Below are 72,089 nucleotides of genomic sequence, written 5' to 3'. Positions count from 1 at the left end.
AGGCAAGCTTGCCATATGCCTTCCTGACTACCTTATCCACCTGCGTTGCCACTTTCAGTGACCTGTCGACCTGTACACCCAGATCCCTCTGCCCGTCAATGCACTTAAGGGTTCTGCCATTTACTGTATAATTCCTGCCTGTATTAGACCTTCCAAAATGCATTACCTCGCATTTGTCCGGATTAAACTCCATCTGCCATTTCTCCGCCCAAGTCTCCAACCAATCTATATACCATTGTATCCTTTGACAATCCTCTTCACTGTCTGCAACTCCTCCAACCTTAGTGTCATCTGCAAACTTACTAATTAGCCCAGTTACATTTTCCTCCAAATTATTTATGTATACTACAAACAGCAAAGGTTCCAGCACTGATCCCTGCGGAACTCCGCTAGTCACAGCTCTCCATTCAAAAAAACACCTTTCCACTGCTACCCTCTATCTTCTATGACCAAGCCAATTCTGTATCCTTCTTGCCAGCTCACCTCTGATCCCGTGCGACTTTACCTTCTGTACCTGTCTGCCATGAGGCACCTTGCTTCCAAATGGTAGTAAATCCTGTCACGAAGAATCTTCTCCAATAATTTCCCTACCACTGACGTAAGGCTCACTGGCCTGTAATTTCCTGGATTATCCCTGCTACCCTTCTTAAACAAAAGAACAACATTGGCCATTCTCCAGTCCTCTGGGACCTCACCTGTAGCCAGTGAGGATATAAGAATTTCTGTCAAGGCCCCAGCAATCTCCTCCCTTGCCTCCCTCAGTACTCTGGGGTAGATCCCATCTGGCCCTGGGGACTTATCCACCTTAATATTCTTCAAGACACCTAACACCTCCTCTTTTTTGATCTCAACATGATCTAGGCTATCTACACACTCTTCCCTAGACAAATCGACTGCTAAGTCCTTCTCTTTGGTGAATACTGATGAGAAGTATTAATTTAGTATCTCTCCCATTTCTTCTGGCTCTACACACAGGTTCCCACCTCTGTCCCTGAGTGGGCCTACCCTTTCCCTGGCTACCCTCTTGCTTTTAACATATGCATAAAAGGCCTTGGGATTTTCCTTAATCCTGGTTGCCAGTGACTTTTCATGACACTGTTTAGCCCTCCTGACTCCTTGCTTAAGTTTCTTCCTACTTTCTTTATATTCTCCATGGGCTTCATCTGTTCCCAGCCTTCTAGCCCTTATGAATGTTTCCCTTTTCTTTTTGACTAATCTCACAATATCCTTCGTTATCCAAGGTTCCAGAAACTTGCCATGCTTATCCTTCATCCTAGCAGGAACATGCCGGTCCTGAATTCTTATCAACTGACATTTGAAAGCCTCCCACATGTCAGTTGTTGATTTGCCCTCAAACATCCGCCTCCAGTCTAGATTCCTCAGTTCCTGCCTAATATTGTTATAATTAGCCTTCCCCCAATTAAGCACCTTAACTCAAGGACTCCTGTTATCCTTATCCGCCAGTACCTTGAAACTTACTGAATTATGGTCACTTTTCCCGAAATGCTCCCCTACTGAAACTTCGACCACCTGGCCGGGTTCATTCCCTAATACCAGGTCCAGTATTGCCCCTTCCCTGGTTGGACTATCTACATATTGTCTCAGGAAGCCCTCCTGGATGCACCTTACAAATTCTGCACCATCCAAACCCCTAGCACTAAGTGATTCCCAGTCAATATAGGGAAAGTTAAAATCACCCACCACAACAACCCTATTGCTTTTACATCTTTCCAAAATCTGCCCACATAACTGTTCCTCAATCTCCCGCCGGCAATTGGGAGGCCTGTAATAAACCCCCAACATTGTGGCTGCACCCTTCCTATTCCGGAGCTCTACCCATATTGCCTCGCTGCATGAGCCCTCCGAGGTGTCCTCCTGTTATACAGCTGTGATATTCCCCTTAACCAGCAGTGCAACTCTCCCACCTCTTCTACATCCCTCTCTATCCGGCCTGAAACATCTAAATCCTGGAACGTTTATCTGCCAATCCTGTCCATCCTTCAACCAAGTTTCTGTAATAGCAATAACATCATAGTCCCAAGGACTAATCCAAGCTCTAAGCTCATCTGCCTTGCCTGCTATATTTGTCGCATTGAAACAAATGCATTTCAGACCCCCAGTCCCACTGTGTTCAGTAATTTCTCCCTGCCTGTTCTTCCTCTTAGACCTACTGGCCATATTCACTGGTTCCCAGTCATTTATTTAACCTGCTAACCTATTGCCCTGGTTCCCACCTCCCTGCCATACTAGTTTAAAACTTCTCGAGTGACACCAGCAAACCTCGCAGCCAGGATATTGGTGCCCCTCCAGTTTAGATGCAACCCGTCCTTCTTGTACAGGTCCCATCTGCCCCGGAAGAGATCCCAATGATCCAGATATCGGAAACCCTCCCTCCTACACCATCTGTTCAGCCACGTGTTTAGCTGCACTATCTTCCTATTTCTAGCCTCACTGGCATGTGGCACAGGGAGTAATCCTGAGATTACAACCCTAGAGTTCCTGTTTTTTAACTTTCTGCCTAACTCCCTGAACTCCCACTGCAGGACCTCGTCACTCTTCCTGCCTATGTCGTTAGTACCAATGTGTACCATGACCTCTGGCTGTTCTCCCTCCCCCTTCAGAATGTCCCGTAACCGATCAGAGACATCCTGGACCCTGGCACCAGGGAGGCAACATACCATCCTGGTGTCTCTTTCACGACCACAGAAGCGCCTATCCAAGCTCCTGACTATAGAGTCCCCTGTGACAATTGCTCTTCTGTGCTTTGACCCCCCACTGCTGAACAACAGAGCCAGCCGTGGTGCCACTACTCTGGCTACTGCTGTTGTTTTCCCCTGATAGGCCAGCCCCCCCAACATTATCCAAAATGGTATACCTGTTAGACAGGGGGACAGCCACAGAGGATTTCTGCACTGACTGCCTGCCCTTTCTAGCGGTCACCCATCTATCTGTCTGTACCTTGGGTGTGACCATGTCTCCAAAGCTCCTGTCAATGACGCTTTCCACCACCTGAATGCTCCTAAGTGCATCCAACTGCTGCTCCAACTGATCCATGCGGTCTGTGAGGAGCTGCAATTGGGTACACTTCCTGCAGACGTAGTTGTCCGCGACACTTGAAGCGTCACAGATTTCCCACATCCCACAGGTGAAGCACTTCACCCCAGCAACTGCCATTTCTAGAACTATTTAATAAATTAATTTAAATCTAATAATTGCTTATTGACTCCTTGTTAACTATATGTTCCCTAGGGCTAGATTTCTACTATAAATGCTGAATTCTAAGAACAGTAATCCCCTGATTCTGGTCTAGATACCCTCTACTTATTAATTAAGTGATTAATTTATTTGGTTTAATTAGTTTAACAATGTTTTAGTTTCAAATTCAGTGTAGATTTCCTATCAGCCAATCAGGTCACAGATTTACCGTAACGCCACTTTTAATTTTTTTTTTAAGACCCGAGGTCCGCCCTCCGACTCTGCTCCCTGGAACTAGTCCGTGAATCCCCGAGGTAAGGTTTTTATACTCACCTCTCTGGAACTCCGCCCTCCGACTCTGCTCCCTGGAACATTTAAGAAAATAGATCATGACTCACAACAAAGATGTACCCCAGTGAGGAACAAGGATTCTAGGAAGGGGATAGCCCAACCACAGTTAACCAAGGAAGTTAAGAACGGTATCAAATTAAAAGAAAAAACATACAATGTGGCAAAGAACAGCATTAAGTCAGAGGATTGGGAAAGTTTTAAAAACCAACAAAAGATGACCAAAAAAAAATAAAGAGTGATAAAATAAACTTTGAGGGTAAACTAGCAAGTAATATAAAAACAGGCACTAAGAACATCTTTAAATATATAAAAATGAAAAGAAAGGCCAAAGTGAACATAAACCCCTTAGAGAATGAGGTTGGGGAAATAATAATGGGGAACCAGGAAATGGCAGAAGAGTTGAATAAATACTTTGCATCAGCCTTCATGGTAGAAGACATGGTAGTATTCCAAAAATACTAAATAATCAAGGAGCGATAGTTGCGAAGGAAATAAATACAATAACTATCACGGGAGAGAAAGTACCAGGGAAGCTAATGGGGCTAAAAGCCAATAAGTCTCCTGGGCCTAGTAGGTTGCACCCTAGGATATTAAAGGAAGTAGCTACAGAGATAGTGGATGCACTGGTAGTAATCTTCTAAGAATCCTTAGATTCTGGAAAAGTCCCAGAGGACTGGAAAACTGCCAATTTTTAATTATTCAAAAAGGGAGGGAGACAAAAAACAGGTAACTATTGGCCAGAAGCTTAACATCTGTCATAGGGAAAATGTTAGAGTCTATTATAAAGGATGTAATAGCAGACCATTTAGAAATACGTAATATAATCAAGCAGTGTCAGCATGGCTTCATGAAGGGAAAATGATGCCTGACAATTTTTAAAGAATTATTTGAGGAGGTAACAAGCAGGCTAGATTAAGGGGAACCAGTAGATGTAATATATTTGGATTTCCAAAAGGCGTTCGATAAGGTACCACACATAAGGCTACTTAATAAGATAAAAGCCCATGGCGTGACGCCCGGTGGGAAGCGCTATGCACTGCCTATGCGGGCGGGGGGGAATTCCCCAAATGCGAAAGTGCGCTCTTTTGCGCATGCACACGAAAGAGCACACATCTCCCTGAGGGAGACCGCTGAAAGTTGTTTAATTATTAAAAATAGAAAAATAAAAAAACCCTTAACATGTTCCCCTCATGTGACAATGTCACATGAGATGGGACATGTTAATAATTTTCACTAAAAGGTTATTAAAGTTTTTTAAACCCTACATGAAACCTCATCCCGCTGGTGGATGAGGTTTCATGTTTTTTCAGAAGCCCACCAGGGCTCCTGGCCTGCCCACCAACCTTAAGGTTGGATGGGCAGGTCCTTTAATTGTTTTAATTATCCTGTCATTGGCCTCAATTGGCCATTAACTGGTCAGCGGGTGCACAGCTGATTTTGCTGTGCCCCCGCCTTCCTGAAGATTTAAATGAGGCGGGATGATGTCGGGCATTCCCCCCAATGTCATCCCGTGTCATTTTGCGCGTCTGTGAGCGGGACCCGACAGCAAAATTCAGCCCACGGTGTTTGGAGTAGTATATTAGCATGGGTAGAAGATTGGCTAACTAATAGAAGACAGGGAGTTGGGATAAGGGGGTGCATTTTCATGATGACAACCTGTAACTAGTGGAGTGCCACAGGGATCAGTGCTGGGGCCACAATTATTTACAATATATATTAATGATTAGATGATGGAAGTGAATGTACTATTGCCAAGTTTGCGGATGACACAAAAATAGGTGGGAAGACAAGTGATGAGGATGACACTAAGAGTCTAGAGAGGGATATAGACAGATTAAGTAAGTGGCCAAAAATATGGCAATCAGAAATAATGTGAGAAAATGTGAGATTATGTGCTTTGGCAGGAATAATAGTGGAGCTGAATATTATTTAAATGGAGAAAGACTGCAGAAAGCTGCAGCACAGAGGGATTTGGGAGTCCTCGTGCATGCATCACAAAAAGCTAACATACAAGTTCAGCAGGTAATAGGGAAGGCAAATGGAATGTTGGCCTTTATTTCAAAGGGAATATAGTATAAAAATAGGGAAGTCTTGCTAAAACTATACAAGGCAATAGTTAGACCACACCTAGAATACTGTGAACAGTTTTGGTCCCCTTATCTAAGGAAGGATATACTGGCATCTGAGAAGTCCAGAGAAGGTTCACTAGGTTGATCCCGGGTATGGAGGGATTTTCTTATGAGGAGGGGTTGATTAGGTTGGGCCTGTACTCATTGGAGTTTGGAAGAATGAGAAGTGACCTTACTGAAACATATAAGATTCTTAGGGGGCTTGACAGGGTAGATGTGGAGAGGTTGTTTCCCCTTGTGGGAGAGTCTAGGGGCAGAGGGCATAATCTCAGAGTAAGGAGTCATCCATTTAAAAGATAAGGAGGAATTTCTTCTCTTGGAGGGTTGTGAACCTATGGAATTCTTTACTGCAGAGGGCTGTAGAGGCTAGATTGTTAAGTATATTCAAGGCTGAGATAGACAGATTTTTAATCAGTAAGGGAATCAAGGGTTACAGGGAAAAGGCAGGAAAGTAGAATTGAGGATTATCAGATCAGCCGTGATCTCATTGAATGGTAGAGCAGACTCGGTGGGCTGAATGTCCTACTTCTGCTCCTCTGTCTTATGGCCTTATGGTTGCAAAACCTCAACCTCACTCCTGCAAGCGTCTTTGTCTCCGTGCTCACTTCTTTGGGCAGCAGTCCTCCCCTAGCTCAACAGATCCTTTCATCTACCCCCAGTATTCTCCCCCTTCATGGACCCCACCCTCTGGCCTCTTACCGGCTCTTGATCTTTTCATTGAGAACTCTCGGCGAGCCATCAGCTGTCTTAATTTCTCTGTTCACCTCAACGTGTCTCCTTCTGAACTTGCTGCACTCCTGTTCCAAAGAAGAGTCATAAAGTTAGCTCTGTTTCTCTCTCCACGGATGCTGATAGACCTGCTGAGTTTTTTTCCAGCAATTTCTGGTTTTATTTCTGAAAGCTTCTGGCTGAGGCAATTTCTCATCCATAGATTTTTGTTTGGTAAAGGTGTCAGTCGTGCCTCTTTTGGTAGCACTCTTGCCTCTGAGCCAAAAGCTGTGACTTTAAGGACTTTAAGCATGCAATCTAGACTGACACTCCTTGACTGCACTGACAGAAGTGTCCTCTTTCAGATGTGGTATTCTATCAGAAGCCCCATCCACCCTCTCAGATAAATGTAAAAGATCGCATGGCTCTATTCTACAGAAGAGCAGAGTTGTAATCCATATTGTCCAGACCAAAACCTATCCCTCAATCAACTTTACAAAAAGCTGATTGTCATCATTATCACATTGATGTGTGCAAATTAGCTGCCACGTTTCCTACATTAATGGTGCCTACACTTCAGAAGTACTTATTTGACTGTAAAGTGCTTTGGGGTGTCTGATGTTTGTGAAATGTGTTATATAAATGCAAGTCCTTCCTTTTATCATGGCATGTGGATCAAAGGTGGTCAATGGAGGTCTGATAGAGATGGTACAGCCATGATCTAATTAAATAGTGGAACAGGCTTGAGGGGTTGAATTGCCTACTCCTGTTCCTATGTTTTATTTTAAATTAAGGTCAAATACAGTAATGAAAGAAAATATGAAGGATAGTTGTTTTGTGAAATGAATTCAAAATTATGATCGATGCAATGTAATATTCTTTAAAATGAGCAGTGGGCATTTAAATCTACCTATATGGAAATAATATATCAATTAATTTAATATAAAGCATGTAACTGGAAAGTTATATTCATATTTCACATTTGTTCAATGTCAGTTCAAATACAACATAGTGAATATTAAAACTTTGATAAGGCTGTTGTGCCATTATCCAATACCTCATTGTGAATTGTGTGAATGTGTGCCATGTTAAAATGAGAAATATTAAGATGTTGCTCACAAAGAGCAGACTGCATAGATGAAGCAGTTGAGCTCTTGACTCCCATCAAGAAGGTTGTGCATTCAAGTCCCCAGACAGTTGCCACTCAAATAACACCTCTCTCTGCCAGGTTTGTCAGAAACAAAAAGTTGGAGCACTGAATCACCCACTTAAATCACGTCTCCTGCTATCAAAGAGTGACAGCAATGCTAGTCATGGAGGAATACACCACACCCAGGCTATCCTATTGGCAGGAATGGGATTCACAATGTCAGTTTTGAGGTGCTGAAGAGCAAGAGAATTAGTGAAGAAAGATATTTCCACTCTCCCAAAATAAAAACATGTTGGTGTTCTAATATAAGTTTTCTAAACAGGAATACTTTGGCTAAAGGAGAGAAAAAAAACTAGACAAAGATGCAAAGGCACGAATAACAGATGGAGGGTTTGGATTCTCATACACAAAGGTATTCTGCTCTTTTCTATTTTAAGGAGCATGATAACCTTTGCAGTAGAAGTTTCTTTCTGGAGATGTACTTAAGCTTCAATGATAGGGGCACTGAACACAGGTCTGCTGAGAGAATATAGTTAAATTTAGAATCATCATCCAATGCCATGTGAAACTTTAATTACCTCTCACTCAGTCTTTTATTTAGCTGCTTTGTGTGATGTCAGATGCTTAAGAAGGCAATGCTCTTTTTTTAATTTTATAAATAATGTTCAGTTTGCATTCCAATTGCAAGGCTGGCTGTTATTAACTCTTTAGGAACACTCAAGGATTTATTTTATTGCTGACTTTTCACTTAGTGCAATTAAAAGGCCGTGGCCCAGATTTTGCAGTAGTAGGGCATTTACCAGTGTTGGCTGTTAGACTTGCCCTCACAATATTTAGCTTTTTACATTTCTTTTATGTGGCAAGTCATTGCATGTGCAAGCTGATAATAACACAGCAAGGGAAACAGAGCATCTGAGACCTGAGTGAATTGGGCAACCTGCATTACATCTCTGTGACCAATCAAAATTAAGGGTTGTGAAAATGACAGCGCAAGGACTGAGAAGGAAGTGTAAAATAGAGTGCATGAATTCAATGTAAAATCAGGTTCAGAAAAAGGATTAGGGAGAGGGAAAAAAATATTAGAATAAAGGAGAGAGAAAAAGGAGATAGAAAGGAAAAGTTAAAAAAAAAATTTTTGAAATCTCCAACATATAAAACTGGAAGGAATGAAGCTCCTCATTTGTAATAATTAATTTTCAGTGGCAAAGAATTTGTTTGGCTGTAATTAACAATTAGCACACTTTTAAAAGAATACTTAACACTTATAATTATGACCTCTAAAACATGGTAGTAAATTTAGTTCATATGGGTGGATTGGCAGTAATTAACACTTACCATGTATTAGACTTGAGCTGACAAGGTTAAACTTCCTGTGGAAAGTTTAAGTTTATATCTCCCATGCCATTACAGCAACTTCACGCGGTTCAATGCATTTCACTGCAGAGGCAGGCAGCTAAATGCTATTTTTGCAAAGCTAGAAGCAGAATGGTGTAAGCCAGGCAGCAACCTTTGGGCATCCATGATTAATCACAAATCTGACCTAAGCTGCTATATTATTTACACATGAATGCGTACAAGCACCATTAGCTTCATTGCGCTGTACATTGAGAAAATCAAATCCAGATTTGATGATAGCTTCAATAAACATCTTTGTTAATATGGTCCTACCTGTGTCTGGCCCATTTCAACACCCTTCCCCTCTCCACTCTGATCTGTTTGTCTTTGGCTAATTACACTAGTTCAACTAAGTCTGGCACAAACTAAAGCCATAGGGCTTGGTCCATGGTCAGGTGCGCCCAACAAGGAACGGTGGTTGCAGAGTTGGTAAAATGGAGGCTGACAAGCACATGTCCATGACAGTATTGATAGAAATGACTACGGTACAGTCCTTGTGGAGACAAAGTTGCATCTTCACACGAATCTCCTGACTCTCCAAAGCCTGTCTACATTCTACAAGACACAAGTCAGGAGCGTCATGGGATACACTCCACTTGCCTGGGTGAGTGCAGCTCGAACTACACTGAAGAAGCTCAACACCATTCAGGACAAAGTAGCCCATTTGATGCAGCATCCCATCCACCAGCTTAAGCATTTACTCTCTCCACCACTGATATACTGCAGCAGCAGTGCTTGGTTATGAGGAGAGATTGGATAGACTGGGGTTATTTTCCCTGGAGCGGAGGAGATTGAGAGGGGACATGATTGAGGTGTATAAAATTATGAGGGGCATAGTTAGGATAGACAGGAAGGAACTTTTCCCCTTGGTGGAGGGACCAATAACCAGGGGGCAAAGATTCAAGGTAAGGGACAGGAGATTTAGAGGGGATGTGAGGAAGAATTTTTGTCATCCAGAGCGTGGTGGGAACCTGGAACTCACTGCCTGAATGGGTGGTAGAGGCTGAAGCCTTCATAACATTTAAGAAGTATCTGGATGTGCATTTGCAATGCCATGGCATACACGGCTATGGGCCTAGTGCTGGAAAATGGGATTAGAATAGTTAGGTACTTGCTTGATTGGCGCAGACTCAATGGGCCGAAGGGCCTTTTTCTGTGCTGTAGACCTCCATGACTCTATGACTCTATGAGCAATGGGCACCATCTACAAGATGCATCTCAGCAACTCACCAAGTCTCCTTGGACAGCACCTTCCAAACTTGCACCAGAACAAGGGCAGCAGATGCTTAGGAGCATCACTGCCTGCAAGTTCCCCTCCAAGTTACACATCATCATGATTGGAACTATATCTGCATTCCCTCACTGTCGCTGGGGAAAAACATTGGAAGTTCCTCCTTAACAGCACTGTGGGTGTATCTACACCACATGAACTACAGCAGCTCAAGAATGCAGCTCATCACCACCTTCACAAGGGCAATTAGGGATCAGCAATAAATGCTGGCATAGCCAGCGATGCTCACATCCCATGAAGGAGTTAAAAAGAAGCACTGCTCCTTGCCAGGTTGGCCATTTAAATCATGGGCATTTTGCAGCACTCTGCACTCCAGCTGACAACTTCGGACATGAACACTATCTCTGAGCTCCCAAAACATTGTCCCAAGTATCATTCGCATTCAGTTCTATCCTTTTCATCCACTTTGGAGATAAGTATGGTTCACTCAATTGTTTTTCATCCAATTGTCTTTGTAAGGCATCCATACTTTGTTGTTTTTGAGATGACTTCTGCAGAATCTACAGCACTTTATCCTAGCTCTGAAGAAGAGTCATACGGATTCGAAACAGAATCACAGATTCACAGAATCACACAGTGTAGAAGAGGCCCTTTGGCCCATCGAGTCTACATCGACACATGAGAAACACCTGACCTACCTACCTAGACCCATTTACCAGCACTTGGCCCATAGCCTTGAATGTTATGATGTGCCAAGTGCTCATCCAGGTACTTTTTAAAGGTTGTGAGGCAACCCACATCCACCACCCTCCCAGGCAGCACATTCCAGACCGTCACCACCCTCTGGGTAAAAAAGTTTTTCCTCACATCCCCCCTAAGCGTTCTGCCCCTCACCTTGAACTTATGTCCCCTTGTGACTGACTCTTCAACTAAGGGAAACAACTGCTCCCTATCCACCCTGTCCATGCCCCTCATAATCTTGTACACATCGATCAGGTCGCCCCTCAGTCTTCTCTGCTCCCACGAGAACAACCCAAGTCTATCCAACCTCCCTTCAAACCATTAGCTCTGTCTTTCTCTCCACAGTTGCTGCCAGACCTGCTGGACTTTTCCAGCATTTTTTGATTTTGTTTCAGGTTTCCAGCATCCGCAGTGTTTTGCTTTTAGCACTTTATCCTGTTTTGCAGCCTTTTACACTCTTTAAATAGCCCAGTTTTCCTAGATTGGCCTTGTCAACTGTACATGTCAAGAACAGCACCAGGACTTAAAAAGATTTACATTTTTGGCCACACTTTTCAGCTTCCTTGGTGGGTACAGGCAGGCATCTGAGCTGCCCCAACTAGTTGGGTGGCTGCCCTCAATTGCAACTTCAAGGGAAACACTAACCTTTAACCTTTGGGTTAGTCAGATGTGTTTTTGGGGTGGGCACACCTCAGCACTTGTAGCTGAATGAGCCCCTTTTCATGGATTTTGAGGCCATGTTTTTTATGCTTAATTTTTAGCTCATTTAAAGTGGTAATGGTAAAGACAGTAACATAACCCCATCAAAAATGGCTGAGGTAGGATGTGACAGGCAGGTGGAGGTATATTTTTGTCTTCACCATTTTTAATTGCAATGGAATGAAATTCATATGTGTTCTATAAGCTCCAGCTTACTACCCAGGAGGTGAAAATGAATATTGAGTGGAGATGTGTCGATTGGAAGATAGAATTAGATCACACACATACAATGTGGAAATATAATTAATTACATCAGCAGCTGAATTGTATTTACTTTGATTTAATTAGTACTGCAATGAGCAGTGCCTCCCATTTTAACATTTTGTTAACATCATTTGTCTTTTCACTGGCATCTTTATAGATCTGGCAAGGCAGATTTAGGAAAAATGTATGCAGCCATCACAGTTAATCATCAGTATTTTTTATCTTGTGTGACAGGCAGTGTTTTACGATTAACACATGAACAAATACAAAAGGATCAATGGTTATTTTTACACATCCTTATTTAGCTTCCGAATTCGGAAGAGCGTCATGCCACTGATTCCAGTGAGCTAAAGCAAAGAAAGATTTTACATTTATATCAAGTCTTTCATGACCTCAGGATGCCCAAAGCACTTTATAACCAATAAAGTACTCCTTGAAGTACTGTAGCAATAGGCAGCCAATGTATGCACAGAAAGATCCTACATAGAGCAATGCAGATCATCTGGAATTATTATGCCCACATGAGATGGTAGACAGAAGGTCATCGGAGAAAGATCTGGAAGTACAGTGCCTGAAAGCATTGTCATCAATGTGACCAAACGATAGACATATAGCAATGAAAGCAATGGAACATTTTCAGACTAGTGGTAGATTTTCTGCTTTTCGATAATTTTCTCCAATGAGAATAAAATATTTAAATTAAAAGCCCCGTGGATAGTTTCTGGTTTTCTTCCTAATGTGTGTCATATAACATGTCTCAAATGGTTGAAGAAAGAAGCTGCGAGCTTTTAGATTTTTTTTCCTTTCAGAGAGATTCAGCAAAATGCTGCTGGTAAGCAGTAGAAAGTGCCTGAATATTATCAGAAGATTTTTAAATGGAGAACAAATAAAAGCTCTGAAAACATTTCTCAGGCAGCATTAGTGTTATGTTTTAAAGGAACATTTTTTTTTGTGTGTGTGTGTGTGTGGTATATTCCTGTAGTAGAAACAGTTACACAAAGCCTAAGAGAAAAAAGCAGGAAGAAAAATATTTAATCTTGTTAAATGTAACAACTACAAGCACTTTAAAATACCAAGCTGATTTTTCATCTGTATAAATGAAACACTTACAATTGGCAAATGTGGAATGTTATTTTCATCCCACTCACCATATTGTGAGTCACTCCATTTTACAAAACGTGATCAAAATTTGATCAAAACTTCAACTTATCCAAAACTCTGCTGCATGTAGCCTAACTCACACCAAACCCCTATGTGCGCACTAACCCAATTTGGTTCTTGGTCCAGCAACACTTCAAATTTCAAATTCTCATTCTCGTGCTTGAATCCCATCAAGACCTTGCCTCTCTCGAACTCTGTTAACTCCTCAAGCCCTATAATCCTCTGCCTTCCTCCATTTGTGGCCTCTTTTGTGTCCTTGATTTCCTTTAATCCATGCCTTCAGCTGCTAATACCCTGTGCTCTTGAATTCCCTCCCAAATCTCTCTGCCTCTCTCTTTCTTCCTTCAAACTTATTCCTTAAAACCTATCTCTTTGACCAAGCTTTCTCTCACATGTTGAAGTATCTTCTCATATGGTTCAGTGTCATATTTTGTTTCTAAATGCTCCTATGAAGCACCTTGGGACATTTTATTATGTTAAAGGTGCTTTATAAATACAAGTTGCTGCTGATATCAACCAAAGACTTGAGAGCAAGAACTAGGCTGACAATTCACGACTGTATTGAGGGAGTGCTGCACTGTCAGAGATATTTTGTCTTCTGGATGTGATGTTTAAATTTAAGCCTATTCCTTCTATTCTGGTGGCTAAGGGGGGTGTTAAAGCTCTCTTTGTGCTATTCAAGGAAGAACACAGGATGCCTGTCAATACCCATCTCTTCACAAACAGCAGTAAAAAAGATTAGTGCTCAAACAGCTCACTGCTGCTTGCGTGTTCTTGCTGTGCCCAAAATAACTGTTGTACTTGTCTACACAACAATCAATGCCCTTCAAAGTAGTTAATTGTTTGTGAAATACTTTGGGGCATCCTGGGAGTTGTAAGGCGATGCTATGTAAATGTGAGCTTTTTGTGTGTCAGAGTGTGTCACATTCACTCCAGATAACAAGCACTTGGTTGATTGGGCAGAATAGAGTTTGATTTATTCAGTCACAGTAAACCAGTGGCCCATATAACCATCCTGAGAGATCAGTGACTGAGATCATACACAATCTATGGCACCCATAGTGTTACAAAACAATGCATCAGTGACTTGAAACGTTAAACCTATCTTATTTTCTCCACAGATACTGCCTAGCCTGTTGAGTGTTTGGAGCATTTTCTGTTTTTATTATGCAACAAACATTACTGTAGGAGAACTGTTATTTTATAAGAAATGCATTAAGGTAGCAGATATCAGAATTTCATACATTAAACATTTGTCCATTATTTTTATAATGCATGGGCAGAATTTTATGTACAGTGGGCGGGTGGGCACCTGACAACCTCAAAATCCTGCCCCATATGTTTTTTTATGAAGTGGTATTTTACCAAATGTCACTTAAAGTTACATCGAGACAACATCAACCATTCTGCAATAAAACAAAGCTGCAAATGCTGAAAATCTGAAATATATTTTTAAGAATGTAGGAAATATTCAGAAGGGCTGGCAGCATCTGTGGAGAGAAAAACAAAGTTAACCTTTCAGGTCAATGAACTTTCTTCAGAACCATTCTACCTTCATCAACACTCTCTGTTACTTCATTGAATAAATCTATTAAGTTAGTTAAACACATTTTCCATTTAAAAAATTCATGCCGGCTACCATTTATTGATCCATACTTTTCCCAGTGGCAATTAATTTTGTCTTGGATAAGTTTTGTCTTGGATCATTGTCCCTAAAATTTTACCCAACGCCAACATTAAGTTGACTGACCATTGGCTGCTGGGTTTAATCCTCTCCCCTTTTTTAACAGTATTTGCAATCTTGCAGACCTCCCTCATTTAAGCAAGACTGGAACCCTTACTTCCCTCAGCATTGTCGGATGCATCAGATTTGGACCAGGCAATTTTTGTAGTTTGAGCACTGCTATCCTCTTATGTGCTATCTCTTCACCTTATTTAACCTATCCAACTTCTTTACCACCTCGTCCTTTCCTATAATATTGACAGCATGCTCTTTAGTGAAGACAGAAACAAAGTATGCCTTTAGTTACGCCACTTTTTAAAAATTAATCATTGGATGTGGGCATCACTGGCTAGGCCAGCATTTATTGCCCTTGTTCAGAGTGCATTTTTAAGAGTCAAACACATTGCTGTGGTCTGGAGTCGTATGTAGGCCACACCAGGTAAGGACGGCAGATTAGTGAATCAGATGAGCTTTAATAACAATCGGCAATGATTCCATTATCATCGTCAGACTTTTAATTCCAGGGGCAGAATTTTTACCTCGGCGGGTGGGTGCGGGCCTGACTGGCTCGAGTGTAAAATGATGCGCATTGACATCAAGCCAACGTCCCGACGTCAACACGCAGTCACGCGATATTTCAGTCGGCAAGCGTGCTGCCAACTCCAGCACACGCCCGCCGACAACTAAGAGGCCTATTAAGGCCATTAAAACAAATTTTTCGCTGCCTGTCCAACCTTATGGTTGGCAGGCAAGCGGCCTTTCCATTTTTTGGAAAACTCATCCACAGGCGGGATGAGGTTTCCAACATCGAATAAAAAAAATGTTTAAATTTCATTTATAACATGTCCCTACTCATGTGACAGGGTCATGTGAGGGGACATGTTTTATAGCATTTTTAAAATCTTTATTTCTAATTTTTAAAACTGTTCATCATTTTCAAGCATGCACTTGCACAAAGTTCATACTCGCCCTCCTCCCCTGCCTGTACACATAGCAGTGGGCACTACTGCTCATGTTTCACGCTGGGCGGGCCCTAATTAGCCCGCTAGTGTGAAATTACGGTCCAGCCCCGCTCGTGGGTGGCAGTCGGCCAGACAGGGGCAAGATCCTGCCCCAGATTATTGGATTTAAATTTCACCATCTGTGATGGTGGGATTTGAACCCAGATCCCCAGGGTTGCTGGAAAATTAGCTGAGTGACATTACTACTATGCCAGTTTTTGAAATGTGTTTCTATAAACAGAGCTTTCAAGCAGATCTATATTATTCCTTAAACTGAGCATGATATCAGTGTTTCTGCTGATAAATTGTATGCACATCCAAATGATGCCATCAGTGGTTAAATTTAACATAATTAATAGCAACTTGATAGATGAATTAGATACAAAACTCACCCTGAAAATTGGGCATTAAATAGGTGCCAACCTGATGTAATGGAACCCTTCCCATTTGTTCAATCAATTGTGCCTATTTCATTGGATGTAACTAAGTGAAAAGTCTACCCCAGTAGTTTTAAATCTACCTTCATGTTTCCTCATGATAGTAGATAAGAAGAGTTGCATGGAAATAAATACATAACCATCATAATGATGTACTGAGGATATAATTTGGGTTCATTTTTCATTTGGATAGTTTCTGAGAAGGGACAATTCAAGTGAAGATGTCTGTATTTCACACCCCCAGAGGAAACTCCTGCAGAAAACGAAGCATTGATTCATTGATCTCTTGTTCGTGTAACATTTTCTCTATTTCATTTCTCTTTTGTGTGAACAATTAGCTGAAATAATAGCAGTTGTACAATCAATTGTATGTGGAGTACTGTTCTGTCGTTTCAATAGCCCAGGATGATTCCTAATTGTTAGCATTGTTATAAGATTGTGAAAATGGTTTTTCAGGTCTACCTCTCCTAATCCTCTGCCCTTTCTATCTACTAAAGGACGACAAAATTGTAGAAAAGGACAGATCCTTTTGCTCATTACTAGTTATGTATCAGAGCGAATGCAGGGAGCCTTAAACCCTCCTGTTAATTGTTCTCTTTTTATGTATATACAATGAAGTGCCTGAAAGAAGAAGAAAAGTAGGTTGATCTGATGAAGGGCTCCACCAGAAACATGAACCTAACATTTTCTTACAAACTTCTAATTGCCTGCAGGGACATTTTTTCCCGTGGTGTAATTAATTTCTTAATTTAATTTCCTGAATAATTATAGCCATTGATTGTTCTGCGCCCCCAACCCTCTTGCCATTAATGACTACCAGTTTGAACACCCACTCTTAAAAAGTCTCTTCCATGACATTTTCACATTGTCATCTATTCACTGTTTTCAAAGCCTTCCAAAGCCCTATTTTTGATTGTGCCTTCTCTTCATTTTTGTGCCTCACATCAGGGGCTGGATTTTCAATTCAGGGCCCTGACCTTGCGTGATTGATTTTCAAATGCAAAGGCCTTAATTGGCCCAGAGGGGAGTTCAGTGCCCAATTAATAGCACTGGCAGCAGGCTGGAAGCAGGACTTGTTATGGGGAGTGATTTTAAAAGGCAAATGGCAGCCATGACTGGGCTTGCTGTTGCTTAGAGTTATGGCTTGTAGTATAAAGGGTTAACAGATGGGACACGCTAATGTATGAAGTAGATGATGGTTGACCACTGACATCAGTCAGTCATGTGTTAGACTCGAGAGAAAGATTGGAATCATGCATAAGAGCTACGTGCCTACTCTATTACCTATTTAGATGTAGTACAAATAAACAAGTGTTAAGCAGATACCGGAGTATGTTTACAGTCTGTCTACTAACAAGTTCCATGTCTAGGGTCCAATATAGAAGGACCACCTCTAAACATGGTGGCAGTTGACATCGATGTAAAAGACACGTCAGTGTTATCGAAGGAACCACAGAGTGAAGAGAACTTTGAAAGCAGCTTGTAAAGAATCTGCAAAAGGAGGAGGCAAATTGGAGAGAGGTAATGATGACCGTACCTGGTGAGCAGTCCCTGCCCTTGCCCTGCCTGTTTGATTACCTCGAGGGCCTGCAGAGGGGCCAGCAGTGGGAGTTATGGAAACACCATTTTCTCCAGTATCAAGCAACATCAGGCCTTCACGAAAAGGAGCAAAAGCTTCAAGACAATTCCTACCTTTATGCGGTAGGTCCTGTAGCAGATGACATTCTCCTAAGGCAAGGGATGCAGGAGTCCATGGCAGGCTTTGAGTCCATTCTTTAAGCCTTTGACACTTATTTTAGTTGCCACAGAACCCTGTTATCGAGCAAGTGGTCCATTATGCAAGGCAGGCTGAGCTTCGAGAATGAAAGTGGGCTATAATTCGGCAAGGCCCGAAGCTCCATTGACCAGGTAGGCCCAGCGACTCCAACCACAAGAGAGCCCACAAAAATGGGCAAAAGGGCACAAAAGTGTTGTGGTGCAAAAATCAAACATAGATATCAGGGCTGCCCAGTAGAGGGTGCAGAATGTTACCAGTGTGGCAAAACTGGACATTTTTTGCAAATCCAACAATTTTAATTGAAGTCTAAGACAAGAAAAGTACTTATGAAAGACATTCCACCCAGGAAATGGAAAGTCTAGGAAAAGGCAACATTACAGAGTTCCTAGGGGAAATTGATAGTCCAGACTGTTGGTCAGCTACAGTACAAGTTCAAGGCTTCAAGACTTTTAAAATTGACACTGGAGCTGCTGTTAACATATTAGCAAATGACCTTGACTGGCTTCAGCCAATTGCCCTTCATCCATCAGGCCTCAAATTACAAGGTCCAGGTGGTATAGGCCTTCCAATCAAAGGCAGGATTATTGCTCCTCTTCACTACAAGCAGCAACAGGTCGTTGATTTTCTTCATGTTCTTCACAATCAATGTGCATCCTTATTAAGTGGCAATGTTGGCATACTTCTAGGGATTCTAGAATAAAAAACAGATGCTGCTCAACATTTGAATGACTCACTGTCTTTCATGGAACAATCCTCAACCTTTTATTTAGAAGCAGCGGAGCTTCAGCCTCAGAAGCTGAGGAAGTTTACACAATCTTCAGTAAGCTCCTTTCTCTCACAGAAACACCATCCATTAGAATCCAGGCAGAGATTGAAATTACTACTCCCTCAGTTCTTCATGAAGTAAGGCCAGAGGTGGCACATACAGAAGGCACTGCAGCAGACAGTGACCATCCCCATGAAGACCTGCTAGATCTAAATTGGCTCTTCCTAGAGAATGATGAGGAAGAATCCCTTGCAGTACTCTTTGAGGTTGAAGTCCTAGAGAATGATTCATCTTTCCAGTTGATGGATGCACTTGAAGTCTCCAATCTTTTTTTTAGAAGAATCAGCTGTGTTTTTAGTGGCTGAGCAACATTCAGATCTTAGTTCCATTAAACCTGCCAATGTATTGCCTACTCTTTCTACTGTTGTACATGAAGAATCTTCCAGAGAGGATGCTTTGCCTGAGTCCAGGTCAGAATCCATACAGGGTCACACTGCTAAAGAGCTGGTACCTTCCAAGGGTGAAAGTCAATTGCCACCCATGCTTCAGTCCCAGCTGAAGGTCTTCTTCCCTCCAGAGTTGGTGGTCAGCAGAGAAGCTGCAACAGAATCTTTAGCATTTCTGAAACTGCAGAATCCTGTACATCAATCTTGTCCCAGAGTGAATTGTCCACTGGAAATTTGTCTCATTACAGAAGATGAGGCTGTCTTGTCTCCATATCCTCAGCAATGCTTCCCATTGGCCATAGTGGAGGAACCTCACACGGAGGGACGTGTGACCCTCTTACCACTGCCGACAGATAGTAGACAGTCCTTCCAAATATTATTGTGCAATAATCGCTTCTTGTTTTCCTGACAATTTTACAGGAATTTGTTCCTTTCCCTTTGTCGTTTATGTTAATTGAACTCTCAGATCTTGTTTGCCTCTTCAGTCAGCAGTGGGTGATACAGCCATGACAGTCTTCCCTGGAGTTGAAGATCATTCCTCTTCTGAAGCTCTTCCCCTGTTTGTTTTGAGGGAGAAACAAGTTCCTCAGCTCTGCTCTTGTAGTCCCAGAAGGCCTAAACACCAATTCTCTTCAGCCTTCTCTCTTGAGTAAGTCCTTCGTTGAAAAGTCTTCGTTGTTCTTGCAGTTCAGTTTTCCTGAAACTTACACTCCCCTTCCCAGAGATCCTGACAACAATATGATAAAGTGCTGTCCTATTATGCAGATGTTGATGTCCTACCAGATGCAGAAGGAAGCTCTCATATCTCCAAGCCATCTTCCCTAGGGGCAGAGGATATTGTGGGAGGTTGAATCCCCCAGGACTGTGGCTTGGGGAGCGAAAGAGAAGGACTTGGCACTAGGAAGAATCTGATGTTGTTAAAAAAGGAGATAAAAAATGCAATGTAAATAGTTAAAGACATGGTTTAATTTTGCTTTTGAAGGTGGGATAGTATACTTGGGTGGCAGTGTTGAATAAAGGGTTAACAGATGGGATATGCTAATGAATGACAGGGATGATGATGTACCACTGATACCACTGCTTTACTATTCTTACCACTGAAGTGAATAACCTCACTTACTCACATTATTTTTCATCGCCATCATGTGTAGTGGTATTGTCGCTGGACTAGTAATCCAGTGACCCAGGGTAATGCTCTGGGGACCTGGGTTCAATCCCATCATGGCAGATGGTGGAATTTGAATTCAATAAAGGTATCTGGAATTAAAAGCCTAATGATGACCATGAAACCAATGTTGATTGTTGTAAAAATCCATCTGGTTCATGAATGTCCTTTCGGGAAGGAAATCTGTCGCCCTTACCTGGTCTGGCCTACATATGACTCCAGACCACAGCAATGTGGTCGACTCTTAAATGCCCTCTGAAATGACCTAGCAAGCCACTCAGTTGTATCAAACTGTGACAAAGTCACAAAAAAGGAATGAAACCGGACAGACAACCTGGCATCGACCTAGGCACCAAAAACGACAATGGCAATCGCAGCCCTGTCGACCCTGCAACGTCCTCCTTACTACCATCTGGGGATTAGTGCCAAAATTGTGAGAGCTGTCTCACAGGCTAGTCAAGAAATAGCCTGACATTGTCATCCTCACGGAATCATATCTTACAGATAATGTCCCAGACACCACCATCACCATCCCTGGATATGCCCTGTCCCACCAGCAGGACAGACCCACATAGAGGTGGTGGTACAGTGGTGTACAGTCGTGATGGAGTTGCCCTGGTGGTGCTCAACATAGGCTCTGGACGCCATGAAGTCTCATGGCATCAGGTCAAACATGGGCAAGGAAACCTCCTGCTGATTACCATGGATCGCACTTCCTCAGTTGATGAGTCAGTGCTCCTCCGTGTAGAACACCGCTTGGAGGAAGCACTGAGGGTGGCAAAGACACACTAGGCCAGATCAGGTAAGGGCGACAGATTTCCTTCCCTAAAGGACATTCGTGAACCAGATGGATTTTTACAACAATCAACATTGGTTTCGTGGTCATCATTAGACTTTTAATTCCAGATACCTTTATTGAATTCAAATTCCACCATCTGCCATGATGGGATTGAACCCAGGTCCCCAGAGCATTACTGGATGGGGGACTTCAATGTCTATCACAAAGTGTGGCTCAGTAGCACCATTACTGACCGAGCTGGCTGAGTCCTAAATGACATAGATGCTAGACTGGGTCTGCGGCAGGTGGTGAGGGAACCAGCAAGAGGGAAAAACATACTTGACCTCATCCTCCCCAACATGTTTGCCTGCCTGTCCATGACAGTATCGGTAGGAGTGACCACCACACAGTCGTTGTGGAGATGAAGTCCTGCCTTCACATTGAGGATACCCTCCATCGTGTTGTGTGGCACTACTACCATGCTAAATGGGATAGATTTTGAACAGATCTAGCAACTCAAGATTGGCATCCATGAGGCACTGTAGGGCATTGGCAGCAGCAGAATTGTACTCGAACACAATTTGTAACTTCATGGCCCGGCATATCCCCCACTCTACCATTATCATCAAGCCATGGGATCAACACTGGTTCAATGAAGAGTGCAGGAGGGTAGGCAAGGAACAGCACCAGGCATCCCTAAAAATAAGGTGGCAACCTAGTGAAGCTACATCGCAAGGCTATTTGTGTGCCAAAAAGCATAAGCAGCAAGTGATACACAAAGCTAAGCAACCCCACAATCAACGGATCCGATCTAAGCACTGCAGTCCTGCCACATCCAGTCGTTAATGGTGGTGGACAATTAAACAACTCACTGGAAGAGGAGGCTCCACAAATGCCCACATCCTCAATGATGGGGGAGCCCAGCCCAGCAAAAGTTAAGGCTAAAGTATTTGCTACAATCTTCAGCCAGAAGTACCGAGTGGGTGATCCTTCTTGGCCTCTTCCAGAGATCCCCAGCATCGCAGGTGCCAGTCTTCAGCTAATTCGATTCACTCCATGTGATATCAAGAAGCGGCTGAAGGCACTGGATATGCAAAAAGCTACGGGCCCTGACAATATTCCGGCAATAGTACTGAAGACTTGTGCTCCAGAACTTGACGCGCCCCTAGCCAAGCTGTTCCAGTACAGCTATAACACTAGCATCTACCCAGCTATGTGGAAAATTGCCCAGGTATGTCCTATACACAAAAAGCAGGACAAATCCAACCCGGCCAATTACCGCCCCATCAGTCTACTCTCCATCATCAGTAAAGTAATGGAAGGGGTCATTAACTATGCTACCAAGCAGCAATTGCTTAGCAATAACCTGCTCACTGACACCCAGTTTGGGTTCCGCCAGGGCCACTCAGCTCCTGAACTCATTACGGCCTTGGTTCAAACATGGAGAAAAGAGCTGAACTCCCGAGGTGAAATGAGAGTGACTGCCCTTAACATCAAGGCTGCATTTGACTGATCATGGCATCATGGAGCCCTAGGAAAACTGGAGTCAATGGGAATCAGGGGGAAAACTCTCCGCTGGTTGAAGTCATGCCAAGCACAAAGGAAGATGGTTGTGGTTTTTGGAGTTCAATCATCTCAGCTCCAGGACATCACTGCAGGAGTTCCTCAGGGTAGTTTCCTAGGTGCAACCATCTTCAGCTGCTTCATCAGTGATCTTCCTTCCATCATAAGGTCAGAAGTGCGGATATTTGCTGATGATTGCAAAATGTTCAGCACCATTCGCGACTCCTCAGATACTGAAGCAGTCCATGTCCAAATGCAGCAAGGCCTGGACAAAATCCAGGCATGGGCTGACACCTGGCAAGTAACATTCACACTACACAAGTGGCAGGTAATGACCACCTCCAACAGGAGAGAGTCCACCCATCGACTCTTGAAGTTCAATGGCATTACCATCACTGAATTTCCCACTATCAGCATCCTGGGGGTTAACATTGACAAGAAACTGAACTGGACTAGCCATATAAATACTATGGCTACAAGACCAGGTCAGAGGCTAGGAATCGAGAGATGAGTAACTCACCTCCTGAATCCCCAAATCCTGTCCACCATCTACAATGCACAAGTCAGGAGTGTGATGGAATACGCCCCACTTGCCTAGATGAGTGCAGCCCCCTTGACACTCAAGAAGCTTGACACCGTCCAAGACAAAGCAGCCCTCTTGATTGGCACCACATCCACGAACGTTCACTCCCTCCACCATCGACGCACAGTAGCAGCTGTGTGTACCACTACAAGATGCACTTCAGAAATTCACCAAGGCTCCTTCGACAGCACCTTCAAAACCCATGGCCACTACCATCTAGAAGGGCAAGGGCAGCAGATAGATGGGAACACCACCACCTGGAAGTTTCCCAAATCACTCACCATCCTGACTTGGAAATATATCGTCGTTCCTTCACCGTCGCTGGGTCAAAATGCTGGAACTCCCCAACAGCACCGTGGGTGCACCCACACCACATGGACTGCAGAGGTTTAAGAAGGCAGCTCACCACCACCTTCTCAGGGGCAACTAAGGATGGGCAATAAATGCTGGCCCAACCAACGAAGCCCACATCCCATGAATGAATTTAAAAAACTCACTTAACTTTTGCAGGCTCTTTGTGTCCCCCTCACAGCTTACAATCCCACTTAGCTTTGCATTGTCAGCAAGATTGAATACATTACTCTTGATCTCTTTGTTTAAATCATTAACATTGATGAGAAATAGCTGAGGCCCCAGCACTAATTGTTGCATCTCTCCACGAGCTTCAGGTTATTGATTTGAAATGCCCTGTTTTTCCAGCTCTTTGCTTCCTGTCCATTAATCAATCCTCTATCCATGCTAATGGATTGCCCTCAACTCCATGAGCCCTTATCTTGCAATTTTTTTTTTTGTGGCATTTTATTCAATGCCTTTTGGGAATCCAAATATGCAACATCTACTGGTTTCCTCTTTACCTACCTAGAGTTGCAGCTTCAAGAATTCTAATAAATTTGTCAAACGTGATTTCCCTTTTGTAAAATTATGTTGACTCTCTCTGATTTTCTAAGTACATTGTTAGATTTTCTTAATAGATTCTGGCAACTTTCTGATGTCAGGCTAACTGGCCTGTACCTGCCTGTTTCTGTCTCACTGTGTCTCCTGTTTCTTGAATAGTGCTGTTACATTTCCAATCTGTTAGAACTGTTCTAGAATTCTAGAAACTTGAGAATTTTTGGAAAATTATCAGCACTCTGTGTCCGCAGCAACTTGTCAAGACTTCTTTGAAAGCATCTTCTAGAACCTGTTATAAAGGGTGTGATAAATGGACACTTGGATAATAATGATCTGATTGGGCATAGTCAGCATGGATTTATTAATGGGAAAACATGTTTGACGAACTTGTTGGAGCTTTTTGAAGATATTACAATAAAGGGGAGGACGTCGTGTACTTAGATTTTCAGAAGGCTTTTGATTAAGTCCCTCACAAGAAGTTGGTTAGCAAAATTAAAGCACATGGGATAGGAGGTAATGCACTGGCATGGATTAATGATTGGCTAACAGGCAGAAAACAGAGAGGAGGAATAAACGGTCATTCTCGCGTTGGCAGGCTGTGACCACTGAGGTACCACAAGGATCCGTAATTGGGCCCCAACTGCTCACAATATGTATCAATGATTGGATGTGGGGGCCAAATATAATATTTCCAAGTTTGTGGATGACACATAGCTAGGTGAGGAAGATATAAAGCGGCTACAGGAGGATTTGGACAGACTTACTGAGTGGGTAAGAACATGGCAGGTGGAATATAATGTGGAAAAATGCGAGGTTATCCATTTTGGTAGGAGGAAAAGATGCGCAGAGTGTTTCTGAAATGATAAGAGATTAGAAAGTATAGATGTATAAAGGAACCTGGGCTGTCATCAATAAGTCACTGAAAACTAACAAGTAGGTGCAGTAAGCAATTAGGAAGGCTAATATTATGTTAGCCTTTATACCAAGAAGATTTGAGTACAGGGGTAGTGAAGTTTTGCTTCAATTGTGAAGGACCTTGGTTAGACCACTTCTGGAGTACTGTGTGCAGCTTTGACCCCCTTACCTTAGGAAGGATATTATTACTATAGAGGGATTGCAATGAAGACTTGTTCCTGGGATGGCAGGACTATCCTATGAAGGGAGATCGGGGAAACTAGGCCTGTATTCTCTAAAGTTTCGAAGAATGAAAGGTGATCTCATTGAAACCTACAGAATACTTAAAGTGGTAGACAGGCTGGATGCAGGTAAGATGTTTCCCCTGGTTGGGGAGTCTAAAACAAGGGGACACAATCTCAAAATAAGAGGGAAGCCACTTAGGACCGAGATGAGGAGAAATTTTTTAACTCAGAGGGTTGTGAATCTTTGGAATTGTCTATCCCAGTGGGCTATGGAAGGTCAGTCATTGAGTATGTTTAAAGTAGAGGTTGACATTTCTAAATACCAATGACATTAAGGGATATGTGGAATAGTGTGGGAAAAAGCCATTGAAGTTGATGAACAGCCATGATTGTATTGAATGATGGAGCAGGCTTTATGGGCTGAATGGCCTACTCCTGCTCCTAGGTTCGTATGTTCCAAACCTACAACTTCTACCACCTAGAAGGACAAGGGAAGCACATGCATGCGAATACCACCACCTGCAAATTTTCCTTCAAGTAACACACCATCTCGACTGGGAAATAAATAAATATATCACTGTTCCTTAATCATTGCTGGATCGAAATCCTGGAACTCCCTTCCTAACAGCACTGTGGATGTACCTACACTATACAGACTGCATGGGTTCAAGAAGGCTCACCTTCTCAAGTGCTATCAGGGTTGGGCAATAAAATCCTTGCCTCACCAGTGACCTCCACTTCCCAAGAATGAACAAATAAAAAGAAAAAGGACAATTGACACCAATAGAACTGTATCTCATCAGCTCCGCAAATCTCACCCATGAAACTAAGCACCTCCGTTCTATCCAAGACCTAAATTTATAGTCATCGGTTTGTCCTGCTTAAATTTAGTGGGCCTGGAAGTTTGGAACATGGCTCCTTGCAGTTGTATTGATGCTTCCTAAATCAGAGTACCAGTGTCTTAAGATATTGGAGAACATTGAGCTTTAAATGCGGCCCACAAAGCAGTGTGGTAGTCACTTAAGTGGTCTGGTAACACAACATCCTTATGCTAAGGATCACAATACCCACTGTAAGTGGATGGTTTTCTGCTTCTGTGCTCATCAGCTTGCAATTATCTGTCCATTCACTTTAATGCACTGATAATCATGGACTGCGAGTTCAGAACCTCAGTCAAAATCTCTGCACTATGGCTCCAATGTTTCATGGCCGTCTATTGCAATGTTATACAGGTCTCATTTTATGCCTCATTTACACAGACTTGGTGAACTTGGTCTGCAGTGGAATTAGCTTAGAATTGGCTCATTTGGAAATGAATTCCTTAAGTCAGTTTCAAGTAGTCCCCTTTCACTTTTTCAACTGAGTTGCAGTTCTATGTACAATAAATAGTGAGACCATTTCTTGCTCCATTACACTTTGAGAAAATTGGTTCTTGCAACATGACCATGGACAGCCTGAAGTAATGGCATTGTCACATGGTCCACCATGCATGCTATCCTGCCTTGCAGCAGAGTGTGAGTCCGGACACCCTTAAATCTTGAAGATGGCTTGGCTATTGCAAGCTGAGAGTTGAAATTTTCTTTAAACGTCATACTGGAGCACAGGGATTTCAATATATATTTATGATGCTAGTGCATGCCGCTCCTCCTTCTGCTTTGATGGTGTGTAAAGAATGAAACATAGCGAAAGCCTGCTTCAGAACGTTGTTAAAGATGTCACACTGCACACTGACATGGTGAGAAGTAAGTAAAGGCACTCTATGCATATCATAAATCATCTCGACAGGGCAACAGCAAAGAACACCACGAGCAGTTTTAAAAGAAACATAAATATTCATTGAAGAAACTAATGTTATTTGGCTTCATAATTCAAAAAAAATATTTACGGGTCTGCCAACCAGGCAGGTAATTGGAGATGCTCCTTGAAGCTATTGCTAGATGTAGTTGCATTTTGTTCAACATCATTATAAGGCTCAGTGACAGTAGCTACAGACTGATAACTGTTTAAGGTGGGCTGTGATCCTTTGTGGAATATTGTCTTTGGACAAAAAAATGCAATTGGACTGCTTTTTTCCATAAATTCATCTTGTTACTTTACACAACAGAGCATATACACACACATACAGTTGTAACAATGCAAAAGCAGGTCTTTATTGAGACACCATAGCAAGAATATTGTGCACGCCGGGCGGGCTCGGTTGGGGGCGAGCGGAAGCGGTCAGGAAGCCGACAGCCACCCCTGTTCAGGCCGTGACCACGATTTCATGCTGGTTGGCCAATTAAGGCCCGCCCAGTGTGTGAAACGCACACTGCAGCGCTCAGCGCTGCCTGTGTGGATGGGGGGAGGGGAGAGGAGGGCGAGCGGGGAACTTTGCGCATGCGCACGAATGTGCGACGGAAAAGCTGCCTGTGGCACAGAGCTGCCTCAGGGAAATGAAGATTTTTGAAAAGTAAAAAAATGAAATTTTAAAATGTTAAAAAAAACATGTCCCCTCATGTGACTCTTTCACGAGGCTTCGCAAAAAATCCAAAGGCCGCTTGGCCTTTTTGCCTGCTCACCAACCGTAAAGTTGGATGGGCAGCGAAAAATTTAATTCAATTAGATCTTTAATGGTCTTAATAGGCCTGTTAATTGTTGGCGGTGGTGCTGCCAACTCCCGCGCACGCCCGCCGACCGAACGTGTGCGAAGACGGGACGCTCACCCAACGCCAGCGAACGTCATTTTACGCTCATTCTCGTCGTGGGCGCGTACCCCCCAACAGGCGCAATATCCTGGCCCATATGATCCCCATAAGAGCCCTACTCTACAGTGATTAACTCGTACATGTACATCACTTTTACCTTTGGTCACCACATACCATGCATACCATCAATAAATTCTAATGAAGCAAAATAACGTACAGTGCCAGCAGAATAGCAGGCATGGACCTTGCAAAATGTACTTAGCCATGTTCAATCATTTCCAAATACCTTGTTACAATGGTTATATTCATGTGTAAACTCAGACTCATTTCCCATGAACATAAGTGATCAAACTGACATACACCAGACCAACATAGATATGATCATTTTTTTATTCATTCACAGGATGTGGGCTTCGCTGGCTGGGCCAGCATTTATTGCCCATCTCGAGTTGCCCTTGAGAAGGTGATGGTGAGCTGCCTTCTTGAACCGCTGCAGTCCCTGTGGTGTAGGTACACCCACAGTGCTGTTAGGAAGGAAGTTCCAGGATTTTGACCCAGCGACAGTGAAGGAACGGTGATATATTTCCAAGTCACGATGGTGAGTGACTTGGAGAGGAACTTCCAGGTGGTGGTGTTCCCAACTATCTGCTGCCCTTGTCCTTCTAGATGGTGGTGGTCGTGGGTTTGGAAGATGCTGTCGAAGAAGCCTTGGTGAATTCTCACAGTGCATCTTATAGATGTCACACACTGCTGTTACTGTGCATCAGTGGTGGAGGGAGCAAATGTTTGTGGATGGGGTGCCAATCAAGCGGGTTGCTTTGTCCTGGATGGAGTCAAGCTTCTTGAGTGTTGTGGTAGCTGCACTCATCCAGGCAAGTGGGATGTATTCCATCACACTCCTGGCTTGTGCCTAACTGACCTCCTGACTTGGACAGGCTTTGGGGAGTCAGGAAGTGAGTTACTCGCTGCACGATTCCTAGCCTCTGACCTGCTCTTCTAGCCACAGTATTTATATGGCTAGTCCTGTTCAGTTTCCGGTCAATGGTAACCCCCAGGATGTTGATAGTGGGACTTCAGTGATGGTAATGCCATCGAACATCAAGGGGCAATGGTTGTATCCTCTCTTGTTGGAGATGGTCATTGTCTGACACTTGTGTGGCACGAATGTTACTTGCCACTTGCCAGCACAAGCCTGGATATTGTCCAGGTCTTTCTCCATTTGCACATGGACTGCTTCAGTATCTGAGGAGTCACAAATGGTGCTGAACATTGTGCAATTGCTGGGCCACATCCACGCCGATGAAGCTTGAGCGGAACAGCCCCTTTATCCGTCCACCTCAGGGTAACCAATAGGAATGAGGAGCCCAAAATCAGATGTTCAGCCCCATGCCTATGTGGCTGCCTGAAAATTACCCAGGCTAATATGGATTCGGATGTCCTGGACAGGACACCTGAAAAACATATCGCAGTACATCAGGCAGTAGGATGGTTTATTTAACCTGTCGCAGCATTACATGTGGGAGTCAAAACCAAATAAAGCAAGTAAAACAGGGATGTCAGTTCTTTAATTATCGTGGAATTAGACTCGGACTTTCCTGTTTAACATTTGTTGGTAACTATCCTGGTAAATTGGAACTGTCAGGAGTCTCCGACTCTGGCTTAGAGTCAGAGACATTCGTGAAGGTCCCAGGGAGCAGGGGAATTGCCCATCGGAAGTTAAAACATCCTGGGCAAATCCGACAGAGGTAAGCATGTCGGGACTTTTGCAGGGTCCTAACCTGCATCTTGGATTGGGCAGCAGGTCTCCAATGATCTGGAAACCATGCAATCTGGGCCATTATATTACCACCACCAGTCAGGAGATATAATTAGAGAATTAGCAGTTTGTATAGATAGACAGTCTCCATTATGTATTTAGATACAAGAAATCATAATGAAAAAGATTAACACAAAAGTGTGACAAAATGTGACAACGGGTAATCAAATGATACAGTCAAAAGGTGTAGATAGAAATAAAATACCATACAGTCCTTCACCTCTGAATGAACTCTTTGAAAGTGTTTTAAAATAAGTCCCAGTCCCCTGTTTTTTTGCCTGAGCCCTGTAAATTTTCCCTTTTAAGTGTTGCCATGACAGCAGGCCATTGCCCAGAATTACTTACGAACATATTGAACTTTTAAGTAAGACGTGTTTGTTTTTTAAAAAGGGCTTACTGGCAAAAGCTAGATGAGACTGTAAAGTAACCACTTGCTTAAAAATTCCTATGTGGATTACACTTGAACAACTAGTCCAGAGAACGAAATGTCTCACCTAAAAGTTGTCAAGGTCTACTTCAGACAAATACAGTTTAAAGGAAGGGATGCAATGCAAAAACTGAACTGTAACCTCCTGTGGTTGCAGAGAAAATGGAGACTGATTATCATCTCAGCAGGAACCATCGTCTGTTGAGTTATAGCCGATACTGTGGACATGATTTGTGTTGAAAGGAAGCAGCTGCTGGGTGAAAGACATGTTTGTTTTTTTCCCTTCTAGGAATACACAAGAAATGGGATTTAAAGCCAACTGCAACGCTGGTCTCTGTGTGCTAGCCTGGTGTTCTAAGATCCACTGTGCTAGTATGTACTGCGCAGGTTACAGCTGAAGAACATCAACTAGGCTTCCCTGCGCTTCAGGTAAAAAAATTCTCTCTCCGATTGATGGAAGCAAAACACAAGTCAGCAAAGCCACAGTCAAAAAGGAAACAGGACAACTCTTTCAGCTAACCTGCAGAACCAAGAATCTCCAAACCAACTGCTCAACTGCCAAAGCCAGATCCACTGGAATCTCTCAACGGCTGCAACGTTTCACCATCTCCTCACTTATTTTTGGACTCAGTTCTCACTCTAATCTGTGTGTATGTGTGTTGCGTTTTTATTAATTTTTCTTGTATTTTAGTACTTAACTCACTCTTTCTTTGACTCAAGAAAACCTGGTTAAATTGGCTCGTTCTAAAACATAAATACATTTGGAGTGGGAAAAGGTATCCACGGGGGAAGGGACCCCTTTTAAATTAACCTTGTTGCATTCAACCGAGGGGGGTGGGGGGCTGGAAGAAGAGGAGCCAGTTCATTCCTCCTTACCTGGGAGCATAACAAATTGGGGGACCTCACCCAGGGACTGGCTGTAACAGTGTATTTTCAATTATTTTTTGAAAATTATCATTTAACCTGCTTCCACCCCCTTTCTGGCTGTGCATTTGAGGTCATAACAACTTAATTGCTAAAAACATTTATCCCCCTGGTTCTTTTGCAAACAATCCTCAATATATGTCCCTTGGCTACTGACTCTGCTGCCAATGGAAACATTTTTTTCTCTACTCTGTCAAACCCCTCATAATTCTGAACACCTCAATTAAATCTCCCTTTAACCTTTTCTGTTCTAAGAGGAACAATCTCAGCTTCTTAAGTCTGTCCACAGAGCACCTCAAGCCTTGATTCTCCCTCCTCCCCCCACCCTCACAGGGAGTGCTCAGCACTTCTGGGTGCGCGTCACGCTAGGCAGGCCAATTAAGGCCCGCCCACGTAAAATGGCGGCATGCAGCCGATCGCTCAGCCCCCCCACCCGCCCTGGTGGGGAGAAAATTCTCCCCTTAAGTCTGTCCACAGAACACCTCAACCCTGGTACCATTCTGGTAAATCCCTGCGCCTTCCCCCAAGGCTTTGATATCCTTCCGAAAGTGCAGTGTCAAGAATTAGATTTTTAACATGAATGATAATCGCCTGCAAAAGGTGGCTCTGTAGATATGTGAAGTCACATTGTGCACAGAATTGAAACTCATAAAACTTACTTTTAAATTCCGAACACACTTCTACTTTTCACACAGTATAAAAGCATTGAGCATGCCCAGGTAAGGCACAACGGAGGCTACATGTAACAGAAAGCCACCTCTAAACCGTTGTGTGCCAAGAGTAGAAAGCACATTCATCTTTGGGTTAGGATGTTGTGGATCAAACCTACAGTGGGACTTGAGCATATAATTTACTCAAATTCAGTACAGAGAGAGTACAATATGTCAGACAAGACATGACACTAGATTCCTGTTCCAGTGATTCATCAGGATTTTAAGATGAGGGTGGAATTTTGCGACTGGGAAAATATTCCTCCATCGGCTAACATCACCAAAACCAATAGTCATGGGTTCAGAACAAAAACAGAATTAGCTGGAAAAACTCAGCAGGTCTGGCAGTATTGGCGGAGAAGAAAAGAGTTGACGTTTCGAGTCCTCATGACCCTTCAGCAGAACTGAGTAATATTAGGAGAGGGGTGAAATATAAGCTGGTTTAAGGTGAGGGGGGGGGAGGGGGAGGTGGGGGGAGAGAAGTTGGAAGGGTGGGGTTTGTGGTTGTAGGGACAAGCAAGCAGTGAAAGGAGCGGATAATCAAAAGATGTCACAGACAAAAGAAACAAAGAGGTGTTGAAGGTCATGACATTATCTAAACAAATGTGCTAATTAAGAATGGATGGCAGGACACTCAAGGTACAGCTCTAGTGGGGGTGGGGTGAAAAGACTAACAGGGCATAAAAGGTATAGATTTAAAAATAATGGAAATAGGTGGGAAAAGAAAAATCTATATAAATTATTGGAAAAAACAAAAGGAAGGGGGAATAAACGGAAAGGGGGTGGGGATGGAGGAGGTAGTTCAAGATCTAAAGTTGTTGAATTCAATTTTCAGTCCGGAAGGCTGTAAAGTGCCTAGTCGGAAGATGAGGTGCTATTCCTCCAGTTTGCATTGGGCTTCACTGGAACAATGCAGCAAGCCAAGGACAGACATGTGGGCAAGAGAGCAGGGTGGAGTGTTAAAATGGCAAGCGACAGGGAGGTTTGGGTCTTTCTTGCGGACAGACCGCAGGTGTTCTGCAAAGCGGTCGCCCAGTTTACGTTTGGTCTCTCCAATGTAGAGGAGACCGCATTGGGAGCAACGAATGCAGTAGACTAAGTTAGGGGAAATGCAAGTGAAATGCTGCTTCACTTGAAAGGAGTGTTTGGGCCCTTGGACAGTGAGGAGAGAGGAAGTGAAGGGGCAGGTGTTGCATCTTTTGCGTGGGCATGGGGAGGTGCCATAGGTGGGGGTTGAGGAGTAGGGGGTGATGGAGGAGTGGACCAGGGTGTCCCGGAGGGAACGATCCCTATGGAATGCTGCCGGGGGGAGGTGAAGGGAAGATGTGTTTGGTGGTGGCATCATGCTGGAGTTGGCGGAAATGGCGGAGGATGATCCTTTGAATGCGGAGGCTTGTGGGGTGATAAGTGAGGACAAGGGGGACCCTATCATGTTTAGGGTACACCCACCCCCCCACCTTAAACCAGCTTATATTTCACCCCTCTCCTAATATTAGTTCTGTTGAAGGGTCATGAGGACTCGAAACGTCAACACTTTTCTTCTCTGCCGATGCTGCCAGACCTGCTGAGTTTTTCCAGGCAATTCTGTTTTTTTTTTGGATTTCCAGCATCCACAGTTTTTTGTTTTTATCTCTATTATTATTATAGTCATGGGTTCAGACTGTGTGAAAAATGGCTGTTGGTTTGCTTAGACAACAACAGGGGCAAGTTGTCTCCTGTTGCCCAGGGAAGGGCAACCAAAAAGGTAAAAAATAACAGATTAACTAAACATTCTTCATTTCAATCTTGCTGCATACAAGATATTTTCTCATATAGCAGCTATCCTTATACTGCAAAGTAATGTGCTGCGTGGTTTAAGATAACTCTGAGATAAGGTGCTGTTTAAACAGATTTCCTTAGTATGTTACATACATTGCAATCCTTAAACCTGTTGCTAAGATTTTAAGGTAGGTGTTGGTAACACAGAGAATGGAGCTTTAGCTGAATCTCAAAGGAATGCACTCTACTGCAGACCTGCTGTACCAGTGTTTGCAATTTCCATTGCAAATACCAGCCCTATTTTTATTCACTCTCATTAAGGCTGCTACCTTAATGCTAATTTACAGAAAGTTAGTGCCATAGACTTACACCAGTAAGAACCTCATTGATATAGGCCAAGCACATTTCGGGCTGGATTTTTGCCATTGAGATAGGAAGCTCGAGTTGGGAGGTTTCCATGGAAACGATCCCACATGCATGGTTTTCAGTCCAGCAGTGCAGGGTATGGGAAGGAGTGTGCAGGGGTGCTTCAGGAGTTTGTTGGAGTCCAGCCTGCCAGCTCCAGAGGCAGTGTAGAGGTGGCCATGGAAGCAAGCAGGGGGCGAGAGCTGAGGCAGGATTGTTAGAAGGCCTGCCTTGGTTCTCTGAGACTTTGGCCCAGTTTTATACAAGGCAGTTAGGCCCTCTAGCCCTCACCCCTCAACCACCATGCCACCTCCATAGCTCCCCACCCACTATTGGCAGAACTCAGGAGCTATTTAGAGATGAAAAATGATAAACTTCTAACAATCTAAGAGTGGTTTCACTCATGCAAACTTGATACTGAAAAAATCTCTCATTCGTGAAACACATTCAAAGAATTTAAATCCTCTGTCAAGTGGTCAATCTGTTATAAAAACAAACTTCTATTCAATAACTGCTTCAAAGATAGCTGATCCTTCAATAGCCTCTTAAAGCTGTCAATAAAAATGTGAAGCCCATGCCCATGCACTGCTGTGATAAGTGGTTTTTGAGCTTTTAAAACTCCGCCACACATTCATAATGTGCTCAGCTGTAATAACAGCACTTGGGAAATGTTAACAATGTAATCTTTTGAAACAGCGGGAATGGGTGGTAATGTCTTTATCTAAGCTACACCAGATAGCCTGTCAATCAATACACTCCAGCAGTGTGTTTGGGTGGAATCCTCCTAGATTTGCACTAAGTGTGATAACGGGCAGGAAAAAGGAGGCTTTACCCGCCTTTTCTTTTTTTTTTATTCTTTCATGGGATGTGGGCCTTGCTGACTAGAACACTGCTGATCCCTAGTTATTTATTTCCCATCCCTAATTGCCCTTGTTCAGGGGGCATTTAAGAGTCAACCGCATTGCTGTTGGTCTGGAGTCACATGTAGGCCAGACCAGGTAAGGACAGCAGATTCCCTTCCCTAAAGGACATTAGTGAACCAGATTGGTTTTAATGACAATCACCAATGGTTTCATGGTTATTGTTGAATTCAAATTTCACCATCGGCTGTGGTGGGATTCGAACCCAGGTCCCCATGGCTCTCTGGGATACTAGCCCAGTGACAATACCACTATGCCACTGCCTCTCATTTCATGCTGTATCGCCCCAATCCTGCCTCATTAATTATGCATTCCCAGGAAACACGCCATTTTGATGGTGGGCATGCTCTCATTTGTCTGCCATGCTGTCCCTCATCGCTTCATCACACAGGGTGCCCCATTTAAAGTGCAGCCGTGCACAACCTCTCAATGCTTCCAGCCCAGGACTGCTACAAAGATCACATGGCCCAAAAGGCAGGAAGACTGCAGCTGTCCAGTTAATTGATGAGTCCTTCGAGTGCCTTTTGGATGCTGTGGAGGTCAGCGTGATGGCAGTTTTGATCAGTGCCAATGCTGCATAGAGGAGGTTGACCATCCAATGCAGATAAAGGATGAATGTTTTCTATCTCCTGCCCTCTAGTCTCACTACCACTTCCTGTTACCAGCTTTACCTTCTACCAATTTGGGCCACCCCTCAGGTTCCCAAACGACAAGCTCATTTAAACCCACCCCAACAGCACTAGCAAATCTCCCTGTGAGTATATCAGTCCCAATCCTGTTAAGATGTAACTTGTGCAGGAATCACCTGCTCCAGAACTGGTCCCGATGCCTCAGAAATCTGTTGCCCTTTCTCCTACGCCAATTCTCCAGCCACGTATTTAATCGATCAATCCTCCTATCCCTATGCTCACTAGCACGTGGCACTGGGAGTAATCCTGAGATTATTGCTCTTGAGGCCCTGCTTTTTAATTTCCTTCCTAACTCGTCAAAATCTGCCTTCAGGACCTCATCCTCTTATATTGTTATATTGTTGTAATGGTGACCATGAAACCATCATCGATTGTTGTGAAAACCCATCTGGTTCACTAATGTCCTTTAGGAAAGGACAACTGTCAACCTTACCTGGCCTGGCCGCCATGTGGCTCCAGACCCACAGCAATGTGGTTGACTCTTAATTTACCTCTGAAATGTCCACTCAGTTCAAGGGCAATTAGGGGTGGGCAACAAATGCTGGCCTTGCCAGCAACACCCACATCCCATGAAAGAATAAATTTTAAAAAAAAGAACGTGTGCGCTTGAGTTAGTGAAGTGATCACATTTTTGTGTGTCTACGCATCAGGATCCATTGAAACCAGGGAGAGCCTGTCTCTTTGCAGGTCACAATCAGGAAGAAATTATGGGGTCTTCTTTGCGATCTAGCAATGTTTTTGAGTTTCATGATGGAAATGAAGAAAGTCAATTTTAAAGGGCTCCAAGCATAATGAGCCAAAGCTACTATGCTGCCCAGTGGCTCATGTGGCTGTGCCATATGATTCCTCATTCAGCATTTTAATAATGATACCCATTGACTGTCTGACTATACAGTAGAACAATGAGCTGCAAACAATTATATCCTGCCACGCACTGATTGTTTAATAAATTTCAACAGACCGAAAAATTGGATAACTTGCCAAAGGCTGGTATTAATAATTGGTACCCTCAGATCGTAGCAGTATCACAGATGGAGATTCTAACCTCTCTGCACAGCCTGCTGTGGACATTTGAAATTTGCCTGGTAGAACAAGCAAAGAGTGCTGCTGAGTGGAGGAATTCATTCTGCTTTAATTACAAAAATTCCATTTCGCTGTCAAATACACTTAAAAGGTACTTGTCAATAGTTGTAGCATTAAGTAATGGTTGATTCGCTTCCCCCCGTAATATCGCCTGTGGCATCAAATTGTCTCACTATCCTTTTCCTGGTTAGGTGAAATAGGTAACAATTATAATATTAAAATTGTTAATGTTGATTGACATACCCCTGACCCAAATCCCCTTTCATTAATGTCCTTCTCTATCAGAAAATGCAACAAACATTTAATGATTTAGAGAAACCACCAGACATTAAATATGTCCAAACATTTGCGCTGATTTAAAAAAAAAATTCTTTACATGCAATTATCTGCTATTTGAACATGGAAACTGTAATTTTTTGCTTAATTATCTTGCTTTTGTGGAGTATTCTTGTAAGTTTCATGTCATTTTCATGTCAGTGACATAAACCTATTAATGAATCATTGCAGAACAAAGCATATACATAATGCAAGCATTTGTATCTGTCTTTTCTTGATGTGGAGGGAAAGTGATTTAAGCTTGCTCTGTTGACGTTTCTGTGCTTGTGCACTCTCCATTTCATAATATTCTACCCAGCAATTTGTGAGGTATTGCTGCAGAGAATACCATGGTTACCATCATGTCACTATGCTGATTGCTGTGCTTCAAACCCAAAACCTATGTAGCAGTGCTTGCCACAGTTTGTAGCCAATGCTTGTAATGATGTCCGATTAGGAATAGTGCAACAAGTAACTCACCTCCTGACTCCCCAAAGCCGGTCCATCATCTACAAAGCAAGAGTCAAGAGTGTAATGGAATATTCTCCACTTGCCTGGATGAGTGCAGCTCCCACAACTCAAGAAGCTCGACACCATCCAGGACAAAGCAGCCCGCTTGATTGGCACTACACCCACAAATGTTCATTTCCTCCACCACCGATGCACAGTAGCAGCAGTGTGTACTGTAGGAATTCACTAAGAGTCCTTCAACAGCACCTTCCAAACCCATGACCACTTCCTTCTAGGAGGACAAGGGCAGCAGATAGATGGGAACACCACCACCTGGAAGTTCCCCTCCAAGTCACTCACCATCCTGACTTGGAAATATATCGCCATTCCTTCACTGTCACTAGGTCAACATCCTGGAACTCCCTTCTTAACAGCACCTTGGCTTAACCTACACCACATGGACTGCAGCAGTTCAAGAAGGCAGCTCACCACCACCTTCTCAAGGACAACTAGGGATGGGCAAGTTTCTTCTGATAATTCACAATTGCTTTATTGAATCACCCACAGCCCCACAGTGCAAAACCCCAAAATTTGAAACAACCCGTTCCTAGTACCCAACATGAAGACACCATGACTTAGGCTTAAACTTACAAAACTGCTAACTCTGCACAAAGTCCCCAAAACTCAGTTTAAACTTACAAAAACACAGGCAAAACATAACTTCTTGTCCTGAAACCTTAAGAAAAAGCCCTCAGAGAAGTATCACCAAGGTATGACTGAAACAAGTTACAAGTTACCAGCAAAAAACACCAAGTTTTTGCCCCAACCCTTCACAAACCCCTTAGACCAATATCACTACGATTTGACTGAAACTTACAATCCCAAGACGGCTGGGTCTGTCTGGTATTGACTGTAGGCCTGAGTCAAGGTGACCAAACTCGACCCTTCTTCCGACTGCAGCCCAAACCTCCAGGCCAATATCACCACAATATGGCTGAAAACACTTACAATCCCCAACAGAGATGATCTGTCTGATCTAGAATGTAGGCCTGAGTCAAGGTGACCAGCCCTACCCCTCCTTCCAACTGCAGACCAGAAACTTAAATCTGCTCTTCCATTATAATAATTTAACTTTTGAGTCATGTCAAAACATATTTCCTGTTGTTCCAATGCCCATTTAGTTGATTCCATGCAAAGTCCAGACAAATGTCATCAGTTCCTGCTGGCTGAAATAATACAGGGTTTTCCATTGAAGATGTATCCAGACAAATGTTATTAGTTCTCATTGTATGTATAACTCTCCTGCTGCTTGAGGTAGCAGAGTAGCAACAAAGTAACAGCACCTGGCTCTGAAGTTAATGAGAGTTTGAATGACCCTATTCCAGTACTATTGCCTGTGGTACAGACCTTAGTTGCATAATTCCTTGAGTGTATTGTATTGGTGATATGTCCTTTGTACCATTGTTTTAGCTAATCAGGCTTCTTGATTGTATTAGTTGATGGCAGGTAATGGCCTTTGATGAGTCACTGTTTTTAACTAAATGTCCAAATTAACTCCTTGTTGCCCAGCCCTGTACTGCTGACTGCAGCTTATCTTTTTATGTAAATTTTAGTTCCAATCATGAGGTCAAAACATGTCCATTGGTTTGAAATTATGTTCCATAACTTTCCAATTTGGAGGGGGTTCCAAGGCAAGAAACATCACCAATCCGCTTGGGAGGTGGTGGCAGCAGTGGTCAGCTACAGTGCCCTGCAAAAGAGGATAGCCACCCATTACAGAAAGAGGATGAATGGTCTGCTCTGTTCCACCAGGGTAAGTCACTCTTCTCATCACTCTCAACTTACACACTCACAAACCCATTACACATCCAGGAAGCTCTCCACCTTAAAGGACAATACCATTAACTTTCACACACACCCTCACATCTCCATCAGACTCTGGAACTTGCGTCCTCATCCCATCCAACGCTCTGCTCACCACACAAACATTCCATGCAGTGCCATGCGTTCTGCTCGCACTCTCTCCATCTGTTTTTATGCAGGAGAACCTGGCTCACAACAGCAGGGAGAGGACCCAAACCAGAGGCGGAGTGATCCACATTAGGCTCCTCACTCACTTTGAGAAGCATGCAATTGCGCTGACCGGTGAGGATGTGAACCGTGCCTGCGGTGATGGTGAGGTCAGTGGTGAAAACCCATGTGAAGATCCTGCAGCACATCATCCCTCTCTCAATGCAAATATGAGTGCTCTCTCTCCTACATTTGACTGTACTGACATGAGCTAATTACCTCTACTTTGATTCAGAGGGAGCTCTGCCAAGCGACCGACACCCTCAGCCAGCCAGTCCCCCACCTCCAGCCAAGAGGACTCCTCCTGCATTGAAGAGCTGGAAATAAGCTCCCTGGAAGACCCATCACAGCGTTTACCCACACCCTCCACTAGCGCAGAGACACACACCTTGGTGGGACCTAGATCCAGAGTAGGCTCGGGTTCACATTCTGGTGGTCACCGCACGGACACGTGTCTGCAGCAGGTGGAGGCAGGTTTAACTGAGCTCCCGGCACTCGGAGGACTGCTGGGGAAGAGGCACCTGTGAGGCCTGAGTCAGATGATGAGCCTCTGGATTTGGCCTCCCAACTCATCCTGGAGAGTCAGCAGAAGGCAGGGGAACATCACTCACAGCTATTGGAAGCCCGCAATACATCCACCTGCTCTCTGATGAAGTGGTTCCCATGTTTTCATGCATGGAGGTCTCCGTGGGGAGGATGGTGGACGCCATGGAGACTCTGGTCCAGCAGAATGTGGAGACTTGTGCAGACCTGCACTCCATCGTGGGCGTTCCTGTAGTGGCAATGTGAGAGGGAAACAGGGCACCTCGATGTCCCCTCAGGTGCTCCTCCCCCTCAAGGAGTCAGGCCAGGGCCTCCAGGCACCTGAAGGGAGGAGGAGCGGCAATGGACACCCCTGGGTCATCCACTCAGCAACCTCAGAGGCTGTCCTCTCCCTCCATGTTACCTTTTCAGTGACCCCCCTCAACCTCATCCGCTGTCACCACAGAGGAAGCAGCTGGCCTACAGGAGGACAGTCAGAGCAAGCTGGGGCCCCCAAGGCCTTGGCTATCCACAGAACCACTCCAACCATTGCACAGGCTGTCTCCACCTCTGTAATGGATGTCAGGGCAGCAATTGTCTAAGGCATGCAAAAGTTAAGAAATTCTGATCACAGTTGGTTGCATGGGTGAACACATTTTGTCACTTGACAATCTGGAGCTACATGCACTTTCACTGAATAATGGTGTAATGGTGTCTTTCAGCTTCATTGACAGGCTTTGCAATTCCTCCCACTGCATTCCCCTCACTAGCAATTCAGTTGCACACAGCCGGCCCACGTGTGATTCTGAGGGTGGGGTGTGTGTATGTGTGTGTGTGTCAGGGCCTTTCAGAGCCTTGTGCAAGCTCTCCAATGCAACGGATTCTTCCCGTATCATACTCATCTCAATGTCCTGAACATTTTGAATGCTGCCTGCTGGGGTTCGCTTTCAGTTGTCCATGTGAGCTAAGCTGCATCTCCGCCTATCCATTGATCACACTCCCATGCAACGCCTGACCTTGCCCACTACGACTCTCGTTTCATTTTTGATTTAGCCAGCATGGTGGTGCTACAGTTTTTCTTTCGCTCCCCCATCCTTTCCCCTCCCCCACTCACCCACTTCCTTTCCCCTATCACTGTCGGCCCCCCCCGGTGTTACCTTCCACCTCCCCTCCATGACCTATCAGTCACAACCCTTCTCCTTCGGGGATGCCCAGGTGAACATGCACGTTCCCTTCCTTCTTGAAAACCCCACCACCCATCCACATTCACCTCCCCGAAATCGTCCTTTCCACCCCCAGAGTCCGTGTCTGCCTCCGAGTTCCCACCAACCACCTTCGCTGTCCCTCTTATCATTACCGTTGAACCCTCACCCTCTCACCCTACCACCTCACTCTGCCCTCAATCATTCTCACCATTCCCTCATACCACACCCACCCTCAGTTAGCTCCCTAGGAGGCAGTCATGGACTCATCAGAGCCCTCCCTTGCACATTCACCTGGACATCCCCCCTTCTGAACCCCTTCCGCCCTTGCAACCTCTTCCCACCTTGGAACCCCTTCCCCCATGGAACTCATTCATCCTGGAAGCCCTTTCCTTCCTGGAACTTCTTCGTCCCTGGAACTCTTATGCCGGGGAATGCCCCCTCCCCTTAGTCCTTTCCCACCCTAGAACTGTGGTGGGGAGATGAGTCCAGCGGGCTGGCCTTATAATGATATGCAGATGTATAACAATGAGGTTCCTGACATCCGATGGTGGGAAATGTGGCCTGCCATTGACGGACTGAGCGGACAATCGCAAACTGGTTTCATGACGTCATGAAACCAATTTTTGGCTTTCTCACCGCATTGTCCACTCACTCCACTGAACACGCCTGATGCCAGCTGACATGGAAAGTTCCGCCCCTTGACCACTTGTGTGAGATTCTTGCCCCACTGCATCCATTTTCTTCACACCAGACTGATGGCATCAACCGCCATAGCCGCTTGATTCCATTGTCTTCTGAACAATTGTCTGGAGGACTTCCTTGGTCCCATAAAACAAAAGAAACTCATTCATCTGGACTCCCTCCCATACCAGCAACTCCAGAATAGCATCTGAAAATCTGGGATCTCAGCCTATTGGCCGTTGTACCATTTTGGGTGCTTCTGGAAGGTCTTCCAAGGTTGCCCAGCCACATACAGCTCATACTGCAACCAGAAAGCACCTCAACTTTAAGAGGTACATTTTGAATTTAAGAATTGCAAGCAAGCTATAGATGACATTGGCCTCGCATGAACATAAGCCCCCTGCAGAAGCATGCGACCACTTAGCAGTGCATTCAGTGCTGGGCCCCGTGCCACAACCATAGAAATGAAGAGGGAGCACAAAGCAAAGTGTTGCCTGCATCACTTCAATTGGGTACATGGTCATTGCACATCACAATCTCTGCACCCACATTCTGCACTGGTGTGCTGTGTTTGGCCGCAGTTGACAGCTTCAGTTGGAGATTGGTGACTGCGTGCGTTTAAGGGTTAAATTAAGGGTTAAATTCTATCTAAAGCCTAACCTTTCTTTAATTTAGCAATTAACTATAAGTTGCTGTTAGGGTTGGAAGAAGGTGAGTTTTAGACCGGAGAGGAGAAGCCTGCGAGAGTGGTATAAAAGGGCACAAAAAACAGAGGCCGAGACTGGAGAAGAGAGGTGTGCCCTCAGGACCTTCAGGTGGTGGAGTTCGAAGTGATGTCATGATTCAAAAAGTGAAGCTATGCAAGAGAGGCAGCTGATTGGTAAGTAGGGTCAGGTGAGTACTTCTACTTTTACATTTTCTACTAATTAAACTGACATAGTCCATTAACTTAAACAAAAATAAGGTGAGGGCTTTGGACTGTAGTGAATATGTTTGGAGTGGAATAAAGCCCCTAGTGTAGTTAGTATTCTTTAAGGGGAGTAACTAATGAGCTTAATCTAAAGGGAAGTCATGGCAGCAGAGCTCACACCCATGATATGCTCCTCCTGTGCTTTGTGGGAAGTCATGGGTACTTCCAGTGTCCCTGGAGACCATGTGTGCAGTAAGTGTGTCCAGCTGCAGCTACTGGCTAACTGCATTTCAGGGCTGGAGCTGTGGTGGGTTCACTACGGAGCATCTGTGATGCTGAGATCATCGAGGACAGCACATTCAGTGAGGTGGTCACACCGCAGGTAAAGACTGAACAAGCAGAAAGGAGATGGGTGACCACCAGGTACAGTAGAGGAAGGCAGGTAGTGCAGGAGTCCCCTCTCTAACAGATATACCGTTTTGTATACTGTTGGGGGAGACAACTTCTCAGGGGGAAGCAGCAGGAGCCAAGTCCATGGCAACACGAGTGGCTCTGCTGCACAAGAGGGGAGGAAGAGGAGTGGCAGGGCTATAGTGATAGGAGATTTAATAGTAAGGGGAACAGACAGGCATTTCTGCGACCGCAAAAGAGACTCCAGGATGGTATGTTGCCTCCCTGGTGCCAGGGTCAAGGATGTCTCGGAGAGGCTGCAGGGCATTCTGAAGGGGGAGGGTAAACAGCCAGTGGTCGTGGTACATATTGGCACCAATGACATAGGTAAAAAATGAATGAGGTCCTACAAGCTGAATTTAGGGAATTAGGATGTAAATTAAAAAGTAGGACCTCAAAGGTAGTAATCCCAGGATTAATAGCAATGCTATGTGCTAGCAAGAGTAGAAATAACAGGATATAGTTGCTGAAGAAATGTTGTAGAGGGACCGGTTCTGGGGAAGGTGGGACCAGTACAAACAGGGCGGGTTGCATCTGGGCAGGCCCAGGACCAATGTCCTCGGGGGGTGGGGGGTGGGGGGCGGTGTTTGCTAGCACGGTTGGGGAGGGTTTAAATTAGAATGGCAGGGGTGTGGGAACCTGAGCAGGGAGACAGAGGAGGGGGAAACAAGGATAGAAATGAAAGACAGAAAAGTAAGAAGCAAAAGTGATAGGCAGAAAAAACAAGGATGGGAAACAAATGAGGTCATAGTGCAAAATAAAGCTAAGATGACTAACAAGGTTAAAAAGACAAGTCTAAAGACATTGCATCTTAATGCACGGAGCATTCACAATAAGGTAGATGAATTAACAGCGCAAATAGATATAAACGGTTATGATATAGTTGCAATTACAGAGACATGGCTGCAGGGTGACCAAGGATGATACAGCGGTATTCAATATTTAGGAAGGACAGACAAATAGGGAAAGGAGGTGGGGTAGCACTGTTAGTAAAGGAGGAAATCAATGCAAGGATGCAAGTGAGGAAGGATATTGGCCCAGAAAATCATGATGTGGAATCTGTTTGGGTGGAAATAAGAAACACCAAGGGGCAGAAAACATTGGTGGGGGTTGTCTATAGGCCCTTAAACAATAATGGATATATAAGGGAAGGCATTAAACAGGAAATTAGAGACGCATGAAATAAGGATACAACTGTAATCACAGGTGACTTTAATCTACATATAGATTGGACAAACCAAACTAGAAATAATACTGTGGAGGAGGATTTCCTGGAATGTGTATGTGATGATTTTGTAGACTAATATGTTGAGGAACCAACTAGAGAGCAGGTTATCCTAGACTGGGTATTATGAAATGAGAAAGGATTAATTAACAATCTTGTTGTGCCTTGGGAAGAATGACCATAAAACGATAGAATTGTCCATTAAGATGGAGAGTGAAGAAATTGAATCCAAAACTCGAGCCCTGAATCTAAATAAAGGGAACTACAAGGGTATGAGGCGTGAGTTGGCAATGATGGATTGGGGAGCCTTACTAAAAGGGTTGGCAGTGGATAGGCAATGGCTAATATTTAAGGAACGTATGTATGAATTACAACAATTATTCATTCCTGCTTGGCACAAAAATAAAACAGGAAAGGTGGCTCAACCATAAAAGATGGTATTAGATCCAAAGAGGAGACATATAAAATTGCCAGAAAAAGCAGCAAGCCTGAAGATTGAGGGCAGTTTAGAATTCAGCAAAAGTGGACAAAAAGGTTGATCAAAAAGGGGAAAATGGAGTATGAGTGTAAGCTTACAGTAAAACTGACTGTAAAAGCTTCTATAAATATTTGAAGAGAAAAAGATTAGCAAAGATAAATGTAGGTCCCCTGCAGTCAGAAATGGGGGAAATTATAATGGGGAACATTTTGGCTCTGTCTTCACAAAAGAGTCAGAGTCATAGAGGTCCACAGCACAGAAAAGGGCCTTTCGGCCCATCGAGTCTGCGCCGGTCAAACTATTCTAATCCCAATTTCCAGCACTAGGCCCATAGCCTTGTATGGCATGATGTCACAAGTGCACATCCAAATACTTCTTAAATGTTATGAGGGTTTCTGCCTCTATCACCCTTTCAGGCAGTGAGTTCCAGATTCCCACCACCCTCTGGGTGAAAAAATTCTTCCTCACATCCCCTTTAAACCTCCTGCCCCTTACCTTAAATTTATGCCCCCTAGTTATTGATCCCTCCACCAAGGGAAGAAGTTCCTTCCTGTCTACCCTATCTATGCCCCTCATAATTTTATACACCTCAGTCATGTCTGCCCTCAATCTCCCCTGCTCCAGGGAAAATAACCCCAGTCTATCCAATCTCTCCCCATAACTAAAACTCTCCAGCCCAGGCAACATCCTGGTAAATCTCCTCTGCACTCTCTCTCTAGTGCAATCACATCCTTCCTATAATGTGGATTCCAGAACTGCACACAATACTCCAGCTGTGGCCTAGTTAGCGTTTTATACAATTCCAGCATAACCTCCCTGCTCTTATATTCTATGCCTTGGCTAATAAAGGCAAGTATCCCATATGCCTTCTTAACCACCTTATCTACATGTCCCGCTACCTTAAGAGGCCGGCGAACATGCACACCAAGTTCCCTCTGATCCTCGGTACTACCCAGGGTCCTACCATTCATTGTGTATTCCTGTGCCTTGTTTGTCCCGCCCAAGTGCATCACCTCACACTTATCCGGATTAAATTCCATTTGCCACTGATCAGCCCATCTGACCAGCCCGTTTATATCCTCCTGTAATCTAAGACTATCCTCCGCATTATTTACCACCCCCAATTTTCGTGTAATTCACAAACTTACTGATCAACCCTCCTACATTCAAGCCTAAATCGTTTATATATACCACAAACAGCAAGGGACTCAACACCAATCCCTGTGGAACCCCACTGGACACAGGCATCCAGTCACAAAAACACCCCTCCACCATCACCCTCTGCCCCCTGCCACTCAGCCAATTCTGGATCCAATTTGCCACATTGCCTTGGCAAAAAGACGACACAAATAATTTCCCAGCAATGTTAGAGAACCAAGGGTCTAGTGAGAGAGAAGAATTGAAGTAAATCAGTATTAGTAAAAAAAAATGGTGCTCGAGAAATTAATGGGATTAAAGGCTGAAAAATCCTCAGGGCCTGATAATCTACATCCCAGAGTACTGAAGGAAGTGGCCCTGGAAATGTTGGATGCAATGGTGGTCATTTTCCAAAATTCTATAGACTCTGGAGCAGTTCCTACAGATTGCAGGGTGGCACTATTTTAAAAAGGAGGGAGAGAAAACACAGAGAATTACAGACCAGTTTGCCTAATATCAATAGTGGGGAAAATGCTAGAGTCTATTATTAAAGACGTGGTAACAGAACATTTGGAAAGCATTAACGGGATTAGACAAAGTCAGCATGGGTTTATGAAAGGGAAATCATGCTTAACTAATCTACTGGAGTTTTTTGAGGATGGAACTAGTAGAATAGATAAGGGAGAACCGGTGGATGTGGTGCATTTGGCTTTCAAGAAGGCTTTTGATAAGGTCCCACATAAGAGGCTAGTGGGCAAAATTAAAGCACAGGGTGTCAGGGCTAATATACTGGCATGGATTGAGAATTGGTTGACAGACCGGAAACAGAGAGTGGGAATGAATGGGTCTTTTTCCGGATGGCAGGCTGTGACTAGTGTTGTACCGCAGGGATCAGTGCTTAGGCCCTAGCTCTTCACAATATGTATAAATGACTTGGATGAGGAAACCAAATATAATATTTCCAAGTTTGCTGATGACACAAAACTGGGCGGGGTTGTGAGTTGTGAGGAGGATGCAAGGAGGGTTCGGGGCAATTTGGGCAAGTTGTGTGTGTGGGCAAACACATGGCAGATCCAGTATAACATGGATAAATGTGAAGTTATATGCTTCAGTGTTAAAAACAGAAAAGCAGAGTATTATTTAAATGGTGATATATTGGGAAATGTGGATGTACAAAGGGATCTGGGTGTCCTTGTACACCAGTCAATGAAAGTAAATAGGCAGATGCAGCAAGCAATTCGGAAGGCAAATGGTACGTTGGCCTTCATTGCAAGAGGATTTGGGTTCAGAAGTAGGGATGTCTTACTACAGTTATACAAGGCCTTGGTGAGACCACACCTGGAGTGTTGCGTACAGTTTTGGTCTCCCTACCTAAGAAAGGATATACTTTCCATAGAGGGAGTGCAGCGAAGATTCACTGAGCTGATACCGGGGATGGCAGGACTGTGGTATAAGGAGAGATTGGTTTGATTGGGCCAGTATTCACTAGAGTTTAGAAGAATGAGAGGGAGCCTGATTGAAATGTATAAAATTCTAACAGGGCTAGACTGACTAGATGCAGGGAAGACATTTCCCCTGGTTGGGGAGTCTAGAACCAGGGGCCACAGTCTCAGGATACGGGGCAGGCCATTTAGGACTGAGATGAGGAACAATTTCTTCACTCAGAGGGTGGTCAACCTGTGGAATTCTCTACCACAGAATACTGTGGAGGCCGGGTCACTGAGTATATTCAAGACAGAAATTAATACATTTTTGGATATTAGGGGCATCAAGGGATATGGAGAGAAAGCGAGAATATGGCGATGAGATAGAGGATCAGCTATGATCATGCTGAATGGTGTAGCAGGCTTGAAGGGCCGAATGGCCTACTCCTGCTCCTAGTTTCTATGTTTCAGGGACATCCAATTTAGTCCCCTATTTGAATGAAAAACGTATTTTGTATAGATGAGTAACTAAATCTTTCTTTTTTGCTCTTCCCTGTGCATGAAAGAGGGAAAAAAAATTAACATGGGAGAACCGTTGCACCTTATATGTAAATGTTCACATGTCCCCTGATGGCTCTACCAGTTTCTCTCTGAGTTAAGTCTCAGATTCCAGTCTCAATTCCTACTCTTCACGGAGTCAACTGTTTCCCTGTTTAAGCTGTAATGGGGTAGGTGGTCTCAGTGTCCGATCCTGTACAGATCAAAGGTTTCCTTTCCTGACCAGTGACCCTAATAGGAAGTGTGCAAATGTGAGCAGATATCAGATGAGAGCAGGGGCAGCTCCGATCAATAAACCCAATGTGCTATCAAGGTTCACAGATCAGTAATGATTGCTTACGGCAGGTACTGGAAAGTGCTGATTACAATGAAGCTGTACCTCAGTAAAGTGTCATTCCTTTAAAAGATGAGCAGAGATGGGAATTGGTTAAGAAAATAAAATCTAGGCTGCCTGCAGTGAATTGGTGCATTGCGTAGATCTTACAAAAGAATACTGTAGTGAATAATGTACAAAACATGAAAAAAAAAGGTAATCAATGCTCATAATGCGTTTAATGATTTCCAACATGAAGGATATATATTTAAGATCCAAACAACATTCTTCTTAACATAATATTACCCTCTGTTATAGGAAATACAGTTGATGTCGGAATATAGATTACCACAGTGCTGCTCACTAAAACTTCCACTAAGAATCTCCAGATTCATGAGACAACAAAATGGAATATTAGGTAGAATGACAATGGCATGTAAGTGAGCTCATTAATGGGTTCAAGGGAGATTGAGCCTAGCATGAGGTGACTTCAAGAAATGCGATATTCATGCTTCAGTATAATTGGTAAATTGTTGCTGCAGATCTAAACAAAGCAATCTTAAATGTTTTATCATGAAGTAGTGCATCCTCATTTAATTGATTAATTGCCAATACAAATTAACCTTATTTCACTTATATAAGTCAGTTTCTGATGTTGTTTGAGGAAGATGATCCACCTTCAAGGTACTAAGGGGAAGCAATGGTACAGGTGGATGGGGCAGATGGGGTTTTCAAACACCCCCCTGAAATCTCTATGTTTTTTGTTTTAAATTAGCCCACCCCCTCTTTTGATAGAATGTGTCTCAGATCAATTGATAGAATTCACAGAAACAACAGGTGTTGTTCTAAAGGTAGTCAGGTCTGCAATCAAAACTTACACTTCTCATTATATCGTAGCGTATTATAGTGAATAGTCATCCATTATTTATGGGCTAATGGCACACTAATGGTGCTTGGACTCTGCTTTAGGGGGATAGAATTAGGTTGGTAGCATCTGTTTTTTTTTTGTGGCGCTACGAGTGCCCTTAGGATTCCAAGGTGGCAATACATACACCTGATGCAAACTTCATTAGACACCATCTTGGTAAAGGAGTTATCACCTGCATACTTAACATCCACTGGAAGTATGCAGAGCAGGATGGCCGCGATGAAAATCAGCATGCCGTGCTAAATTGATGCCACACTGCAACTTCAAAACTCCACACTCCAGCCAATGCCTTCTCTTAACCTCACACAGGTGAACAAGTGTTAAGCAGCAGGAAGGACTCCATCACCAATACTATTTAAAAGGATCATCAACTACTGATAGGTAAAATACTGTTTTATTTCTGCTAGCTATTGCTACATAGCTACATGTTTTGGAGCCTTCCATCATGTGAGCGAACGGTCATGATGCCTTCGTCAGCAGCAGTCCACTCTGCCAGTTGCATTTCAGTCACTACAGCAAAACAAAAGGTAGCTATTGGGTTACAAGGGATATCTGCTGATGATATGACTCATAATTTTGGTTCGTAAAACTAGCACACATGTGACAGTTCATTGTATGAATGCTGCACAAGAAATGTGATCAAACAAACAATTTGGACGATGAAGCAATGATTCTGCTGGACTGCTCTGGAGCATGTCAAGCACAAAGATGGTGTGCTGCCTATATTGCACTGAATGAGTGTGGAGTAATTGCATATGTATTCGCCACATCCCTATTCAAGAATGATCCAATTGGGGCCCTCAGAAATTTTGCCTGATAAGACTTTTTTTTCTTTTAATTTGCTTTATTTAAACTGGAAACATAGAATCATAGAATGGTTACAGTATAGGAGGAGGCCATTTGGCTCATTGTATCAGTTCTGCTCTCTGCAGGAGCAATTCAGTTAATCCCGCTCCCTCATCCTTTCTGCATAATCCTGCAATTTATTTTTCTCTTCAAGTGCTTATCCAATTCCCTTTTGAAAGCCATGATTGAATCTGCCTCCACCACACACTCAGGCAGAGCATTCCAGATCCTAACCACCGGCTGCTTAAATATTGTTTTTGCAATGTTTTGCCAATCGCCTTAAATGTATGTCCTCTGGCCTCAACCCCTTCACCAAAGGGAATGGTTCCTCTTTACCTTCGCTGCCCAGACCCCTCATGATTTTGACCTCTTCTATCAAATCTCCCTTCAATCTTCTCTTCTCTAACAACAACTCCATTCTACCTCATAACTGAAGTCTCTCATTCCCAAATTCATGTAAATATTTCCTGCACTGCCTCTAAAGCCTTCAAATCTTTCCTAAAGTGTAGTGGCCAGAGTTGGACACAATACTCCAGGGCCAGGATATTTAGGTCAGTGAGCGGCGGGGGGGGGGGGGCGGGGCCCGCTCGCCGTCGCGTAAAATGACGCAGGATGATGTTGGGCGGAACTCCCGACGTCATTCCCGCGTCGTTTCAATTTTCAGATTGGCGGGGGCGCAGCCGAATCAGCTGTGCGCCTGCTGACCTGTCAACAGCCTACTGAGGCCATTTAAAAAGTAATTGAAATAATTAATGGACCTGCCCGTCCAACCTTAGGGTTGGCGGGCAGGCCGGGAGCCCTGGCGGGCTTCAGAAAAAGCATCAAACCTCATCCACGGGCTTTAAAATTTTAAAATTTTAATAAATGTTTGATTAAAAGTGATGGACACGTCCCAACTCATGGGACAGTATCACATGAGCGGACATGTCAGGGAAATTTTATTTTTGCCCCTTCGCTATTTTTAAATTTGGTGCCAATCTTCCTGAGGCAGCACTCAGCCTCAGGGAGATGAGTGCGCTCCTTCATGCGCGTGCACGAAAGAGCGCACTCTCGGCTGAGGGATTCCCCCCCCCACCACCCGTACAGGGAGCGCATAACGCTTCCTGGCAGATGTCATGTTGGGCGGGCCTTAATTGGCCCGCCAACGTAAAATGGCGGCGCACCCCCAATTGGGGGCGCAGTCGGAGGCGCACTTGCTCCCGCACTTCTCCCTCAATGGGGGGGAAATTCTTCCCCAGGAGAGTAAGATTGATTGAAGTGATATTTGTATTTGAACCTTATGGTGAAATTCCTATTTGATAAATAATCCTTTTGAAGATTCTTGTTTGGTCTTGCAAGCTGATATGCAAACAATTAGCACCCTACCCCTCAAATTAAAATCCTATCTACTCCACTGCCAGGGAAGACAGAGCATAACTCCTATTTGTAATAAGCTCATGATCTTTCTTGAGGTTATAATCAAGTTGAAAGCTATTTGTTGAACTTTTGCTTAGATGTCAACTTCTATTATAGGATTGGGAATAGGTGATAGCAATGTGTTATGTTCCCTGTACAGACTGATAACTTTTAAAAAGGGGTTTGAATTTCCCAGTGACCGACTCAAAGGAACACATAACGAGATTTCACATTTTAAGGCTGGTACTGTAACAAAAACACCAAAATCGACATAGAAGAAACATTACTTAGCAGCAAATTAATACACTAAACTACAAAAAAGGTATTCCCTAGTAACTTCCTTACACAACCAAAAACTCAAAGCCAAATCTATTCATTACTGTTTACTCTTCATAGAGATGTAATCTTGTGATAAAAGTCCAAAGCCCCTCCTTGCTTCATCAGGTTAAATCTTTCAGTGCCCTTTTAAACTAACCCTCTGAGCATAATCAAATGGATTTCACGTTGCAAGGTACCTTCTGGTGATTTTGTGGTCTTTACCTCTCCCCTCTTTGGGGAGGCAATGGTATAGTGGTATTGTCACTGGGCTAGTAATCCAGAGACCCAGGGTAATTCTCTGGGGACCTGGGTTCAAATCTCACCATGGCAGATGATGGAATTTGAGTCCAATAAAAATCTGGAATTAAAAGTCTAATGATGACCATGAACCCATTGTTGAAAAAACCCACCTGGTTGACCAATGTCCTTTAGGGAAGGAAATCTGCGGTCCTTACCTGGTCTGGCCTACACGTGACTCCAGACCCACAGCAATGTGGTTGACTCTTAAATGCCCTCTGAACAAAGGAAATTTGGGATGGGCAATAAATGCTTGCCTAGCCAGTGATGCCCACATCCCATGAACGAATAGAAAGAAAAAAATCTTGGTTTCCTTGAACAGGGTTTTCATCCTTACCAGCCACCTACTTGGTGATTAACCCAAAAACTGTCCTTTTCTTCTGCATGGCATAGTGGCAGCTCTTGTGGGCCATCTTCTCCAAAACTCTCAATCTGGCTATCCTTGAGAGTTAGGGCAGCAGCAAGGTTCACTGCATCCTAACTTGTGTCCAAGTGTTAATTAATTTCAATAATTTTAAACTGGGCCCCTGCCCCATGGCAACAAGATTACATGGGCTTGTTTCCAGGCAAGCTCAGCATGGGGTCCCATGGGTTTGTTTCTGAGCAGGTCCCATACGAGGTCCCATCCCCCTCTCCAAACAAAACCATTTCAACTTGGTTTAAAGGGGGCAGTTGAAAACATAATCAGCTTATAAAGTCCAACATTTATTACAATTGCCTCTGAACTTGATGTCAGTTGAACAACAAGGAATAAAGGATTCTGTCGTAGAATTGCAGATTGTAAATGATTAAAACTAGGATGTGGCAATTATTTTAGTCCTCGCTAAAACCAGGAGGTTGAAATCCCTGTAATCTGATTCTCCAGAGTTAATTGCAGAACAAAGCTTCAAGTACAGAAGCTTCATATTGGTAAACAAGTCCAGATCTTCATTTGAACAATTAAGATCAGTATTGAGTGAAGGTAGCACATTTAGAAAAAAGGTATGTAAGGGATTTTCTTGGTAAACAGAAAGAAGAATAATCACTAAATGCCATCAAGCACATTATTTAACAGCTTGAAAAGTGATTGAATTATACATGCACCACTCACTTGCAGACTTCTTTTTTCTACAAAGCTTAATTGTGTATCTTGTTGATAATGCATGCTGATAAAGTTTAAGTTACCTTTTCTAAGGTTAAGACAACATAATTGTTTTGTACCATTTCAGTTTAGAATTGCACAAGGCCTGCTTTATGACATAGTTCTGTTACAATTGCTCTGTTCTGTGTTGAAGGAGCATGGCTCAGATTCACATTGCAAAATGGAAAAAAAAGCTGCCAACAGACTTCTTTTCTTTAGCATTACATCAATAGTAATCTTCCATAAATGGATATTGAAGCAGTTATGAATAAATGAATTTGGTGGAACGTGTCTCAGAAGATGCAGTTATTGTGAGTGTCCTGGGATGCATCCTGCAATTCTGAAAATCAAAATATGCTTCTTTTCAGAGCAATGTACAGCAAATAAAGGATTGACATTACATTCCCAATCTGAGAACCAAGTGCAGAATGATGCCATTCATAAAATTACAAACAGTGGTGAATGCAAACTTTAAATTTATAGATCCATAATAACCTCAGTAAATAGGCTATCCTCTAAGGTTGAACACGTTACATTCTGTTGTAAGAAGCTAATATTGACAGCCTGTTTGGTCTTGCAGTGTTTTCTCGTTCATGGGTTCTGAGCATTGCTGGCAACACCGGCATTTATTGCCGGCTCCAAATTGTACTTGAGGCGGTGGTGCTGAGCTGCCTTCTTGAACCGCTGCAGTCCACGTGGTGTAGGTACACCCACAGTGCTGTTCAGGAGGGAGTTGCAGGATTTTGACTGAGTGACAGTAAAGAAATGACGATACAGCTCCAAGTCAGTGTGGTGTAAGGCTTGGAGAAGAACTTGCAGGTGGTGGTGTTCCCAGGCATCTGCTGTCCTTGTCCTTCTGGGTGGTAGAGGTTGCGGGTTTGGAAAGTGCTGTCGAAGGAGACTTTGCCAGTTGCTGTGGCACATCATGTATATGGTAAAAAATGCTGCAACTGTTTACCAGGGAGTAAATGTTTAAGGTCATGGTTGGGGTGCAGATCAAGCAAGCAGCTTTTTTTATGATGGTGCCAAGCTCCTTGAGTGTTGCTGGAGCTATAGTCATCCAGACAAGTGGAGAGTATTCCATCACACTCTTGACTCGTGCCTTGTAAGATGGTGGACAGGCTTTGGGGAGTTAGGAGGTGAGTTCCTCACCATACTGAGCTGCACTTGTAGAAACAGTATTTATGTGGCAGAGAGATCTAGAGATCCTAGTGCATGAATCACAAAAGCCTAGTATGCAGGTAGAGCAAGTAATTAGGAAAGCTAATAGAATGTTATAATTTATTGCAAGGGGAATTTAATACAAAAGTAAAGAGGTTATGCTTCAGTTTTACAGGGCATTGGTGAGACCACATCTGGATTATTGTGTATAGTATTAGTCTCCACATTTAAGGAAGGGTGCATTGGAAGCAGTTCAGAGAAGGTTTACAAAACTATACATGGATTGGGCTGGCTGTTCTATGAGGAAAAGTTGGACAGGCTAGGCTTTTATTTGCTGGAGAAGAGTAAGAAGCAGCCTGATTGAAACATAAGATCCTGTGGGTTCTATGCAGGGTCGATGTGGAGAGGATATTTCCACTTGTGGGATAATCTAGTACTAGAGGCCACTAATTTTTTAAAAAGGGGTCACTCATTTAAGTCAGAGATAAGGAGAATTTTTTTTCTGATGGTTTTAAGTCTTTGGAACTCTCCTCCTCAAAGGGCGGTGAAAGCAGAGTCTTTGAATATTTTTAAGGCTGAGGTAGATAGATTCTTGATAAGCAAGGGGGTGAGAGGTTATTGGCAGAGGGCAGGAATGTGGGGTTGAGGTTACAATAAGATCAGCTCATTGAATGGCGGAGCAAGCTTAAAGGGCCAACTCCTGCTCCTAATTCGTATGTTCATACGCATGTTTCTTGTCAATGATGACCCCATTAGATGTAGGATTGGTGGAGTTGGATCAGGGGTCGGGTGGGGGACAAATTAGCAACGATAATAAACCTGTTGAATTTCAAAATGTGGCAGTCAGGCTCTTTTTTCAGGGTGTCATCTGTGTGGCAAGGATGTTACTTGTCAAGAAGCATGAATGCTGTCCAAGTCTTGCTGCATGCGGGCATGAACTGCTTCATTATCTGAGGAGTTGCAAATGAAACTCAACACTATACAATCATCAGTGAAATTCCCACTTCTGACCTTAAGATGGAAGGAGGTCATTGACAAATCAGCTGAAGAACATGGTTAGGCTTCGGGTACTGACCTCAGGAACCTCTGCAACAATGTCCTGGGACTGAGATGATTGGTCTTTGACAACCACAACCATTTTCCTTTGTGTTAGCTGAGTATAGCCAGTAGAAACAGTTTCCCTCTGATTCCCATTAATTTTACTAGGGCTCATTGACTTCACATTCAATCAAATGCTGCCCTGATGTCAAGGATAAACTCAGCAATCCCATGCCCCTATAGCAAGCCAAGCCCAAAGGGAGCACCGGTTGAAATATCGATGCTAGAGTGTTTTAGCCATATCTCCTGCCCTTAGTCCAGCACCTCAATGTCATGGAAGGTTTGTCAGCTCCTATAACCCTAAGAGCTTTAATGGCAGGAGCATGAACTCCTGATAAGGTCACCCAAGTGAAATAATTTGAAACGTAGGAGGCAAACTAAAGGCATTCCACCAGTCCCCCGGTAGTAGGTTGTGATTCAGGCTAACAACCTGTCCATGTAAAAATGGAGTCCAAAGGCAAGTTAAGTCTGTTATAGAGTTGTAAATATAAACTGTATAGAACCATGATCTACTGGAAGTCAGGCAAAACGATACTCAAATTATGTCAATTATTTTGCTATTGAACACAGAGAACACAGGAATAGCAGGAGGCCATTCATTCCTTTGAGAATACTCCTCCATTCAATTAGGCCATGGCTGATCCATATTCCAACTACATAGCTGGATACCATAATAAAAAGAGGCAAGTTTCTTTGGGGAAGCCGGGGCCAGGCGGGTAGGCACTGGTGACCGAGATCAGGGGGAGGGAGTTGTTATTATGTTGGTAGCACCTTGGGCGCGGGGTGGCTATTGCTTCCGGGATGCCCAAATGGGCCATAGAACCCCCAGCAAGGAAGTCAATCCCCCACCACCCCACCTCTTTCAGGAACCTACTGAGAGGCCACCAGGATTTACCTGTCTGTCACCCTCACGGCAGCAGGCCCTTCCGACATAGGTAAAATGCCTGTGGGAGTAGGAATGGGCCATTAATTGGGCCATTAAGTGGCTCAATTTGCCACCTAATGGGCGGCCACTTCCATCACCAACAACATGTCATGGCAGTGGGAAGATGTCGGGCTACCAGGCCATCCCCTTCCCCTGCCATATTATCAGCCCTTTGGCTTCACAGCCCACCTTTAATGGGCTGGCAAAATTCACCCCGTTAACTCTGTTTCTCCCTCCACAAATGCTGCCAGACCTGTTGAATCTTTCCCATATTTTCTGTTTTTACACTAGTTATGCTTCCTTATTCCTACACTCCCATGCTATCCTAAAACTTTCTGTTATTCATCTTAACCACCTCAATTAAACCATCATTAATCTTCCAAAGCTGAGGGAAAACAAGCCGAGCCTATGCACCCTATCCTCATAATTTAACTCTTTTAGCCCCAGTGTCATTGTGCTGAATTGCCACTGCACCCCTGCCAAGGTCAATATATTCTTTCTGACTTGTAGTACCCAGAGTACAGTACTCTAAGTGGGGTATAATCATAGTTTTTTTTATTCATTCATGGGATGTGGGCTTCACAGGCTGGGCCAGCATTTATTGCCCACCCCCAGTTGCCCTTCAGAAGGTGGTGGTGAGCTGCCTTCTTGAACTGTTGCATTCCATGCGGTGTAGGTTCACCCACAGTGCTGTTGGGAAGAGAGTTCCAGGATTTTGACCCAACGACAGTGAAGGATAGTTTAAAATAACTCCAATCTACATTCCAGCCCATAACTTCCACCCCTCTGGACAGACAGTACCCATGATTTGTGTTGTCTCATGTACAACAAGGCAGCAGAGACTCTATCTAACATACCTTCCACATGGCTTGCCAACAAGCGAATGGGATTCCTGAATTTTAACTTCGATCAAAGCCTCTTGAACAAACATAATGATATATAAGCTGTAGTACTGCATCTGAAGCGGATTTTATCCAGTCACACTGCACCATCCCTCCTCTGTCCGATGTTTCATGTCATGTAATAGAACTGGAATTGGCTATAGCAGAAGTATAATTTTTGGAGTAAGCACAACGGCTCCTAGAAGCAAAATCTCTAATTGTAGACCCTGGTGCTTATGTATGTTATTAAAGCCTGCACAGAGATGATGAAACATTTATGCAGCTTAAGGTAAACTCTGCCAGCAGGACTGCCATAGACCATGCGCAGATATTTCATGTATTATTCTGCGCATTTATTATTAACGCGAGAGATTGATGATCAAAATATTACTTCCAGCTGTACCCAGAGACAAATGGGAAATCTTGCAACATTACTCAAATCAAGCCTTAAATCAGAAACGTGTCACTTTAAAGCTGAAGTTTCACCCCACATTAATAATGGCTGCATCATATAAATTAATGTTATTCTTCCTAAAGTTCCTTCAAAATAATGGTTAACTAAGCTTAAGGGTTTCTCAGCAAATCTGCATACAACTGCAAACTATTCCATTGTTAAGAAGGGTTTGAAATACAACCAATAAGAAACTTTTGGATTCCCTTTAAGAATGCTTCATTAATAGAGCAATGAACTCCACCAGTGATAATACCAAGAGTTGAGAATTTCAGTAGTGAGTTCCACATTCTTATTATCCTCTGGGTAAAGAGGTTTCTCTTGGATTCCCTAGTGGATTTATTAGTGGCTATCTTATATTGATACCTCCTTGATTTGTCTCCCCCACAAGTAGAAACATCTTCTCTATGGGCAGAATTTTCTGCTTGTCGGGCGGGCAGTGCGGGAGTGGGCGTGGACGGGCGCAGACCCGCTCACCACCCGCGATCAGGTCCGCGCCGCCATTTTATGCAGGCGGGACAATTAAGGCCTGCCCAGTGTGAATCGCGGCTCCTGAGGACAGCGGGAGTGGGTGGGTGTTGGTGGGACTGCAATGATCACCGCGTCCAATGGCGACCCGGGGGCCTGTTTTAAAAAGCTCCTGCAGCCTTTCAAAGGCTGCGAATCACGGCCAGTGGAAGGGCTCCCCAGAGCACTGCTGGTGAGCAGGCCAGGCAGGTGGGTAGGGCAGGGGGGCACTGTGCCCCTCATTTTTCTGATGACTGCCTTGCTGCCCTCCTCGAGGAGGTGGCAACACACGGGAGGCCCTGGTACCCCAGGACGGGAGGAGGAGGCCCCCCCACATGACCAAACATGCCTGGGAGGAGGCGGTGGAGGTGGTGAGCTCCTGTGACATGGTGCAACGCACCTGGATCCAATGTCACCTGCGCTTCAATAACCTGTGGCACTCAGGAAGGGTGAGGACAATGTCGGCATTGGTCACTTAACCCAGCAGGAAGGTTTTCCCCCCTGGTGCCACCACCCATCATCCCCGATAAACCCCAAGTCTGAATGTAGTGACTGCATTGAATCATTGATGGCCTGTGTCTTTCGCTGGGTGGGCCAGCAGGTATTGCCCATGCTGAGGTCACCCTGAGAGGGTGGTGAAGAGAATTGGTTCTGCGCTTGCAGCATGTGGTACACTGAGACCCACATGACTGTTTTGGGGGAAACCTGGAGGAGCTGCAGTGCTGGAACTCCAGGACATGTCAAAGTCAGGGTGATGACGTGCTGGGAGGGGAGCTTCAAGGTGGTGTGGCACCGATAAATCTGCTGCCCTCTGCACTCCACGTACTTGTGCCTCCTTCTTATGGAAGGTTAGACCGTGTGGTGCCTAATATGATGTAGGCACCATTTGACCAAGGGGGTGGGGGGACAGGTCTTGCATCTTTGTGTGAGTGTTCGGCTGCAGCGGGGTGAGGAGGCACTGGAGCCCTGACATGTCCCACTCTGGTTGGGATGGGCCGTGTGTGAAGATAGTCCAGGTACAAGTAGCACCAATCAATGCTCTTCTCTCCTTTTCAGGAGAAGAATGCATATAATGCTGCTCACCGGGTGAGGACCGGCGGTGGGCCGGCCCAGTTGGCGATTCTCAGCCACTTCGAGCAGGAGGCCCTAGACTTGGAGAGGCGCCACGCACCCAGGTCCACCGATGTCGGTGAGGCTGGGGTGCCACGGCCAGGTATGTTTGCCCAGCAATGAAGTCACCATAGTTCTCCCAACAGCCATGGCAGTGCTGAATGCTCAGTGATTGAAGTTTGCAACATGGCTTGACCATTACTTATGGAAGGATGAGTGCATAATGATCCGGGGGACAGAGATGCAAATTGATATTGTCTCCACGTTAGCTGATCCAATGTCCTTGTTCTTCCTTTCAGCATCAGCGGAGCAGGGCCGGTAGGAGGAGCAGCAGGGGCCCCCTCTCACACCTGAGGGCCCTGAAGTCATGGACTCACCCGAGTCACACCATCTCTGTCAGGCTGGTCTCAGCTGGTCAGTGCCAATGTGGGAGATCATTTGGGCACCAGGTTTCCCAGCTCGGTGCCCATCCATCCACGGTGAGCAGGGAGGTCCGAAGTGACCTCCCGTTGGTGCAACAGCTGCCTGTCATCTCTGTGGCCTCCTCTCAGGGCGCTCCGGATGAGGGAGGCAGCTCCTCCACCCCTCTGCTAGTGACCATCGCGTCTGGTGAGGCTGCGATGACTGGGGAGATACCAGCTGTGGAACTGGAAGCTCCCTCCTAGGCGGGGCCAGCACAGGCTCCACGGGCCAGAGGATGACCGCCAAGGTCATCGAGGCCAACAGGTCAGCAGAGTCAGCAGGCTGGCTCAGATGCCACTCCCAGCGAGGGGGCAGCACCAAGCCTGAAAACATAAACATAAGGCACATTAGGCACACCACGGGTTTATCACTGGTGCTTTTGTGATGGCCCGCAATGAGGTCTTTATGAGTTGGTGTAATTTTTAACACCTTTGTCATTTTGTTTTCTTAAGTTCCTTTGGTTGTAATAATAATTCAGACATGTCACCATAGCTGAGGGTGCTTCTTTTCTTCTGCAGGTGGATAGTTTCCAAAAATGTTATGAGTGATTTGTGGCACATTCAGCTTTATTAACAAGGACCTTAGTTAATGTTCCTACCGAGGCAGATTTTGCACTTAGGTAACGAGTATAGAGCCTGCAGCCAGGCTTGTCCTGGTGGTCCATATGTGGTGTGCTAGCTGAAGGTTTGTTGGATTAAGGCCTCCTGGGTGTCCCTGCCTCCCTGGGGTATGCCTGGGTCAGTATCTACCCCCTCATCATTTCCCTGTGCGTGCTCATCCTCAGAATCACTGCTGGACTCACCATGTGCAGCCACAGCCACTGCATCAATGTCTTAATCGTCCACTGTGTCCCCCCTTTCCAGCACAAGATTGTGGAGAGTGCAGCATGTAACCACTATCACTGAAACACGATCTGGGGGGTACTGGAATGCGCCTCATAAGCGGTCCAGGCATCGGAAGCGCATCTTGAGAAAACCAATGGTTCTCTCCACCACAGCTCTTCTGGAGGCGTGACTCCTATTCTATCACTGCTCAGCTTCTGTTCTTGGATGGCAGAGAGGTGTCATGAGCCACCTTCTGAGGGGATAGCCCTTGTCACCCAGCAGTCATCCATCTAGCTGGGTTGGAGCTCTGAAGAGCCCCGGCACCTGGGAGTGCCTGAGGATGTAGGCGTCGTGGGAGCTGCCTGGATACCTTGCACAGACTTGTAGAATCAGCATCCTGTGATCACACACTATCTGCACGTTCATGGAGTGGAAGCCCTTCCTGTTGACAAAGGCACCGGGCTCACCTGATGGCGCCTTGATGGCCACATGTGTACAGTCTATTGCACCCTGGACGTGGGGGAAGCCAGCAATGGCCGCGAAGCCTCTGGCTCGCTGTGTCTGTCTAGCCTAATCCCAGCGGAAGTGGATGAAGGTCAGTGCACACCTGAACAGAGCATCTGTGATCTGCTTGACACAAGTGTGGACAGCTGATTGGGAGACACAGTAAAGATCACCCACCGAGCCCTAGAAGAATCCAGAGGCATAGAAGTTGAGGGCAGCTGTGACCTTTAGAGCTGCTGGCATGGGGTGTCCACTCACACATTTAGGGGAGATCTCAGGCCCAATCACCTGACAGATATAGTTGACTGTCTCCCTTGAGAGGCGGAGCCTCCTTCAGCACTGCATCTCAGATATATTGAGGAAGCTGCTTCGCCGCCTGTATACCCTGGCAGCAGGATAGTGGCATCTTCTGCGGCCCCTTCTGCCTTAGCCTACCTCTTGGCCCTGCACCCCTTGTGCCTGCGCCTGTCCTCCTAAAGGTGGCTTCCCTGGAGGCTGAATGTGCACTCCTCACCTCCTCCCACTTCTAGCCCTCCCTTCCTCCTCAGAGGAGGTGCCTCCTGTGCAGAGTTCAGCTCCCATTCCCAGGCTAAGGGAAGGTTTCCTAAAACCTGCAGGCCCAATAAAGATTCCTCACTGGAGAGTGCTGACCTGAAGGTTGTGAGTCCAGGCCAAGCAGCTGGTATGCGTTTTGAAGTTTTGCAGATCACACAGGCAAGTATCAGTAACTTTGAGAAAACAATATTTTACAGAGCACACTCGCGACCCTACTGTGCCCTCTTATCCCGTCCAGGGATGAAGTTTATATAAATGTCTCCTACCCGCCTGCCCGTTGCGCCCATGCGCCGACCCGAAGGTTGCACAGGTGCCGAAAAATTGCCGTTGATTTGCACCTCAAGGGCCTTAAGTGGCCTGTTAATTAACGGTGGGCGCGCATCGGAGATTAACGCGCGTCCGCTCAATGAGATATCGCGATGGCGTGTGGTGACGTTGGGACGCTCGCCTGACATCACCCTGCGTCATTTTACACATCGGCATGTGGGGCCCGACCCCGCACACCAATGGGAAAATTCTGGCCCATGTCTATCCTATCAAAACCTTTCATAATCTAAAAGGCCTCTATATGATAACCCTCTCAGCCTTATCATTTCTACAGAGGAGAATCAAAGCTCGTTAAACCTTTCATGATAGGTATTACCTTTAGATTGCGGTATCATTCTTGTAAATCTTTTTCCACTTTCTCCAGTCCCTCTATAGCCTTTTTTTAATACGGGGACCCAAACTTTTCACAGTACACTAAACACGGCCTAACCAAGGTTGGCCTAACATACAAGCTCTGGTAACATAACCTCTGTTTTTCAATTCTCTCCTTCTGTATATGAACCCCAGTGCTTTGTTTCCTTTTTAAATAGCGGTTTCTATTCTCTTTTCCAATGAATTTTTATAAGTGCATATTCATGCCTCTGAAATCTTTTCCTTAACTTTTTTTTAATGTGGACAGATGCACCCCACCCAAACCAGGGATTTGATCCTGCCTAAGTAAGTTGAATTAGCTTATCAAATGTTTCCCCCTTTTTATTTTAAATGTTTTATTTTCTTTTTTGTCATATAGAGATTTTCCTGCACTTGCATCAATTTCAATGGAGGAAAATCAGGTGGGTTCTTTATAGTTGTACACTCCAACTGATTTTCCAATATTCACTGTACCCAGGCAATGCAATGGGCCTGGAAAATCTCCACTAATTTATCACAACCATAATTGTCATGTTTGATTAAAGGCATTAGTTAGCGCAACATTTCTTTAAAGGCAACTCCTCATCAAAAATTTGCATCAAAAGAGACGTTGTGATGACAAAGTACGGTTGTCAAAGAAGTAGAATGGGTAATTAAAACAGAAAAAACTCAGCAGACCTGGCAGCATCTGTAGAGAGAGAAACAACGTTTTGAGACCGTGGGCAGAATTTTGCCCTTGGCGTATGGGCTCGGCAGGGGCGGGCGGGGCAGTCGGGAAGCCGACCGCCGCCCGCGATTGGCAATGCACCACGATTTTATGTGGGCAGGCCAATTAAAGGTCCGCCCAGCCTGATAGGCGAGCTGGGTATCCCACTGCCTTTGCGGGTGGGGGGAGGAGGGCGAGCAGGCCTAGCGCGCAGTTCGCGCATGCGCGCAAAAGAGCGCTGAGTAACCTCCCTGAGGCACGGAGCTGCCTCTGGGAGATGGAGAATATGTTGAACAAACTACTGAACATCAGGAAAGTTTAATAAAACTTATCCCCTAATGCGACTCTGTCACTTGAGCAGGGACATGTTTTTAATTAAAAAATAAGGTTTTTATTTTATTTGCATTTGCTTTCACCAACAGTTAGGTTGAATGGGCAGTGATAAATTACACTCAGTTGATTACTTAATGGCCTTAACTTTAATTGTCGGAGGGTGCGCTGCTGGCTCCGGTGTGCCCGCCGACTGAACTATCGCGTGACTTCACATTGACGTCGGCGCGCTTGGCCGCCGTCAACACGCGTCACTTCACACTCGGTTGGGTCAGGCGCTTGCACGCCCCCCCCCACCCCCCCAGTGCATAATCTTCTGTACCGTATGACTCTTCAGAATAGAATAGATACCTAGAGAAGTAGCCCGGCGGTGTTTATATCCTGCAAATTAAAAGGCCGCTCTAAATTACTTCATCAGCCCACCTTGATGGGAATTATAAGCCTGAGAAATAAAAAGGATACTTTATTTCCGAGTGTTACTGACTGTCTTCAAGCAGCAATGGCCTTTTTTCCTGTTGGATTACTGTTTGATGTACTTCACACGGCATAGATCAAGATATCTAAATAGCTACCAAGCTCTAGTGCTGTGCAGAATTTATTTTGCACAGTAAAGAAAGGGGATAGGGGTAGCAGGTGGGATCCCCTCAGTAAGCAATATTTCTTTTTCTTTTATAAAGGCAAAATACTTTGGATGCTGGAAATCTGAAACGAAAACAAAAAATGCTGAAAAAACTCAGCAGGCCCGACAGCATCTATGGAGACAGAGACAGAGATAACGTTTCGACCCTGGTCTGGCCATTATCACATTTTGCTTTCTTAATGTCACCATTAGCACCTCCTTTAGCCAGTACAACCACCATTAACAACTCTTTGACCTTTTGTTTATGACATCTTTTGCCATCTCTCCTTTGCCTCCACCTATCGCCGGCCTTCTATCCATCTTCCGCCGATTCCATCCCCCTTAATCAGTATATATTTCATCACATCTCTACCTCCCTTTAGATCTGAAGAAGAGTCACATGGACTCAAAATCTTATCCCTGTCTCTCTCCCCACAGATGCTGTCAGACCTGCTGAGTTTTTCCAGTATTTTTTGTTTTTGTTTCTTTTTCTTTTGATGCCTTCACATTCCATTTTGAACATATCCTGAGATTCATTATCAGTGGCTGAAATCAGAATTGAGGAAGGAAGAGACTGTATTGTTTCAGTGTGATATTAAGCTAAATCTTCATTTTCAAAGATCTGTCAGATGGTCCCAAGCCCCTAGCCAAATATCCCGAAGCCTTAAGCTCTCAGAACACCCTTGCCTTTACCCTTGCTACACATCAAAGCCTATGGAGATTGATTTAACCCAATAATTGCCCTCACTATTAGCGGAGCTGCCAAATTGCAAGAGATGTCAGTTACCCATCTGCTGATCCAGGTTAGGTCTGTGCCCATGATCCCTTTGGCCATCTGTTTAAAAATGCTCTTGGGACCGTATCAATGCATTGACTTTTCAATATGAGTGCCGGGCCAAACCAAAAGAAAACATGGTGACTTTGGCACCCAGTTGTCTTGTCCAACATTCAAGACACTATTGTTTTCTCTGCCCTCTATCTGAGCATCTGGAATTCTACCATAGCCGTATCTTTTAATTCTCATACACACATGCTCTGCTTGAATTTCAGTGACATTTATCTTTTTGCTGTTTAGCTCCTTTTAAACATTTGGGGTCAATCAATCATTTTGTCAATGAAGACCTAGGCCATAGTTTTATCTCTTAGCTGCTTCTAACCAGGGCCTAGCATAAGTAGTTTGAAAAATGTGGTTCAGTATAAGCATTATCATTTCACAACTAGTGAAAACTCTAATCTACCATCAGTCAGTCATGATATTTAATTTATCTCTTGTTAATTAGCAAGAAAATCTAAGGCAGGATTTTTTTAGGACTCTCAAGCAGGCACAGTGGGCCGAATGATGTGCTGTATGATTCTATGATTCACTTGGCTATGTTGTGACTGACACAAAAATAGAGAAGTTTCTAAGTTTTTACTTTTATTGGTTCAATTGTTGAGTGCTTAACAGTGATTACCACTACTCAGAATGATGAGATTTCTTAATTTTCTGCCAGTCATAAGTTACAACCCAGTGGAGCCAAAAATGAAGTGGAATTGGCTTGGATATAACTGCACTTTGTTCCCACTGAAAGTTTGCCTGAAGTTCTTAATAACCGGCAGCACAAATCTAGGGTCTATCCTTTCTTAGAAATGTACTCAGGTTTCTGAGGTCCAGAATGAATCAAAACCTTCATGTTGCCTTTGAGCCTACAAGGATATAAAACCTCACTCCACACTTGGCCTTGCGACACTTCTGTTTTAAGATGTGAAAGTACTGCTGTAACATTCACTAATACATTCACTTGATGATGGGGAGCCAACCATGTCAGAGGTGCGTTTAGGCCCCTGAATTAAGAAGTTCATTCCTTGTCCCTTAAAAATCACTCTCCTCAGTTGCCTAGTGAACCTGGGCATGTGAGTTCTCTCTGGGATGTCTTCTCAGAATGCTGGAGGACAAGCTTTAGCTTGATTGCGAGGAATGGGATATGCCTTTGAATCATGTGTAAAGATTGAAGTTTAGGAACTGTTGCAGGGTGTGATTCACTTAGCATCAGGGTATAGCAGGTTCCGGGTTTCCAAAGTGCGTGTGCCTGTTGCCAGCTGAGCATCTGTCATAGAATTAGTCCAGGGCTTGTCAATGGGCGGCATGTGTTAGGCAGTGTGCAGGCTACGCAGTGAGGTGATTGGATATGCCAAGCGAAAAATTATAGCTGCTTAAGAGGGAGGGGGTAGGTGGGTGGAGGGGGATGCAGGGAGATCAAAAAGGTGTTCCCATCATTCAGTGCTCATCTTGCTGACTTTAAATGAATGTTAGAGCACACCCAAGCTCTCACACGTCAGGAAGCGTAAGTTGTGCGCAGCAATGGAAATTAGCTTTTGCTGGCACAGTTCACCACTACGGTTTGCCTTCTATATATCCCTGTCAATTGATATGATGCAAGAGAATGTATAGAAGCAAAGAAGGCTGCCCAAGATAGAGTCATAGAGCCATAGAAGTTTACAGCACAGAGATAATGGTCGATGGTTGTTTTTGAGAGTGGGAAGCAGCTTCCAGTGGTGTTCCACAGGTCTCAGTGTTGGGGCCCTTGCTGCCTGTTGTATATAGTAATGATTTAGACTTAAAAATGGGAGTCATGATTGGGAAATTTGCAGAAGACACAAAAACTGGCCATGTAGCTAATAGTGAAGAGGATAGCTGTCAACCCCAGAATGATATCAATGGTTTGGTTGAGTGGGTGGAGGTGTGGCAAATGGTATTCAATCTGGGAGCGTGAGGTCATGCATATGGGGAGGGCAAACAAAGCAAGGGAACACTGAATAAACGGGAAGTTATTGAAAGGGTTTGAGGAAGTGAGAGACCTTGGAGTACATGTCCATGGACGAAAGTGGCAGGACAGGTGGACAAGGTTGTGAAGGAAGCACATGGAATGCTTTTCTTTATTGAACGAGGTATTGAACACAAAAGCAGGGATGTAATGATGGAGCTATATAAAACACTGGTTAGACCACAGCTGGAATTTTGTGTACAGTTCTGGTCACCACATTACAGGAAGGGCATAATTGCTCTGGAGACAAGACAGAGGAGATTTACAAGAATGTTGCCAGAGCTTGAAAATTGCAACAATGAGGAGAGTTGGATAGGCTAGGGTTGTTTTCCTTAGGACAGCGGAGGCTAAGGGGCGACTTAATTGAGGTGTACAAAATTATGAGGGGCCTGGATAGGGTAGACGGGAAGGACTTGTTTCCCCTAGCTGAGGGGTCGATTACCAGGGGGCATTGATTTAAAGTGATTGGTAGAGGGGACATGAAGCAAAACATTTTCACCCAGAGGGTGATGGGCATCTGGAGTTCCCTGCCTAAGTTGGTGGTTCAGGCTGAAACACTCTACTCATTTAAAAGATACCTGGACCTGCATCTAAAATGCTGTAACCTATCAGGTGCTGAAAAGAGGGGTTAAAATGAGCGGCTACTTTCTTTTTTCTCTTTTTGGTGAGCACAGACACGATGGGCTGAATGGCCTCTTTCTGCACTGTAACCTTTCTATGGTTTGGCCTATTTGGTCCATCATGTTTGTGCTTGTCTTTTGCTAGACCAATCCAAAACTAATCACATGGGTGTTGAAGGCCACCCAACCAAACCTACAACAACTACTGGCATTTACAGAGGACTCTGGTTTGTTTTGTATAGTGACAGACCTTGAATTGCGATTGCTAGAATTAGGAGGACAGAAACATTAGGTATGTGGGTGCAGCAAAGACTTTCCTGTCCGGGAGGGGAAGATCCTTTTTAATCCTTTTGATTTGTCCCATTTTCTTGCCTGGCTATAATGCGGAACATAATTAAATGGAGATGAATGAAAATATGCTCACACAACTTATTTAAACAAGTAGCTTTCTTCACGTGTCAAGCATTACTTTCTTAAAACAGCAGGTATGAATAGAATTAAATGGTCTAAATTAGGTCAAAGTTCTAAATTATTTTAGTAGCTCTAAATACTGACTTAACATGAAATTTCAGATTCAGAACTGTATTTAAATAATGAATGGCTGCAGACCTGCAAGAGAATCTTTAAGAACAAATCATGTTCAATATTATGTATGCTATTTAGATGGGTTATTTCGAGTTTGTCTTATGACATTACTCAGGTAATATCATATTCATATTTGATTTAATTAAGTTATCAGCTCATTTATGAAGTGGTTGCATTTTTCTGTTTAGATTCAGATTCCCAATATTTTGCAATTACTGATTTAGATTTTGAGGGAAATTAAGCTGAACAAAATGATTTTTATACTGCTGACTTCATATAATTAAGATGATGAGAACATTAAAAAGCTCTAACATTTTATTAAATAAGTTCCAATTAAACAATCTAATCCCAATTTATCCACAAAACGTTTGAATGCTAACTATTCTTTATAAAATGTTCAAACATATCGCTGAAAAGTAACATTTGAAAACGTAATTATAAAGATCTCAAGCATAGCACATTATGGAAAATCTGTTCTTTTCTGTCCCCCATTCATTTTGACAGAACAGTTCGCCAATTTTGCAAAATGGGAACTATTTAAAAATGTGAATGCTCTTAAAAATCAAAAATGACTAATCACGTGAGTCTGGTTAGTAATAAAATTCTCAGTAACTCCTTACCAGGAAGCCACCATGTATTTTCAGGGATGGCAGCAGTCTAACTGCATGTGCAGATGTCATGTAGCTATCACCTTAATAGGGTACGACATGCATATGTATATAAATGACATAAACCATGTGCTGATGATCAGCTAACAAAAATTCTTATTTCTAATGATAGTTACCTGTGGACATTAATTCTTTGTAATTTGTAAAAGTTTCAGAACTCAATATAATTTTCTTCCTTTAAGCAAACACCTAGCACAGAGGGTGGAACCAAATTCTTGTCTTCACTGGGGCAAAATTCAGTAAGTGGCATAAATAGATTTTCAGGTTAATTTACCTATTGATGAGCAACCTCCTGTCTGCGTCTGCCAATTTTCATTTGATATCATGGTTATATATTATTATTTTTCTTCCACTGACCACATGCCTCAATTAGAAATAATGGCAAACTGTCGTAAAAGGACTAAAAGTTGGTGCGCAATTCTGTATTGATTTTTGAAATTCCTTTAGGTTATCATAGAATTTGGAGAATTAAGGACTGAATTTTGTTAATGTGTAAGACAGTAGACAGACTTTAAAAATTGCTGCTGTATTCCATAATGATGGCTCATGTTGATTTAACTGTAGCTGATAATAAAACAATGATATGCCATGCGCAAATCATTTTGAGAACTGTTATGCTATCTTTTGGACAACTTTTACATGGGGCAGAATTTTCAGGTCGGCGAGTGGGGGCGGGGCCCGCTCGCCGATGCGTAAAATGCTGCGCGATGGCGTCGGGCATGCGTCCCGACGTCATCATGATATTTCGTTTGGCAGGCGTGCACTGGAGTCGGCTGCACGCCTACCGAAATGTCAACGGCCAATAAAGGCCATTAAAAAATCAATTAAAGCAGTTAAGAATGCTGCTCGCCCAACCTTCACATTTTTCATGGAACCTCATCCACGGGTGGGATGAGGTTTCCTGAAGTGTTTAAAAATTGAATACAATGTTCAAATATATCGCTGAATTAAAAAAATAAATTCATTGACATGCCCCAGCTCATGTGACACTGTCACATGAGGGGACATGTTTTAAAATTGTTAAATTTCTTTATTTGCATATTTAAAACTTAAACTTCTACACTCTTTCGCGCGCAGGCCCCGACTCATGGAATCCCCCCCTCCCCCGCCCGCACAGGGAGCGCTCAGCGCTTCAGGATGCGCGTCATGCTGGGCGAGCCTTTATTGGCCCGCCCACGTAGAACGGCGGCGCAAACCTGATCGGGGGCGCCAATCAGGTTTGCGCCCGCCCCTGCCCACCCCTGCACAACCCTCCCAATGGGGGGAAATTCTCCCCACAGAATTTCAAACTTCCAGTTAATAGCTGAAAGGGTGACAAGACAAGATTTCATGCTTTAAGACTTATGCTGTAACAAAAGACTGAAAGAACCAATGACTGAACACTATTTTTGCAGGCGACTTATACTTTAAACCACAAAACAGAACATTCCCTTTATTGTTTTTAGCACAACTAAAAATGCACTTCACAGATATACTTTACTCTGTTCTTTAAGTAGACATTTAATTCTCCCAGATCTGGCAAAAGGTGATTCTTATCTCCTGAGGATTTACTTCTGTGCTTTTCCTTTCTCAGCCCGGGAATTTTTAATTTCAGAACTGTCCTTCACAGTGAGATTTTTGCTCCAAAGATTCTTCCTCTGGTTCATGCTAGGTGAATATTCCAGTTTCATTTCAACTCCTCATGAATTTGGTCTTTTCAATCCAAGCGCAAGGTCCCACCCACACCTCTGGATAATAAACCATAGCAGTCTTGCTGCCTATATATGCTGTCTCTTCTCCCGGATCCTGGCAGATTTGTTTCTAAGTTTTCAGGGTTATCTTTGAAACCCTTATCTTCTCAAAGCCTATTTCCACGGCAATATGAATCACATGGGCCTTGTATCATGATTGATTAGCTATCCTTGAAATCCTACTTCTCTTTAATCTTGGGATGTAAATGGACTGTTTAAAGAACAACTCTTTACAATCCAGGGGCCAAACTCTGCCCTTGTTGGGCGGGCTCAGTGGGGGCGTCCTGGAAGCTGCGATCGGGGCCGGACCGCAATTTCACGCTGGGCGGGCCAATTAAGGCCCGCCCAGCGTGAAACGCGAATGGAAGTGCTCAGTGTGCCTGTGTGGGAGTGGGAGGGGGGAGAGGGCGAGAAGGGCAAGTGGGGGATTTCGTGCATGTGCACAAGTGAGCACTTGAAAATCTCCGAGGCACAGAGCTGCCCCAGGGAGATGAAGGGCTTTAAAAATTAGAAATAATGATTTTAAAAATGTCATAAAACATGTCCCCTCACGTGACTCTGTCACGTGAGTAGGGACCTGCTATAAATGAAATTTAAAATTTTTTATTTTATTTTTATTTGATGTTGGAAACCTCCACGGGTGGGATGAGATTTCCAAAAAAATGGAAAGGCTGCTTGGCATTTTCGCCTACCTGCCAACCGTAAGGTTAGATGGGCAGCAAAAAATTTAAGTTAATTAATACTTTAATGGCCTTAATTGTTGGTGGGCGCGCTGCCAATCCTGTGCGCGCACACCAACCAAACTATTGTGTGACTGCGCATTGATGTCAGGACGCTCGTCATTTCACGTTCAAACGGGTTGGGCGCGTGTCTGCCCACCGAGGTGAAAATTGTGCCCCAACATTCTCAACATTTTTCTGGGACTTTGGAGACTCACAGTCTAGCCACTGTTAGCACACACTGCTATCGTTGTCTCCAGGTGTAAACACCATGTACCTTTTTCCTATCAAAACAATCCGGGCCCCCTTTAACCTGTAACAATCAAACCAGCCTTCAGAAGGGTCGCATGACCCCCTTTCATTTTACCTTAAATTAAAGACACAATCCCAAAACATAACACTCGCATGAACCTCGTAATTGCAACAGAAACAAAATTGCTGTGGATTTGTAGCCAAGTAACAATTCAACCTTCCCCATTGCATCAATGATATAGAATTTGGTACCATAATCTAAATATAAATCTTTCTTTAAAAATATGCATAAAACAAAAAAAGTTAACACATTTACTTTCAGTAATTGACAATTAGGTGAAATTGTTAAAAACAAACTTCCTTGTATAAAAGCTATGATCTGTCCTAGTGCAAGTACAGTAATTAGCACAGTTGTGTGGGCTGCAAACCACAGAAGTAGCTTCTTTATAGAGCTGTTATGTCACATCACTTTAGTGACTCATGATGATTTGCAATTGTTTCTTGTGCTTTTCCAGCTTTAACAAAATTAACAAAAATACTTAGAACATA

The sequence above is a fragment of the Cetorhinus maximus genome, chromosome 5 (assembly GCF_964194155.1).
Source record: "Cetorhinus maximus chromosome 5, sCetMax3.hap1.1, whole genome shotgun sequence".
In the NCBI taxonomy this organism is placed as follows: Eukaryota; Metazoa; Chordata; class Chondrichthyes; order Lamniformes; family Cetorhinidae; genus Cetorhinus; species Cetorhinus maximus.
This window is presented reverse-complemented; position numbering follows the sequence as displayed.